This window comes from Artibeus jamaicensis, unplaced genomic scaffold, assembly GCF_021234435.1.
Source record: "Artibeus jamaicensis isolate MK-2021 breed Jamaican fruit bat unplaced genomic scaffold, CSHL_Jam_final scaffold_847, whole genome shotgun sequence".
Taxonomy (NCBI): domain Eukaryota; kingdom Metazoa; phylum Chordata; class Mammalia; order Chiroptera; family Phyllostomidae; genus Artibeus; species Artibeus jamaicensis.
In genome coordinates this window covers 11,680,302-11,742,689 of record NW_026522057.1, presented here as the reverse complement: position 1 = coordinate 11,742,689, position 62,388 = coordinate 11,680,302, and the positions used below count along the sequence as shown (strand labels likewise).

At 52.4% G+C, this 62,388-nt stretch overlaps 1 protein-coding gene across 3 annotated transcripts; it reads right to left on the bottom strand.

Moving 5' to 3' along the window:
• Positions 1-23,653: 23,653 nt before the first annotated feature.
• On the bottom strand, positions 23,654-60,429 carry SPOCD1 (SPOC domain containing 1). 3 transcript variants are annotated; one of them, XM_053660161.1, is made up of 18 exons: positions 60,351-60,419; positions 53,371-53,685; positions 50,106-50,282; positions 43,177-44,550; positions 34,654-34,695; positions 33,478-33,654; positions 33,041-33,082; positions 32,839-32,899; positions 32,437-32,527; positions 31,513-31,672; positions 31,281-31,397; positions 29,622-29,747; positions 27,058-27,211; positions 26,728-26,878; positions 26,304-26,439; positions 25,678-25,767; positions 25,206-25,392; positions 23,654-24,440 (listed from the first exon to the last, which is right to left on the bottom strand). In XM_053660161.1, the coding sequence occupies exons 3-18, from the start codon at positions 50,193-50,195 to the stop codon at positions 23,803-23,805; spliced, it is 3,636 nt and encodes a 1,211-aa protein (XP_053516136.1). In that variant the 5' UTR covers positions 50,196-50,282; positions 53,371-53,685; positions 60,351-60,419; the 3' UTR covers positions 23,654-23,802. The 3 variants fall into 3 exon arrangements, with proteins under 3 accessions (XP_053516136.1, XP_053516137.1, XP_037005679.2); XM_053660162.1 differs by lacking the exon at positions 53,371-53,685 and having other exon boundaries at positions 60,351-60,429; XM_037149784.2 differs by lacking the exons at positions 53,371-53,685; positions 60,351-60,419 and adding an exon at positions 53,887-54,159.
• Positions 60,430-62,388: the final 1,959 nt, after the last annotated feature.

The following is a 62,388-nucleotide window of genomic DNA, read 5'->3' as shown; positions in this document are numbered from 1 at the left end:
GTCGCCGCCGCTGTCGCTGCCACCGCCTCCTCCGCCGCCGAGCCGGAATCCTCGGGCCGCTCGGGCCGCTGACCGCAGGGCTCGCGGAACCGAGTGACGGCCGAGGCTGGACGCGGCGCCTGCGCGGGCCGGGCCCGAGAGGGGGCGCGCGCCGGGCTCGGCTCGAGGAGCTGCCGGAGAAGGGGCGGGGGGCGGGGGCGATGCGCGCAGCCTCCTGTTAAAGGGGGAGCAGCGCCAGCCGAGCCAAGCGCGCCCTCCCCTCCCTGCCTTGGGCCCCAGGCGCCGGCGCGGGAGAAGCCCCGGGTAAGCCCCCTCCCAGCCCGCGGCCTCCGGGACCGCAGAATGAGGAGATCCGCGACGCTCCTCCAACGATACCCTAGGCGTGAGACATCTCATTCAGCCAGGGTCTCAGGGGCCCTGGAGCCTAAAGCATTTGCCCACCGCCCCCCTCCCTATGCACATTGCAAATTGCATATCCCTGTGCATGCAGGTGCTACTTTTGTGCGGTGAACTTTGCTTATGCTTATGCATACAAGTGCTCATGCGTGCACTGCAATGTTGACTGGCTCTGTGCATGCAACTGCTACACACATGCACAGTATGTTCACACGTGCTCAGGTCCTGAATGCATGTTGCTCATTCCTGTAGATAGGGGTGCTATTTGTGTGCAAGCTTACAAGTGCGACATATGTTCTGAGTACTGTGAATCACTTGTATGTAGGAGTCACATATGTACACTGCAGTGTAGTATGCTTGGTGCAGACTCTGGTATAAACTCTGCAATGGTGCACGTCCCTAGGCACGGGGATGCTACACGTGTGCAGTGTGTTACATGTGTTTCTGAGTCCCTGTCTAATCCCACAAGTGCCTTTCCCTGTGCCAGGGGCGCCCCCGTATTGCATCTGCTTGTGTAGAAGCAGCGGACCCGCCCCCTTCCCATCCTGGCATGGTGCCCAGGGACACTGGGGTTGGGCCAGAGACCACATGGTGAAGGCGGTGCCCGGGGAGACGGCTATGGCTCCCAGCCCTGGTTGGGTGGTTTGTGGCCTGGGCATGTTGCCACCAGGAAGATGGGCAGACCAGGGACACACCACTTTGGCCAAAGACAAGTAGGTTAATCAGATGGCCCTGGTCAGAGGACAGGCCAGCAAGGGGGCAACTTTGCAGTGAGGGTGAGATGGTTTCAGGAACCCTGCTTTTTTAAGGTTCTCAGGCCAAGAAAGGGCCAGACCCGGGGGGAAGAAGGAAGTCCCCGACCCACCCAGCCCCAACCCCAGTTCTCCACCAAAGCCCCTGGAGGTGTGTCAGCCCGGATATGGGGACAAGATGAGACAACTTCACCTATTCCTAGGGCAGGGCCAGGAGGCAGAAAGAAAAGGCCCTGTCCCCTTCCTCTGTCCCTTCCCCCTCCAGTAGTCTCGGTAACATTTATTGTGAGTGATTGTGAGAGATTATCGACTTTAATGGAAGGAGGTAATAAGGGGTGATGAAGGAATCTTGCCCGTCATCTTAAGAGAATTTATGAAGCTGTACCAGGGAGGGAGGAGGGTTGGCATCTTTCCTTTCCCAGCAGGGAAAGGGGGCCTGTGCCTTGGGTCTAGCACTGGCAGGCAGGGCTCCTGGGTTCTTTTGGGCATCTTCAAACATGCCCTCTGGTCTCTGGGTTTGGAGGTGCAGCCCATTCTACAAAAGCCAAACCAGACAGCCTGCCATCCACATAGTGTATTGAGAGCCACCCCAAGGGCAGTGGGAGATCCCAGGTCTCCTTTCTAGGGCATTGTGAGGGGTACTAGGGTTGCTGGGTTTGAGGCCTTAAGGAGGTGGACAGAGGTGGGGAGAGTGAACGGGACATGGGCAGGCCCTCTGAAGCCTCCAGGACCTTGTCCTACAGAGCTGCAGCCCCTTCCACTCCCACAGAGAGCTGCCCCCCTCTTTATGAATATTCATGACATTAGCATGCTGAGACCCAGAGCCCAGAGAAACTCCCAGCAGGTCTCTTACAGATGTGATGCAGCTGCATCCCTAAGGCCTTCCTCTCCCCTGCAGAATCCAGCTGGGTGCAGGGCAATGGCAGGGGCTGGCTCCAGAAAGAGAGCAGCATTCTGTCCATTTCTCAGTCCCTTGTGAGCCCTCTGACTCCTTGACCCTATTCTTTCAGCCACAAAAATGCATGCCCTAGGAGAGACAGGTGATCACACAGAGTGAGGGACTGACAGAGACAGTACCCCACACCAGGGGCTCGTGGTGGCAGAGTGAGGAGATGGGCAACACAGGGTGGCTGTGGGAACTGGGTGGACAGAGCAGGACCTTCTAGGGGTTGTGCAGAAGCAGGCTCCATTAGGGCAGACCTCTGGAAGCTTCTCCCAAAGGGGACCCCCTGCATCGGGGTTTCCCCACCTCCTTTTCCGGAAGCCCCTGCCCTTCCAGACTCACCCTGGTGATAATGCCGCCCAGGAAGGACTCAGAGTGATTACAAATCATTTCCATAGTCAAATCCAGCTAGTGGAAGAGAAATTACTTCTCCCATTGCCCAGGAGAGGCTGAGAAGAGCAAGTCTTAGTCCCAGGAGGGGCTTCCAGGGAGCCAGGATCAGGGACTGGCCAAGGGGAAGGGGCACCAGTCGGAGGCTGAGCACGAAGGGCGTGGGCAGTGTGCAGGGACACCCCCGCCCCTTCCTCCACAGACTGAGCAAAGCGCTCCAGCCCTCTCACCCCACTGGGACCCTCCAGGAACCTCTGATGGGATGGAGGGGTCTGATCCCACAAGGGCAAATAGAAGTCGGGCTCCTACCCTGCTCTCACACTGCTATGCCAGGCGACCTTGAGAAAGTCCCTTTAGCATCTGTTTCCTTACCTGTGAAATGGCACAAACGATCGCACCTGGGTGTAAACGATGGCTCCAGGAAGAGAAAAGATGTGGATTAGTAGGAGTTATTGCTCGGAAAGAGATCTTTTAAAATTATTTTTAATTGCTAATTAATTTGTATTTTTATTAGTGGTAACAGCCACCAGTGGCCCAGTCTGGGGGCAGCACAGACGTCATGCGGCAGCTCAGGGGCGGAGAGTGGGTCAGGAAGGGAGCAACACCAACCTCACCCGCCAGCCTCAGCCCTGCTTCCCACTGCACCGGCCACCGCCATGCTTCGTTGCCCTTTAAACGGATGAGAAAATGTTCTTCCTCCCTTCCCAGAGATTTACTTGGCCCAGAGCCTGAGCAAGTTTCCTTCTAGCTGGTGGAACCTAGGATCGCCCCTCCACAGGCCCCACCCTCCACTGCCACTCAGCCGGACACGCATAGCCACCCAAAGTTCTGGGTACAAAGGTCTCCTTTCAGTCCTCCGCCCCCACCCCAGGCACCTCTCAGGACCTTATAACATGTCCCCAAAGTCACCCAAATCCATGCTATAGTCTTCTACCGTGGTCTGCCCCAGAGCCCATACGACAACCTCCATTGCTCTGGACGTCATGGATTCTATCTAGAGGGGTGTCCTGGGAAGGGCAGACTGTCCTTCTCTGCCTGGGGAAGTTCTCCATGTCTAGCTTCCATCCTTCCTGCTGCAGAAGCCAAATGGGTTAGCAGCCTGGTGCAACCCAGGCTGGGTGTTTGTCGTTTTCCTGGTGACGTAGATGAGGGAGAGAAGAGAGGACTACTTGCTCCCTTGCTGAATCTTCCCGGGAGGCCAGCACCTGCTTTCTCTGGCTCCTGCCTGTTAGGGCAAAGGGAAGAAAAGACCTTTAAGGTCCTGGGTGATCTTCATACACATCCTGGAGGGTAGGCACAGGAGCCTGGCACTAAAAAGGTGCTTTCAGTCACTCACACACGCACTCAAAGCCTTGGCTTTCTCTTCCGCAAAATAGAAATAATGACCCTGACCTAGCAGAGCTGACTGAGTCACAGGAGATGATAACAATTCAGTTCCTCTCACAAGCCAGGCCCAGGGAGGTGTCACCTGCATGCATGTGAGCCCCTTTCAGACTTACTCAGGGCTGAAGGCTGCTCCAGATGCTAGAGTCATGCAGATGACTCACAATGGGCCCCGACCTTAAGGCCTTCCCAGGGCCCCCACCCGCCAGACACCCTCCCCCAGAGAGGCCCAGCGGCAGGAGCTATCCGCTGAGATCATTGCAGTGAAGGCAGCAGCGGGAGCCACGGTGTAACCTGGACGGAGTGTGCATGTGTTCCCTGCAGAGAAACTGAATCTGGACCCACGTCTCTGCAGTGCCCCCTTTCCCATCTGGCAGCCGTCTTCCTCTCTGCCTTCCTGGCCTGTGCACACACACACGGGCACTTGCATGGGTGTGTGCATACACAAACCCGTACCGCACACTTATACAGTGGCTGGCCCATAGACGTGCACACCTGACTGGGGCGCGCAGGTTTACTAATAACCACACACACATACAGCCCCAGGACACGGCCGCTCTCCATGTTTCCGGTCCAGTGAAACAGAGGCCCAGCTCCTCCCCCAGCCCTACCTCAATTGTGCTGGGGGAGGGGGCCTCCACCACGCTGCCAACCCTCTCTGGCTTCTCTATCAGTCCTGTCACCTCCTGCTTCAGGCTGAAGTCAGACACAACCCCTCCGTGTTGGCAGGTGTCAGCCCAGGCATCCGCTCTGGTAAATCCTCCTTGAGATTCAACCCCACACTCCCCTGCTGCAGGCTTTAAGAGCAAGGAGCCCTGGGCACCACCACTCCCGACATCCAGAAATGAAAGCGCCACACCCTGCATCCATATCCCAGGCCAGTGGACATGCTGGGGGTGCCTGAGAAGAGCTGCTCCCAGCTTCCTACCTGGTAGCGGGGGAATAGGCGTCCCTCAGAGAGGGCCCGGGACATCTGGCAGGCCCGGGGCGCACTGGCAGTGGTGGGCCTGTGTGTTCCCACCATTTGGGATGCCCCAGGTTCTCTCCCCCGGGCTCTGTGCCACCTGGATTCTGCTGGACATGAGGAACATAGAAGGCAGGGGTGGGTGACCCTGAGGTCGAGAGGGACCCACTCATCCTCTTGAGCCTCCCCATGGGCCTGAAACTGTGCCGGCTGCTTTTAACTTATTGTCACAATTAGCCCTCGGAACAACCACTTAAAGTGATCTGGTCACCCTCCCCCCCATTTCACAGATGAGAAAACTGTGGCTTAGAGAGAGACAGAGCCAGAAGCCGTGTCTCCCCTCGTTCACTGAGGCCCTGCATTAGTCCTGGCTCTTCCTTATCCTCCTTGCCACCCCCGGCAGACAGACCAGGCACCAACCGTGGGAAAAAAATTACTTCAGAACTGATCTTCCACAGACCAGCTCCCTCCGGCTGAGAGACTTGAGAGGGTCTGACTCCCAGGTGCTGGCTCCTGAGAGGAGAGGCTGGGGGGGGACACCGAGATGTGGGGGTGGCGACCAGAATTGCTGAGGATGCTGGGAAGGAATCCCACTAGGATCACGGACACCCACACAAGTCCCTGGCAGGCACAGCCACTCACTGACACCACTGCACAGTGACACACCCCAGGAGGTCATCCCTCTTACCTGAACACACTCTGCCCCGTGCTGGCAGTAAAGCAATCAATCGTGCTGGGTGAGGGGGTGGGGCCTCTGTCCTCCCCCCCCCGCCCCAGGCCCTGGCACAACCCAACCTCTGGAGGTCCCAGGTTTGGGGACGAGGCCTGCGGATGGGGCAGGGGTTGGGGAGAGAAGGCTCCTGCGTGTGGTGTTTGGAAGGGAGAAGCCCCAGGGCGCATCGCCAAGCCCGCGTTCCGTGTGTCAGCGTGGGAGTGAGTAGGGCTGAGCTCGGGTACGGGTGTGGGTGGTTGTGTGCGTCAGTGTGTGGGGGAAGAGTCTGTGTGGTGTGTATGGTGTGCCCACGCACAGGTTTTGCGTGTGTCTGCCTGGGCCTCGTACGTCAGAAGCCTGGGCCTGGCTCTGGGGATCTCTGCTCTGCGTGTGCCTGAATGTGTCCTTTTACGCAGGGTATGTGCCTTTTTCACACATGTGTTCTTCTGGGTGTGTCTGCATATGGTGTAGAGTGCAGAAGTGTGTGTGACCCTGGGTGTATGCACCGCTCAGTGTCTGGGCACGTACGGGGCCATATTCGTCTGCTGTGGGAGTTTGTGTGCAACCAGAGTATGCAATGTTTCTTTGTGTTGAGTGTGTGCTTGAGCCTGTATGTGACATGTGTATCCATGGATGTGTGTGTGTGTGACCGTGTCTCTGTGTGTCAGTGTTTGGTGTGTATCTGTGCCAGCCTGTGGTGTGTGTCCCGTGTGTGCTTAGGGATGCTGGCAGGCCTTCAGGTTCAGGATGTGTGTGTGTATGTGTGTGTGAGATACTATCTGGGGTGTGTCTGTGGGTGGTTGTGAGCCTGATTGTCACATATATACATACATGTGCTCGGACAAGGGGTGTGGATTAGCCTGCTGGGTTTCTCTGCAGATCTGTCCATGGGACACTGTGATTCTTGTCTCTGGGGACTTTTCAAACTATTTTCCAGGTCACACCCCACCCCTTTCCCAGGCTGAGACCTTGGACATGATCTCCACTCCCAACCATCTCGGTCAGTTCTGCGCCTGCCTTGACTTGGAGGGGCAAGAAACTGCTGGCCACCAGGTCAAGGTCACGTAGCAGGAGGCACAGGGGCTCCTTCTCCTACAGTGCCCCACATGGCCCCCTTCTTACACAGGGCCCTACCACCAGGGCTGCCATGTGCCCTGTGTCCTGCCCAGGTCTCCCCTGAAATGCATTTTAATTTCCACCAGTGGCAGTGGCCATATGAGTCCCCGGAGCCAGTAGTGGCTGAGCAGAGGGCCTGGGTCCCCAGGCTGCAAGGGGAGGCAGAGCGGCGGGAAGGATTGTAGATGTGAATTTCAAAGGTAGCTGGAGCCCAAGTGCGCTGTCTGTGCCATGTGACGGTGTGCCTGCAGCTCTCGGTGTCTGCTCCCGCGTGCCTGCGGGTGTGGCGTGTGTCTGGGTGACTGTTTCTTGTGCCTGTGCCTCTGTGAGTGTCAGTGAACAGGCATTCGGGGTCTGTCACCGTGATGGTCCAGGAGCATGTGGGCGTGTCTGTGCATGCTCATTTGCATCTGCAAGTGTGTATTTTTAGGACGAGTCTGTATGAGCGTGTCTGTATCTGTGAGTTGTGCCCAGGCCCTGCCTGTGTCTGCAAGTACCAGTGTGTTTTGGATGCCTGCTGTCATGTCACTGAGTGGACGTGTGCAGGGGTATGAGGGTGTGTCACTGTGTCTGTGCACACGTGTGGGTGGGCATTCGCACCCGTGCACCCGTGTGACCGTGTGTTTACAGGAATGAGTCGTCTCTGTGGGTCCGGTTCACAGCCCCAGTATAGGTCTTCGAGGGGGTCAGTGTGTTTGTGGGCTTGAGTATCTGTGTCATTGTGTCTCTGCGTGTTTGCACCTGCAGGTGTTGGTGTGTCCGTGTGAGTGTGCACCTGTGGGATGGGTGTGAGTGAGCAAGCAGAGGGTGCACAGAGCGCAGGAGTGCGAGGTGTGTGCAGGCTAAGCACTCTGGCGCCCAGCTGCCCACCCCCACCCTCCACTGTACGTCAACACGGCTGCCACTACCCTCTCTGGGCTCCTGTATGGAGCCGATTGAATTGCCTCTCCTCATAGGGACACTGAGTTGCAGCCAGTCCTGGGCACACCCCGCTCCTCCCCCAGCAGCCGGGCTTGCCACCCACAGACACTCAATGGGCTCTTGGGCAACGGCCCGAGAGGATGGGCTGTGGGCCAGTGGGGTGGAGCCGTGCCGGTTCACAGTCTGCTGTCCCGAGGGTGTGGGGGCAGTTCATGTGGCATGGGCGGTGGGTCTGCTTGGCTCTGTGACCATCCTGGTCCAGGGGCTGCATGGGAGGCTGAAGTTAGAGCACAGGAAGGACCGGCGGGTCCCCCCACATTGCTGGCTCCTAACAGGTACTTCCACACATGAGCCCTAACTTAGACACACCTGGGCATATTCCCAAACTCCTGTAACACACACAGGAGTGTGGGACGGGCTCCTGACACGGGGCTGGCTCTGGAGACAGGCCCACGGGTGCCTACCCAGGAAGCACACGCATGAACACACACTAGTCCAGAAATACAGGTAGGTTCATGTGCACATTTCACACTCGAACAACCTCACCCTTCCCTGAATTGTGGACCCTTTGGCGTGAAATGGGCTGAGGCTCAGAAATCTCAGTGAAAAGGGGCTGCCTGAGTCACTCCATGTCCCTTCCATTCTGCCAAGCCCCAGGCTGGGCCCTGGGGACCTAGAAGAGGCTCAATCCAGGGACTTTCTCTGTCCCAGAAGCTCTAGAGTAGTGGGTGGGAGGAGCGGCCCCCAAACCCAGTTGTTCCCAGTCATTCCCATAATGTGCCACCGCACAGCCAGAGGCTGGCAAGAGCCAGGCGCTGCCTCCTGCTGGGGGAGGGGGGCCGGGGGGGGCCGGGGGGGGCCCTCGGGGGGCCTGGCTGGGCACAGGGAGGTGATGCCAGGATGCCCAAAGGACAATAAAAGAGGAAATAGGGATGGAGTGATGGTTTAAGGTCCTCTTTCCCCGCCAGACTGGGAGCATTTCGAGAGGGATGGGGCTGACTCTTCCCAGTAAGCCTTGGCCAAGTGCCCGGCATCAAGGGGCTGCTCCAAACACACTTACTGACTGCTCGAGGGAAAGAAGCAAATGAGTCAGAGGAGGCAGAGGACCACCTGAGGGCTGTGGAAGCACCACGCAGAGGTGGGAAGAGCATATCCCAGCTCTGTGCAGGCCCCTGTGTTTCGGGGGGGGGGGTGGGGAGGGGTTGACGTTTGGGGGAGGAGACGTTAAGCCAGAGGTTAGGCTGGAACTACAGCGTTGAGTGTCTTGTAAACTAAACCAGAGGTGGATTTTATTCTGAAAGCAACAGAGATCTGTAAGGGTTTTGGATGGGAAAAAATCGTGGTCCAGTTTGTTTAAGGAAAGACAAGTGGGGCAACTGGAGGGCGGATGTGAGGAGTCAGGACTGGAGAAGGCGGCTGGTTGGAGGCTCGGTCATTCATTCACTCAACAAATATTTACTAAGAGCTTAGCGTCTGGCACTCACCGATTAAAACAGATACAATCTTGGACCCCAAGGAACTTCGAGAACTTGACCGTGTAACTGCTGTGCTTATGTGGGGTTCACTTCTTCTTGGGGATGGGGGTACACACGGACACATCAACACACAAAATGGTAGCATTAGTAAGTACAAAGAGGGAAATAGCATCGGGTAAGGGGGCAGGAGAGAGAGGGGGGAGCAGGGACTATTTTAGGGAAGGTGATCAGGGGAGATGGCTCTGAGAAGGTGACATTTGAGCAGGGACCCGAAGGGGGTGAGGGCTATTTAGAGGAAGAGCTGTCCAAACAGGGGGATTGCCAGTGCAAAGGCCCTGAGGGGAATCGTACCATTTGCTCAGATGGGGAAAGACTTGTGGGAAGTCAATGATTTCTATTTTGGACGTGCTGCATTGAGGTGCCTTCAGGACACCCAGGGATGGTGACCAGAAAACAGGATCGATCTGGGTGAAGAGAGGGATTAGAGAGAATGGAACCCTGGCAACGGATGCCGGATGCCAGAGGATGGAGAGTAGGGGGTGGGGACCGTGTGACTGTCATGGCACCCCCAGAACAGCCCTGGGTCTAGCTGCCCTTCCTCCAGACCCTGCCTGGGCCCACAGCCTCTCCTCACTTGCCAAACTACTCTGCCGCCTGCGAGAGAGTCAGGGGAACAGGCTGAGTTTCCACACGAGCCCCTGTGGTCCCTAGGGCCCCCTCTGCCCACCTTCCTACTCATCAGAGCCGACCTGTCCACATTTAATGCTTTCTTCCTCTGGCTTGAGGCTGAATCCTCAAGTAACTCTGTGCTCCCCTCTGCTATTATCAGTCCCAGGGAGTTGGGGAGCCTGGACTGAGGGCCTGGAAGTGTGGGGGAGGGCCACACACTTCCTAGGTGGCCTCTGAGCCTCCATTTCCCCCTTGTGTTGGGATTTGGACGTCTCAGCAGGACATTCCAGCCCTAACATGAGCAGAGTCTCTGGGGCTCTCTCATCGCGGGCAGGCGGTTTCAGTGTGCGCAGAGAGCTGTTTGACAACCGGCTCTAGTAGGGAGTGGGGAGCAGTAGCCTTGATTTGTGGCATCTGCCAATCTCCAGGGTGTAAATCCTCCCCTGATGGCCAATCTAAACTACCAGGGTGAAGTCAACTGGCTGGCAGAATTCCTAAACATTTAACAATCAGCTCCCACGAGCAGGTGCAAGTTGGCTCTAGCACCTCCGCCAAAGAGACGGAGAGGCACAAAGCCTGGGATGGGGCTGGGGTACAAGGAGGGAGAAAAGCTGGGCTTTGTAGCCTCTCCCTCTTTCCTCTCAGCACCCCAGTCATTCCCCAGGGAGTGGCACCTCCAGCCTGAGCCACTCGTCATCCTTCCCGGGCCCTCTACCTGCTGCACTTCCTAGTCAAAGGCCGGCTGGTCCCCACAGCCACCCCCACTTTTCCTGCCTACCCCCAAAGGGGCTCCTTCACTTGGAAACTGAGGGCAGACGGCCACGGGCCGTAGCATCCTGATCCACAGCGAGACCACAGCTGTGGTCACTGTAGACAAGGGGCCTGGGTGTCGGGCCCAGCTCTGCCGCCAGCTCCCAGCAGCTCCCGTCCTCTCCCTGCCCTCCATTTCCTCCTCTCTAAGACAGAAGGCAGGGGCTGGCCTCTCCAAAGGCCCTGAACGGGCCTCCTCTGTGAGCCTCTGCCATTTCTGTCACTCCTTGTTTCAGCCCCGACGACAGCCCAGAGCCTCCGCCCTCAGACACGGTTCCTACCGGCCTCTAAGACCCTCCCTGATCCAGCGGCCCCCCACCACCTCTGACTCCCCAGGCTCCCTGATCAGGGGCCCAACTAATTACATTAGGATTTCGTGCCAATTAGCAAACAATTACACGGGCAAATTGGTGCCTAATTTGGAGCACTAACGACAGCTCCTTTGGCCGAGGGAGGTAGCTGTGGAGAAGGCTGCTCCCCAGACAGACCTGGCCCGTGTGAGCCCCTGGAGGATGGGCGCCCGCTGCCACCCTGGCCTGCGCCAAAGTCCGCAGTCGGCCTTTAAGGGTCTTTAAGTCACCGTTTATGCTGACAACATGGTGTGCCCGGGGCTTTGCTAAGTGCCTTAGAGAGGAAGGGAGGGGAGGTGGCTTCACTGTGGAGGTAAGAGAATCCTGGGAGGCAGGGAAGAGGGAAGACATAGGGGGACAGCAATGAACAGAGCAAAAGCTCAGATGCTGGAATGAGTCGTGGGAGCTCACAACTAGCGGAGAAGCCCACTGGGCCAGCGCACAGGGTGGTGGGGGTGCCGAGGCAGCAGCGGCAGGCAGGCGGGGCCAGACCGGGATGCGGCTCTATCTAAGGAATTTAAACTTTCTCCTGGAGGCCTCAGGAGCACTGGGCGTTCAGGGTGAGTGGAAGACACTCACTGAGACTCATCTTGGGCTCCTGACCTTGGATCACCAGCAACCCCCTATCCCACCTACGGCTGCCCTGGGGTCCCTTCCTAACATCTCTGGAACCCACTGCCCTGTTCAGGACCACGGAGACCATAGCGGTAGCTGCCAGTCCTACCCCCGACCCTGTCCACATTTTCCCCAAGTGGTCACCCTTAAAAAAAAGCAACTACAGCCCTCCTTTGCATAAACCCTCCTTGGTTCCCCATTCCTCCCGTGAGGAAGTTAAACTCCCTACCTCAGCATTCACTGTCTTTCACCCTCTAGCCCCCGAAGACCTCCCAGCTTTCCCTGTCTTCCCACCTGCACACCCACCCTGTGCCCAGGGAAGTAGACCCCAGTGCCAAATCGTGCCAGGCTCTGTCTCGCCTCCGCCTCTGACCACACTGTTTTCTCCGCCTCAATTGCTTTTCTAGTACCTCTCCTTGTTAGCAAGTGCCTCCTGCAGGGCCTCCTCCTCTGCTCCCACCTGCAGGAAGCTTGGACTGTCTCACTCCAACCCACTCTTGCCCAGGTGTTTCACCTCTCCTGTCAACAAATGAGATAAAGAAAGCCCCTACTAAGCTAAGGATACCCCTCAAAAGTAAAGACAGCGCTCATGAGGGCAAGGGCACAGCAAATTGAACTGCAACATGAAAGACTATGGGTAGACTCAAGGAGGAACCTCCTGACCATCAGGGTTCAGCCCCTAAAGTAATCCCCAAAGGAATGACAGGCGGAGAAGGGTGGTGGCCTTGGCCTGTCTCGGGGAGGCCAGGGATGGAACACACACCTTCCCAAAGGCAAGGGGATGACCTGGCTGACTCTCCTGGGAGCTTGGTTCTCACTTAGGCAGCTGCCACTCCAGCCTAAAGCCCATCACTCACATTAATTACCAAGAAAGAGCCGATTTCTCCTCATTTCCAGACTCCAAATGACAATATCATTAGGCTGGTAATGTGCGGAGAAATTACGCGTGTCTGTCTTGGAACAGGTCCTGAGCCAGAATGGGAGAGGGCACCCCCAGCCAGGGTTTGTCTCCAAGACATCTCCTGCGGCAGAGGGCCAATCTCGGGAAGAGATGCTGTGCCACCAGGGCAAAGGTGCCCTCCCTCTCTGTTCGGTGGGTAGCACTGATGGTGATCAAACCATCACGGGCAAGGCCGTGGGTGACAGCCCATGGCACACAGACTCTAGCAGGTGTAAACGAAGGCGGCAGTTCCCCTCTGACTTGCACAAGGACACAAACGCCCTTGTCTCAGCTGAACTTGAACTCAGGCCTGTCCACTGCTGCAGCCCTTGCCCATACCCTTTACTCTGAGCTCCCTGCCCACCTCTAGACCAGGAGGCAGCTAGACATCGTGTTGTGTCTGGGAGGGGAGTCGACCATTCCCGAACACTCCTTCCTTCATCAGCAAAACAAGCTCCTTGACTGTGAGCAGACCACAAACAATAGCTACTGCTCACAGCCCTTTACACACCTCTTCACACTCTTCATGGTTTTTAAGCCTCACCTGAACCTACCTAACATACGAGGAAACCGAGACCCAAAGAGGCAAAGTAATTTTCATGAGTTCAAGTCTCAGAGCTTGGCTTGACCCCAGGTCTGCCCAGTGTCAAAGTTGAGTCTGAAAACAGAGTCCTCAGTCCCATCCGTGCCATCCTCTGGGAACGCAGCCCCTGTCTGTGCTCCTGACACAGAGAATTGACCCCAGACAGGCTCTGCCCTGCAGAGCTGAGGTCGGTGAGAGGGGCAGGATGTGAGAATATAATTATAGCCCCGTGTGACCGCGTAAAAAATGGGAGAAGAGACACAGAGGGTTTACCCTCACCAGCAACCAAGGACATGCAAATTAAACAACAACACAATGTGGTTTTGCCTACTGAAATTAATAACATTGCTTTCTTTTTTTTTTTTTAAGACAGCACCGTGGTTGTAAGAACTGAAATCTGGGGCACTCTCAGATCCACTGATGGACAGGTAAATTAAAACAATTTTGCTGGAAGGCCACTGGGCCACAGTGTCAAAAGCTTTAAAAATACACTGACCCCTTGGTCCTGCTAATCTACTCTTAGGAGTCCAGTCCAAGAAATAACTGAACATGTTGAAAAAGAACCATACATAAGGATGTTTATTACCATTCTTTATAAGTGTGGAAAATCACAACCAACATAAATGCCTGGTGATAGAGGGTTGGTTAAATAAATTATGATATATCCATATATAAGAATATTATGCAACCATTAGAAGTCATGCCCCTGAAGAATTTTTAATAACCTGGGAAAATGCTCACTGTATAATGGTAAGTGAAACAAAACTATCCGTGTAGGATGTTCTTAACTGAATGAAAAAATATTTAAGCAATTCATTTAAAGAAAGTCTAGAAGGAAATAAACTTGGACTTAATCTGAAGGTATTGTGGGTGATTCTTTTTGTTTCAATTAATACTTTTTTGTTTCTTCTAAATTTTCTGCAAATTTTCTGGGAAAAGGTCATTAGAAACACATGGAGCGTGCATGTTTGTGTGTTAGCAGAGGGAGGGGCACAGACCCCAGCATGTCTTGAGAACACAGAGGCTCCTAATCCAACCTGGAGGCAGTCAAGAAAAGCTTCCTGGTGGAGGTGATGCCTGTGCTGAGATTCAGAATGAATAAACTTTACCCTAAGGAGGAATGGTTCTGGACTAGGAAACAGTGTGTGTGAAAGGCAGAGGCAAGAGACATTCCGACCCTTCTGGTGAAAGGGCAGCAGGGAAACCCGGGCAGTGAGCAGAGTGGAGCGGCCAGGAAGGCAGGGCTGAGGAGTTGGAGCTTTGCCCTGAGAACAGAGTGGAGCCTTAACAGTCCTAAGCAGGATATGTAACAAGACCCAAGTTATGAGTCAGAAAGATCGTTCTGGCCACTGAACGGTGAGGGGACAGGGGCACAGGAGATGACAGGAGGTGAGATAATGAGCCCAGGAACCAGGGGAAAGCGTAAGGAGACTGCTACATCTTCTGGGCAAGACAGGGGCCTGGCCTGGGCTGGACAGAGGTGGCGGAGAGAGGAGGGGCCAGCCGGAGCAGTGATTAGGAGGAGATTTGACAGGACTTGGTGATTAATTGGAGAGGGGAGGCTGGGTGGGGGAGGGCAGGCTCCAGCTCTGACAGCGACTAGAGCGTGTGCGTGCACATGCACACACTGAGAGATTCAGCTTGCAGTTTCCGGGGTGCCAGTTCCCCCCTTACCCACCCCCCAAAGGCAGATGTGGGCTTACCTGACATTTGGCTGCAGACCCCGGAAGAAGCTGACCTGGTCCCAGTCACCACCCCTGACCTCTGGCTCCCCCTGGGCACCTCTGTCCTCTACACTCCCAGCCTGCAACTCCGGAAAGTGGGAGCAGGCAGGGTTAGGGGAAAGCCCTCTGGGAGCGGGGAGAGAGAGCATGGACAGGGGCGGGCAGAGAAAGGCCAGAGCTAAGTCTTCCCTCAGGACACAGGTGCACACTCACACGTGGACCAGGGCCCACAGAGAGCGAGCACAGTCACCCATGGGGACTCTGAGCATGTGTCACAGGCAAAGATGTACACAGAGACACAGCCTGATGGAGACTGCCAGACAGGCCTCCACACACAGCCGGACAGCCCCTAGCACAGTGAGTCCCACACTGGCCACTGTGCTCACCTGGATCCCCCAAGGTCCTCCTGGCTGCTCGGCCCCTACCCCACACCCGCCTCTGTTTCCCCGGGAGGACGGGACTGAGGGCTGGCAGAGGGGCCAGCCTAGGGGACTGGCACCGGGACCAGCAGCCAAACGGGGCAGCCGGCAGCCAGGAGGGAGGCCTCTGAGAAGGCGTTGCCAAGGCAACAGGCTTCTGCAGAACCAACCAGGGGCTGAGATTCTCTACTTTTATTTTTAGAAGTTGGGCCTGAGCTGGTTGGGCCAGCCAGTGGGCCAGACTCCCCCAGGCAGTACTCAGGGTACAGACTACGGCCTCAAGCCCCGCCCCTGGGGGTTCTGGTGGACACTGCCAACAACATCCAGGCTTCTTCCTGCGTCATGTCCTGGGCAAGATCTTCCACTCCCTCTGTCTCCACACAGACCCAGGGTCCTTCCACCAGCAGTACCTTCTACCCTCTGGGGCCCCAGGAATGAGGATCCAGCTGCCCCTCCCACTGCAGCCTGTTGACGTCTGTGGCTTAATTGATAACCTACAACCTGTGTAATAGTGCGTGTGAGGCTTGTGTCTAAATGAGTGTATAGGTGTGTACATCTTAGGGGAGACTCCCACCCTCACAATTCTCGTATGTGAGTGTGTGTGTTTGTGTGAATCCCCTTTCTGCAGGGGTACAACAGACCTCTCCCTCTTTCCCAGCCCCACTTAACACCCCCACTGTAACCTCCACCCCTGTCTTGATCTCTCAAAAGTCGGGGCAAGGGCAGAGACCTCAAGCCAGAAGTTTGGTGGAAGGCCTGGGCCTTGGTGTCCCCCTGGTCCAGACCCTTCCTATGTTTGAGCACATAGCTCCTGGGAGGGGGAGGGGCCAGAAGAGTGACAGTAAGGACAGAGAAGGATTGCCAGGGGTGTCCAACCTTTTGGCGTCTCTGGGCCACACTGGAAGAAGAAGAACTGTCTTGGGCCACACATGAAATACACCGCGACACGTAATCATAAAAATATCTCATAACGTTTTCAGTAAATTTACAATTTTGCGCTGGGCCACATGCGTAGCCATGCTGAGCCACATGGGGCCCGAAAGCCACAGGTGGGACACCCCGGTAGACAGTCCAGGTGGACAGAGACTGAGGGGGCGGGTTCCAGGAAGTTCCTCGGGAGCAGACTTGATGGTGACTCCTCCAGCTGCTGGGGATTTCTCTGTTAATCTGGGACTGCTCTGTTTGCATCTCATTTGCCTATATTTGCATAACAAGGGCCTGGCTGGCACCAGAGATCAAAATTCCTAGCTTGGGTAATGGTAGGAAAAAGCCTCTGAAGACCGCAGCAGGGATCCTGCGGGAAGGGAAACAGAGGCAGGGAGCTGGATGTGTTGACAGGTGTGGTCCCTGCTAAATCCAAAGAGCCTCCCCTTCTCCCCATCCCTGGTGCAGCAGAGGCGTGGATCTCAGGGCGAATCAGGCAGCAGGGGTGCCAGGCACCCGGATGGAGCTGGAGAAGAGCATTGCCATGGGTGGGAGGGGCCTGAAAGTAGTAAGGGCAGAGTCGGGAGTCGGGGTGGGGAAGTAAAGCTCAGCAGCTGCTGCCCCCATCAGCCCCTGACCCCTCAGCACCCCCTAGCCTGGTTAAGTGCCACCTCCAGCCAAGTGCCTCCATCATGTCCTGGACCTGCCACTTACTAGCTCTAATGGTCTCAGACCCAGGCAACCCAGGAACCTGACCTGGGCCACCAGCTTCACATGACAACACTTTGGCCCTCTTCTGCATGGAGTTCACAGGGTTGCACCCACCTGCAGCTCCAGCCTCTTTCTGGACCATCCCCCAGCCCAGGGCCCTGGAATTCCCTGTGCAACAGCCGGGGCCAGCTGCCAGGGTCTGGGTGGCCTCTTTCCCACGACCTTTCTCCTTAAGCTTTAAGTGTGGCAGAAGGGTGGCTGTTTGCCAGGAGTGTGGACCAAGCAGAAACCCAAATGTTGGGGCACCCATACGCCTGCACACAATAACCCCTGGAGCCCAGGGATGGAAGGATGAAAGGGGCGGGGGTAGGAGGGGTGCAGTGTGGGGAGAGGGCTAGGGGCTCCTTTTGTATTCCTGCCCCAGGCTCTTTAAACACTTGAGTTGGCTCTGACAAGCTATGGCCTTGGGCAAGTTACTTGCCCTCCCTGTGGGCCCGAGAAGGGGTAGGAGTAGCCTCCTCACAGAGTCGTGATGAGGACCGGCCAAGTGCATGTTGAACACCGAGAACAGCACCCAGCAGAGAGGAAGAGGTGCTGTTGTTATTGATTATTTCGGGATTTGGCCTTCTTCCTCCCTGCCGCAGAAGAAGCAGCTTTTCTTTGGCTCTGAGAGACCGAGGGAAAGGTAGGGAATGGGGACATACCCTCCGCTCCCTCCCGCTCCTCCTCAGAGCCCAGACCCCCCGTTTCTCCTTCCCAGGTACTGCACCCCCTGACCAGGAGGGCGGCCAGGTTGTTGAACTGAATATACTGATTTAATGTCCTTGCTGTTGGTTGAATGAATGAGTGAATGACAAAGACCGAAGGAACACAAGTCAAACAGAAGGGTGACCAGCAGATGTTTTGGCTTTGGGGCCCCTCTGATCTACTTCCCTGAACCACGTCAGCATTTTCTGGTTGCTCTCATTAGAGAGTGGGAGGCAGAGATGGGGGTGAGGGCCTCTCTGGGCTCTCTGCAAAGTCAGCCCGGGCTTTGGTGGGAGGGCTCATGCCTGGAGCGGGAGGTGCCGGTGCCTGTGAGTGTCAGAGAGGGAGTACCTGCTGGAATAGGTCCTTTTGTGTCCTGTGGAAGTCTGAGTGTGCGTGGGTGTCTCCATGGGAGTCCGAGTGTCCCTGTGTGTGTGTCCCCACTCAGGAGCTCCTTCCTGCTCAATATTGAGCGGCCCGGGGCACGCCACTGCATCAGGGTCTGGGGTGGGTGATGTTAGTGAGCCTCATTACCCCTTTACTGACTGACACCCCTGCGCCCCTCTGACCGAGCCAGGCCTCCGTGCGCCCGCCTGTCAGCTGGTGGGCTGGCTGGTGACCCAGAGCTCTCACGGGGCCTGGCCGCCTGGGCCACCCAGCCAGGCTAGTGCTGGGGAAGGGGAGGGGCCCCGCCGGGCCCCCAGGCTTGGCACTAGGCTCGCCTCAAGTCATGGGTGTACGGACACGTGGGGATGCAGATGTGTGTGTGTCACAGCAAGTGTGCTGGGGTGTGCGTGTGTGTGAGAAAGAAAGAGAGATTTCATGTGTGGGTGGCTAGGTCTGGGGACAGCTGCGGGTAGGATTCAATGCGTTTGTATTCACGACTGTGTGTCTGCGTGGCTGTCTCCTGGTGGTCTGGGGTCTCTGTGTAGGACAGTGTGCGTCTCAGACTGCGGGGTGAGTGCGTGGGTCTGGGGGTTTTCCGTGGGAGCTCTAAGGGGGAGGCAGGGGCGGGGAGGGCTCGGGCCCTGTGGGACTGGCACCGTGGTCTCGAGAGGAAGGTGCTCGTTCGGTGAATTCCCACCTCAGCTTTCCACTGGGAGAAACTAACCTCCAGGTGCATTGCATCAGCAACAGTTCTCCCCTCTGTCCTGGGTGAGGCCCCGTAGCGCTGAATCCCACGAGAGGGGCTGGAAGTCCCAGGGAGGGAAACCAGTGCAGCCCAGTGCAGCTGGAGGATCCCCGACTGTCCTGGAGCCCCGTCTCCCGGAGGTGGACCCTCGTTTTGGGTTCCCCAGAAAGCACCTTGTAGGCACTGCCCTCGCCTGCCCTGGCACAGAGGTGGGTCCCACGTAAAGCCATTCTGAGGCAGTCACACGATTACCCAGACGTGGGCACTGGCACAGCATCACACACGAACCAGAAGCCCGGGTGTGTAATCACAGATCTTCTGGACACAAGCACATGCACAGAAGCCCATGCACACACCACAACAAGCAAACGTTCGTTCAGAGACACAGATGCACAGGCACATGCTCTTTACACACAGGAACATGCTTATACACTGGTAAGCACACTCTTGCCAGGACACACGTGCTTGTGTGGCACGCCTGCAGACATGCCGTAATGTGTGTTTGTGCATGTCCTGTCCCTCCCACCCTCACTCCAGTTCTGTCCGACGGGCTGCTGCCGTGCTCACCCACCGCAGGTGGCCCTTTGTGAGGTGGCGTCAGAGAAGGCCAGATGCCGTATGCAGAGGGGCCCTAGGAGTAGGTGGCTCTGTGTGTCCACTTGTCCAAATTTGTTTATGTGGCTATCACTGTGAGTCTGGCAGCCTGTGTGGCTCTCACTCTGTGTAAAACAGGGAAGTGTCTCTTTACGACATGGTGGGCATTTTTCTGTGCACGTTTGTGTGTATTTCTGGCAGTAACTACATGTAGCTGTGTGCACCCGTTTGCACGGATGTGAGAGTGGAAGACAGTGCAGAATTTGTTTATTCAGATGACTGCATTTCATGGACTATCAGAGCGTGTCAGTATATGTATGACTGTGTGCATGTTTGCATATGTGTGCATTGCTCATGTGTCCACAGCTCTGCAGTCTGCAAGTCACCTAGCTGGGCTGGCTCCTGCCCAGCAGAGGCTGTGGCCCGGGGTGGGGCCAGGTGGGGATGCTCGGGTTCCCTCAACCACTGACAGTCGTATTTACAGAGCTCAGAGTAGAACATAATTGCTTCTATTAATCTTTCTCTGGTTGTTAATTGCTCACTTATCGGGTTGTGTATTATGCCGACTGTTGCTCTTAATTCGCCTTCATAGCTGCAGGTGTTCACTGCTTTATTAACTGTTAATCAGCGCCGCTAGGGATGGAGATATAATTGGCCCCCAGAGTGGGACACAAGCAGGCCAGCAGGACACTGCCATGCTCTCAGCTGTCCCTGGAATCCAAAGCTATGGAGCACAGGTGGCTACCAGGGAAGGAGCTGGCCCGTCGCCATTCACTAGCACATAGTGAGTAGTCCAGCACACAGAAGCAAGAGTCATAACTACAAGGTATGGTCCCCTCCTCCCAGAAGCCAACCAACCAATTAGAATCCAGATCCTATACTCCCTCTCATCTTCAACAACCTTCCTCTACCCAGGATAGGAGCCAACCTCGTTTATTTTAATTATCTGAACCTAACTGAGACCTAAGAGACCAACACTTCCCCTACCTCCCCTCTGATTCTGGCTGTCAAAGCTGTTGAGGTAACAGAGACGCTGGAAGAAAGGAGGGCAAGATGAAGGAGATTCTGGCAGAGCAGAAATGTGAACTCAGACCCAGGAAGGACTCCCCAGCTTTTGAAGAACCCACCTGGAACAGTGAGAGGCCGCATAAGACAGAGCTTCCGGGAGGAGATCTACGGCTCCATCCCAGCCACCCCCAAGGGGTCCCCTCTCAGCCTCTGCTTTCTCAGCCCCCTCCTCCCTTTGGCAACTGCTACACGCTGCAGTAGTGGGAGGTTCTCTGCACTGAGCTGACTTCTGCCTTCCCCTGCCCCATGTCACAACAGGGGAGTCCCAATTGTCCACGATGGGACCCCAAGGCCTAAAAAGGGAAAGGGAATGACTCCAGGGTCCCACAGTCCCCTCTGGTAAGAGCTCAGATATGCAGGTCTCCAAGCAAAGTTTCTGCCCTCCTCCTCCCCGAAGACCCTGCTGCAACCCAGACATCTCGGACCTGGTGGGGACTTTCTCCATCACCACCTTCTTAGCTCTGGTCTTTTAAGCCTCTCAACCTCAGCTGGCACAGCTGCAGCTGCCTCAGGCTGCAAACAGGAATGCAAGGTTTCTGGAAAGAGCTGGCCCCAGAGACAGACAAGTGTGTTAAGTGTGTGCACGTGTGGCGGTGGTGGTGGTGGTGGTGGTGGTGAAGAGGTCGGGACTCAGGGGTGAGTAGGGGGGTGCGCCCATGCTTCATCAACCTGGTCTGCAACCTCCAAGAAGGACAAGTGAGCACACCAATAGTTCACATCCTGTGCCTCAACTCCAGTCTGCCCTGACGTCTGGAAGCTCATGCTTTGGTTGGGTCCTGAGAGGAGTTGGGCTCTATGGAGAGAGGGAGGGAGTTGCCATCAAATGCCTACTGTGTGCCAGAGCAGCAGTAAGTGTATGCAAAAGTGACATCTCACTGAACACTCATATAACCTGATGAGTCAGGGATTAGTGACCCTCTTACGCAGAAGGAAATTGAGCCACAAAGAGGGAAACTAAACTTGCCCAAGGTCACACAGCCAGGCAAGGGGCAGAATTGGGATTCCAACCATTGCCTGGGGGGCTGGTTGTCTTTGGTCAGGGGTACCTGGATGGATTCATGCTAATGGTTCAATAAGGCGACCAGGGCCAGGAACGGGTGATTGTTATTACATTTTACCCACTCAACCCAAGTCTGGGAACATTAATAAGAAAAACGCTCAGGCATGTGCAGCCCACGTGCCCATCAGGCAGGATGAGAAAGAAGCGAAGGGACAGTTGCCCAAACTAGTTCCGGGCCTGCCTCTATGTTAATGATATGCAGATATATGTAAATTTCACAAGGAACAGCTCAAACCTTTGGAAGCAATGGGATGACCTAGAAGTTGCTATGGAAACTCAAAAGCGACACCCCCTCCCACCTCACTGCACAAGCAATCGCAAAGACATGTGCAAAAAGACTCAGGGTTCCTCGCTCAGAGCCCAGAGGATCACGGAGTCGCAGAGGGTGTGAACCGGAAGGTCCGGCAGAGCCAGAGTCCAGCCAATGAAGCTGATGGCTGGAGAAAGTCGCAGGGAGAGCAGCGTTGTAGGGCACCTTCCACTAAAACCGAGGGAAGCTTCATAGCCCTTCCAGAACCTGGCATCTCCTACTCCGGCCTAGCAACGTGAGCCCCGCCTAGCATTGCCTAGCAACATCCGTCGAGCCTAGCAACCGCCGGCCTCGCCCCCTAGCAACAGCTAGCCTAATCCACCGTCCTGGCCTCCTCTACCCAAAGAAAGATAAGGGGCTTGTGGACTAAGTCCAAAAGGTGGGGTGGGCGTCATATTGACTAGCCCCCAGCCTCGAAGCAGACTGCAGGATTTCGGGGCCCATCTATAGCCCTCTCCTCACGGAGGGGAAAACCGAAAGGAAGTCCCAGCCCAGAGTACAGAGCTTGTTCTTTCCTGAGTGCCCCAGGAAGGCAGCGAATGCTCTCGGCTCCCTGGAAAAGAGCCCTGCACCTCGGGGGAGGCGGTGCACAGGCGTCTCCTGCTCCAACTGCTCCAGCTTCAACTGCGTTAGGAAAATGACCCAAATTGCCTACTCGGAATAGAGCCGTAGGTTGCATAGTAATTTGTGTCATTTACATACAGCACAGAGGCTGTGGCGCTCACAAGCAGCTCAGGCAGGAAAAGTTCCCGAAGGAGCCCCGAGCCCTCTGCTGGTTCACCTTTTTCCTTCTCTCTGTCCCACCCCGCACCTCACCGGGTTTACAATCTCTTTGGCTAAAATCCCACACCTCTCCCCACCCCCAGCTCAGCCTCCAGCCGTGCCAGCCCCGACCTACATCCCAAGGCCGAGGGCCCCCTCTGCTGTCGTCCGTGGGTAGGACAGTAGCAGAGCTCATGGGTCCGGAGAAGAGGGACTCCCCCAACACACACCCTATCCTTCCCAGTCCAGCATGGTCCAGGGTGAGGCTGGTACAGAGGTAGACTTTGAGAAGGGATGCGTAAGGGTACATCCCTTTAGGCCCGGATGAAGGGTGTAGTCCTGTCAGAAGTTCTCCAAGAACCAGGCCCTGCTTAACTGCATGGGTTGGGCAGCCAAGGGCAGCTAGTTTGCAGGTCAGTCCCCAGACTCAGTTCACCCAAGGTGCACCCCATCCTGATATGCTTTACAATTGTAGCTGCTGTTAGTAGCTCACTCCAGGCCCCAGGCAATGCAGCACCATCCAACCCTAACACCCGCCTGAGTGTCCCACTGCCAGGCCAAGGACTGGAGACTTTCTCCAGGCCCAGTACCCAGGAGCTGGCAGGAGATACAGAGAGGAGTCATCCTTTATGGCTCTCCCGACTTCCTCAACAGACCCCCACACACGGATACACACGCACTCACAGACTGATGATGTCCATAGACACAGAGACACATAGGGACTGTGGGGGCAGCCCCACCCCCACCCCAACTGTCCAAAGGAAAAGTTTGGTAACTGAACATTTTTACCAGCATCGCAACTTGCTCTCCCATTTCTTCCTAACAATCTGTATGTGCTTTAGCCCCGTCAAAAGTCTAATTCTCTCTCTCCCCACCCTGGTCCTGCCTTTTCTCCTATTACCTCTTCTTCCCCCTACTTCAGAACACTTACAAAATGCTTCCGGAACTCACGGTGGCAACAGCTGTGACCTGGCACAAAGTGACAGTTAGGAACCTCAGACAAGCAACTGGCACAGTTGCCCCCTCCATCCCAGCACTTGGGCTTTGCTACTGCACCTGTGCACGAAAAACTCACAGATACACCCACCCCAACCCAGGCCTGGCCAGGCCCAAGGTCTCTCCTGCACAGCCAGCAGGTGCATGCAGTCTCAACTTTGTCAAAATCTTTATTGAACCAACGATCAACGCTAAATAGCTTGCAGAACAGGAAACTCAAAAGGGGCAGGTGGACTGAGTTGGCCCTCCCTTTCTCTGCCCCTGCCTCTCCCTGGAAGAGCTCGGGGTTCAGCACTGGTGAAGGAATCAAAACCCCTCTCTGGTGGGTAATGAGGGTCATGTTTCTTTAGGGAGGGGACATTCAGAGCCAGCTCCATCTGAGGGCCCGAGAGAGGAGTCAGGGGCTGGGCCAGGGGGCTGGCCAAAGAGGCCAAGAATTCCACGGGCTGCGTGGGGCTGGGGAAGAAGCTCCTGGCCCGAGAATCTCAGGGAGGCTTGGAGCTGGTGGCTCATAGTCACCAGGCATTCAAGATGCTGGAGCAGGGCTTGCTGGGGACAGGAAGCCCTGTGGAGGTGCCGCCCGCGACCAGCTGGTGCTGCTAAATAGGGGTGCCAGGACTGGCACCAACCTGGTCGTGTGGGCCCCTGCCCTTGCCCAGGACCCTGCCAGGTGTCAGACTCTTCCCACAGTCTCTCCCTGCCTCTGGAGGGCCTCTTCCAAGCACAAATTCCCCTCGGAGCCAGGCTGCCTTTGCCCTGGCTTTGCTGAAGGGTACCCCCTGGGGGAGGAGACCCCTTCCGAGCCACATCTGGCCTCTTGTCCTTCTGCTGGTAGCATCTCATCTCCACTTTTTTGTTGAAGGAGACTGTCTTGCGAACCTTCCGCAGCAAGGGGCTGAACTCTGCTGTGTCTGGAAGCCCTGCCTTGGGGAACAGCACAGCCAGCAGCAGGCTTGAGTGAGTGGTTTCCAGGCCTGGGAAAGAGAAGAGGAGAAACCAAGGTCCGGCGGGAAAGAATGCAGAGCCGGGCAGTAGCTGCATTCTGGCTGTGGCAGGAGGTCCGAGGGGTAGACCCCAAGAAGAGCTTTCCAGCAGTGAGACGGCGACCCATGAGATGCTGGGAAAGGTAAGTGGAAGGGTGATCTTCCTGTCTCGGAAGATTTGCTCTCAGTGTGGGAAAGGGTTCACCTGGCTGAAGGTGGGCATGGATGGTTGACCCTACCCCCATTTCTTCATCTGGGAAATGAAGAAACTAATAGCACTATTCTGCTAGGGTTATTCTGAGGACTGAATAAATTACTATAAATACGCTTAAAAAAAGATTTTATGTATTTATTTTTAGAGAGGAGAAGGGAGGAAAAAAGAGAGAGAGAGAAAGAAACATCAATGTGTGGTTGCCTCTTGTGCACCCCCCTACTGGAGACCTGGCCCAAAACCCAAGCATGTGCCCTGACTGGGAATTGAACCAGCGACCCTTTGACTTGAAGGCCAGAACTCAACCACTGAGCCACATCAGCCAGGGCTATAAATATGCTTTTGGAACACTGTATGCCAGGTAAGTAATATACGACTATGGGCTACTGTTCTTATTGTTATCACATTTTTCTATCACAAATTCTCTTCTAAGACATGCTTACCTTCAGAGAGACACTGTGACTGTCTCATTTGTGTGTCAACAATACCTCATCTGGTCACCAAGTGAGGGGAGGCAGAGTCTGGATGGGCATCGGGGTACCCACCTGGACCTCCAAGAGAGCGCAGTCTGGTGGGCAGGGGCTGGAAGGCGGGCAGGGGCAGCAGGACCACCATCACGTGTTCCACTGCTGCCAGGCCGTGGCACTGCTTATTGTTGAGGTAGGAGTAGAGCAGGCGGCAGTTCTGGGTGTCCCGAGCCCCCTGCGGGCACAGCCTGACCACACAGAAGTCCTGGAGTTACAGGGGAGAGGGCAGCTTTAGGAGCAGGCACCCTTCACTCCTGCAGACACGCCCCTGCTCTAACCCAACCCCCTGTGAGGAAGTGTGTCCCCACTTCTCAGAGAAGGAAACAGAGGGGCTTGCCCAGGGCCACACAATGAGCCTGCAGTCCCAGTGGGAACTCAACCCAAACACCCTACACAGGACTCTGCTCCAGAGAGGGAGGGAGAGGGAGCGCACACAGAGCTGGGGCTACGGCGCTAGCTGAAGAGGTGATGCCCAAGGGTGGGCAGTTACCTTGGCCTTGGCTGGGCAGATGCTGGCTAGAAGGTCCCAGATGATGTTGGGAGGGATGCAGCCTGCTGAGCAGATCACCTGGGGCAGGGCCTGAGGGCAGGGAGCAGGGCCAGTCAGCCCCGTCCAGATTCTCATCCACGTAGGGAAGACTAAATATCAGTCACGTGAAGGCCACAGGCCGTGGCAGAGACGATGAGCAGGCAATCTATCAGGACCCCAGGAGGCTGCCCCAGAAACCCTAATCACCCCTGGAGTCCTGCTGTCGCAGTCAGTCTCCTGCAATTCTCAGAAGCCCCTCACGCCCTCCTCTGACCTCCTGCTGTCATCCCACCTTTCAGCTGATCATCAGTCACATCACAAGCACTCCTAAAATCCCCTCTGGGCCAGGGAGGCATAGATCCCTCTCCTGGGCCTTCTTGCTTTATGCTTTGGCTCCTCTGCCCATGCGTGACTCTGCAGGAGTGGGGCAGGAATCTCAGTTGTCCCCATGTGTAGTGCAGAGCCAGGCATAGAGAATCTTAGAACGCATAATTTAATTAATTAATTAATTAGGTGAATGAGGGTGTGAGGAGCTGACTGGGCTGGTCAGTGTGTGAGGGACTCCCTGACAAACAGGGCAGTAGTACCGTGATGAGCTGACAGCTGAGTCCTGAGACCAGCTGGGCCTTGACCCGGAACTGCTTGATGGAGAACATATGCAGAGCCCCCTCCCAGGGCGGCTGGCTGGACAGGACCTTTATAGGCCCCGCAAACATCTGGAGCCTAGAGAGAGGGACAGAGAGACAGGGCTAGGCGGAACACATCATCAGGGCTTCCCCCAGCATCTCCTTCCTTTTCAAAGGAAATCCTGTGTCTTTGCTGTGGGTCCCAGCACAGTCTTGTGCAGGGGGAAATCAGTAGGCTGGAACGATTAGATCCACTGCACAGATGCTGAAACTGATATCCACCGAAGAGGTAAGATTTATCCAAGGCCCCACAGAAAGAAAAGCCTGTGCTGTATCTGCTGCCCCAGAGATGTTCCCCTCCACCTCACTGCCCCCGGCTCCCCACCTGTCCTGGGGCTCCATGGAAGATTTCTCCTCAAGTTGGGGCATCTCTGAGGAGGACACAGAGGCTGGGCTTGGGGCTCTCTGTAAGACATTGTCCTCCACCCTTCTGTTGGCCTCGGGGAAGCCTCGTAGCTCACACAAGGACTTCCAGTCTGCAAATAGCAGAGGCAGGAGCTGAAACAGGTGTAGGCGGCTAGGCTGAAGCCAGCCCGGGGCTTTTCCTACCCTGCCACCTTCTTCCCAGGCCACATATCCGTTACTGCAAACCCCACACTCAGCTCCAGCCTGCCCTCCCTGCCCCCACCCGGGCCCTCCCTGTGTCTCCTACAACCCTTGTAGAGGTGACCGCTGAGGTCTAAAAAGGAGCACTCGTGCCGCTCTGTGAGGTTTTCCTGCCGCTCCGTGGGGTCCTCCTGCTGCTCTGTGGGGTCCTTTGACGTGGCAGGCAAGGCCAGTGGGCTGCAGTCGATGGACACCACGGGTTCCTGGGGGGCACAGGAGGAGAGGGGTGCACTGGAAAGGCAGCACGGGAGTCAGGAGCCCTCCGCAAGCAGAAAGCCTCAGGGACGCGGTTTTATTTTTCCAAACAGTATGTTCTTATCTACAAAAGTACTGTGAACTTGTTAAAAAAAACCCTGGAAACCACAGAAAATTCCAAAATTAAAAAGAAAAAAAATCACCCCTTGTCCTCAGAGACAACCGTTGATGTTCTGGGTATTCTGTTAGAACAGTTTTTGGATGCACAGGTTCTAGGGATCCTTGTACTAAAATAGGTAGGATCTAATACTCCACCCAAGAGGCACATGCCTCAGAGGTACTGTGGGTTCAGCTCCGGACCCACAATAAAGCGAATATTGCAATTCAGGAAGTCAGAGCAACTTTTTGGCTGCCAGTGCACGCGACAGTTTTGTTTACATTGTTCTACAGTCTATTAAGTGTTCAATAGCTTCATGTATTAACGAATGTACCTACCTTAATTAAAAATACTTTATTGTGGTGAACACACAGTACAGTATACAGATGATGTATTATAGAATCGTACACCTGAAACCTATTAATTCTATTAACCAATGCCCCCCCATACATTCAATAAATTTTTTTTTTAAAAATAGAGCAAAGTACAAAATACAGGAAGACAATATGCTCATGTATCATAGCGTCCCCAAAATACATTTTAGGTTCCCCCAACTAAAAGAGGAAGAATACTTTTTTGTTAAAAATCCTAGCCATCACCTGAGCCCGCTGGAAAAATTGTGCCAACAGACTCACTTGACCCAGGGTGCCCACAAACCTTCCATTTGCGAATAAATAAAGCAAGCGATATTTGCAGAGCGCAGTAAAGCAAAGCACAACAGAACAAGGTGAGCCCATGCTCTCACTGCCCGTGAATTTCAGTAGCAGCATCTGCTACGTCCTGTCCCATGGGCCCTGTAGCTACCGCAGGGACGGGTGCGTCGCAGTGCGCATGCGTCACCTCGGTTGCTAGATGACCGGCTCACTCCCAGGTTTTCACTATTACAAATGGTCCCGAGGACATCCTCATGCAGAAAAGACTTTCCTAAACTTCCAATTATTTCCTAAGGACAAGTTCTCAGAAGCAGATGACAGAATCAGGGAGAATGAATGTTTGGAAGACTCCTGATGCCCATTGCCAAATCACCTTTCTTCCTCATAAGAGAAACAGCTTCAGACACAAGCATTGCTTCAGACACAAGCATTGCTTCAGGAAGATTCAAAGAGATCTTTAAAACTCTACCCTTGCCCCTATAAACCACCTCCAGAGTGGGGCCAAGGCTCAGGCTCTGGAGTCAGACCGTGGGCTTCTAACCTCAGCTGCCCCTCTGCCGACCGGCTGACCTCGGGCACAGGGTTCCAGGTTCCTCACCCAGGAAACTGGCATCACCCGCCTCATGGGTCATTGTGAGGTTTGAATGAAGAAGGCCTTGTTTGTGAAAGGCACACATAGTAGGTGTTTCGGTAAGGAGTAAAGATTGCTGTGTGTTGTCTTCCCTCTCCTACTCTACCAGCCCCTTGCTCTTCCTCTCTCTCTTCTCCAGGTTTTCCGAGCTCCTCCACCTCCACCCCTGAGGGCGCCCCTCTGGTTGCTGGCCTGGCTGTGGGTTGGAAGGAACAGGGATTTTCGTCTGTCATGTTCACTGCCATTTCCCCAGTGAGCACGGCTCAAGGGGCCTTCCCTGCACTCCCCGTCCTGGGCACACTGCTGTGACCGGGGTGGACATCTGACCCACGGAACACCCAACAAAAGCCAGAGCCACCTTCTGAGAGCGACTGAAGGGAGCCACGGGCAAGTTCTGACAGCTGCAGGGCGTAAGCTGGTGGGTTTATTGACTGGAGGGCCGCTGGCCCACCCTGTCAGGCCATGTTCGAGACGGAGGGGCCAAGGAGGAAGGAGCAGGGTGGCCATTCGGACAGAGCAGATCCCCAGCGGTAAGAAGATACTCTGCACCAACTGCCCTGCCATCCGGTGGTTCCCCGCCTGGAGCACCCCTAGGTCCTTCCGCTGAACAGAGCGGGTCTCGGGTTCTTACTTGCACAGACACCACCTCAAACAATGCGGCCCTCCCGCAAATCAAACATCTGTGATCTGGGGGAAACTGCAGTTCTAGGACCGGACCACTTACGTGGGATCCTCTGGGGTTAGGCCTAAAAGAGGGGGACCAGCATTGAGAAGGAGCTGCCAGCTCCCGGGCCAGTAGCTGTCTTGCCCCAGGTTCATTTGGACCCCGTGTGTTAGGTCATTACCCAGCTTTTCAGTGAAGACCGTGGGCTGCAGAGTAGTCAGATGAGTTGCCCGAGACAACACGGCTGGTGAAGTGAGAAGTGGACTCTGCTCACCACCGGACCCTGCGGGCACCAGGTCAGGCCCCTACTCACCACCAGATCCTCCAGGGTTAGCATTTGGTCCGAGTCCCGCAGAATCTCGACTTCACCCTTGTGGGTCAGTTTGGAGGTCGGGAGGCTGCAGGACTCCTTCTGTTGCTGCTCAATGATCTCCAGGCCCTGGCAGAGGGGAGCAGCCCAAACTCAGCAGGTTTCGGGGTCTCTGGCCACCAAGAACCCAAGTGCCCACTGTCCTCCCTGAGGCCTCTTTCCTATGGCCCTCTTCCATGACAGCCCTTTCCCTTCCCCCACACTTTGGCTTCTACTACTCCTTTCACCTGGAAAGCCCTCTACCCTCTGCCCTACTGTTCCACAGTCTACTTGTTCACCCTCCAACATAAGTTCTGCCTCCTCCAGGAAGCCTCCTTGAACTTAGCTTTTACCCACAAGTCAATTCTGCTTCTGACTGCACCCCACCCTCCATCCTGGGAAGACTGCAGGCTCTGGAGTACCAGCTGGATCACTAATGAGACCCACAAGGCAGAGTGGCCTTGGGGAGGCGCTTCACTACTCTACGCCTCAGCTGATCTGTTCTCTAGGAATTAAACTGAGAGCATCATATTAAACAGCAAATGTGGAGTGCTTAGCCCAGAGCCTGGCTCATAGTAAAGGCTACTTGTGATTCTTATCCTTGATCAATGCGGTCTTATCTGAAATGCCCATGAACATCTGTCTCTCCCTTTGTAACCGCCCCTGGAGGACAGAGGTCCTGCCCGCCCCCGCCCCCAACCCCGGCAGTGCTGGCTTCACAGCACGGGCTCTGGCGCAGCTGCACGGGGCTCTGTTTAGAAAGGCCCCGTGCTCCGTGCTGCCGTCACCTTGAAATTCATAATAGTTGTCAGAGAGAGGACCCCACAAACCATGCAGCTGCTCCCGCTCCCTGGTCCCCGACGGTGCCTGGATAGAAGTCCAACCTACAGTGGACAGACTCACCTAATGGATTCTAGTAATTAATTCTAATCAGCGTCTACCAGAACCAGAGCCACAGCACCAGCTCCATCCTACTGCCCCCGCCCCCTAGGTCAGCTCTTCCCTCTCTCACTGGGCCACAAAAACCACCATGCAAACACCCCAAAGCCAACTCAGTGCCCACACCGTCCCTGCCTCTGAAGAGTTCCCAGGTAGGGGCAGGGGCATGGACACAGGGTCTGTGAGGGAGTCACTGTGAAATGTGGTGGGGGGTCCCTCACCCAGCCCGGGGCACCAGGAAGACTTCCAGCCTTTCTGGGGCTCCTGAGGCTGGAATGGGAACAGGCATCCCAGGGGCCTATTTCCCATGGATGGTGGGTGTCGGTCACGGATGGACTCCTGAGTCTGGACCATCATCCCCAGGCCCCCTCCAAGCCCGGCTCCGTAGAAAAGTGAGTGGAAGACAACACCTCTTGGAGCATCACTTCTCTACCAAGCTCTCCACCCCTATTCCCTCTCGCTGGGGCCTCTTCCCCTAATTTGTTTGGTGGAGTCTCTGACTCTCTCGCTGTCTGCCTGCTCTTTCATGTCCTCGTTTCTCCATCTCTCCATCTGTGCGCCCACATCTCCCACCTTCCTCCTTGCTCTGTGCTGTCTCCCTTCCTGTTCCACACTCGGGTCGCCGCTCCCCCACCCGCTGCCCCCACATTCTGTCACCTGTCCCGACCTGACCGGACAGCTCACCTTTTTCTCCTCCTGGTCCCGCCAGCGGGCCAGCTCTTGGGGGGCCAGCTGAAATGAGTTCATCCGCACCAGGCCGTGGGGGGTGACCTCTCCATGAACCACTTTCAGAAACAGGTCCTGCAGGGGCAGGGGCAGGGGCTGCACCACACCGCTCTGAGAGCCCCCACCCCAACATCCTGCCAGGGCTCCGTGCCTCTGAGAGGGGCCTGGACCAGCCGAGAGTCCCGCTCACGTGGTTCCTGGGGTCACGCAGGTTGAACAGCAGGCTGCGGTACTTGTTCTTGTAGTGGCAGTTGGTGGCTCGTGTCAGGTCGAAGAGGGCTGCCTCGATGCCAGCAGCGATGCCCTCCACCATCTCCTCACTCAGCACCAGGTGTGGGAGCTGCCGAAGGCTGCAGGTGACAAGGACAGGGCCATGGCACTGCACCTCAAGGCTAGCCAGGCACTAAGCCTACGAGGGACAGAGATGGGTGGGAAGCAGAGTCTGGGCACGTTCCTACATGAACCCACTTATTCTCACCCCAAGGCTGTGAGGGGTAGGTATTAGCGTTCTCCATTTACAGGAGGGGTAACTGAGACTCAGAGAAGATTACTGGCTTGCTCGAGGCCACGTGGGTAGTGGCAAAGCAAGACCTGACTGCTCAGCTCACTCACGCTCCAGCCCTGGCCAGCGGAAGTGAGAAATGTGTAAGGGGAGGAAGCCTGGGGGAGGGTAAGGCATTAGCCAAGTCAGAGGTCAGAGCCTTTGCCCTGAATGTAGCCTTGAATCTGCCGTTGACTTGCTGGGTGGCTTTTGCCAAGTCCCGCCCTCTCTGGATGGTGGTCTCGCCATTGGTAAATGACAGCTCTGGGCTCAAGTCTCTGGGGTGCTCCCACCACAGAGTCTCACTGTGTCTGAACATATTTGCTGTGGGTGACATCCGCAAGGACCTGAGCAGATGCCGAGAGCTGTGGAGGCTTAATGGGAAAGCATGACCTTGAAGCCAGAGAGGCCCAGGGTCAAACTTCAGCTCTCTTCTCACTTTTTGTGCAGGTAAGTGACCTCATGGCTACAAAGCGAGTTAGTCACACACACAGAAGCCCTTACAATATGGCATGGCCCAGGGAGGGGAGGGGAGCCGGTCGGGATGTCAGGGAAGTGGGGAACAGGCCTTACCGACTCCACAGCACGTTCTGCATGACACGGACCACAGTGTCCCTTGTCCCAGTATCCAGGAGTAGCTTCTCCTTTTGGAGTGGGAGCCAAACTGTGGGGAAAAGGGTCACAGGTCCAGGGGATGCTCAGGGGCCAGGAGAGGCAGTGACTCCACACTGAGGGGCTTAGGCAGGCAGAGGAGGGGCCCACTCTCAGAGACCTGTCCCCCATCTGTCTGAGAGCTGAGCCCAGGCGGCGGCAGCCCGTGCCTCTTTGGGGAAGGACCATGAGCTGATTGGAGAGGGGTGGGGAGGGGACAGGACATATCCTGTCTTCCAGGGCCTGCTGGGCATGAGTCCCCTTCAGTGCCACCAGTCCCCGGAAGACAGGTGAATGCTGCAGGCACCACCCACGGCCCCTCACCTGAGTCTTCTCTCCAGTCCTGTTCACCCTGCTCCTCCTCTTCAGCCTCCACTGGGCTGCGCTGTGGGGGAGGGGCAGGAACCGAGACCATGCCTGCCGGCCCCCAGGGACACTGCTTCCCCCAGCCGCACCCCGATTCCCACATTCTCCCTGACCCATGTTCCAGAGAAGGCAGCCACGTGGCAGGGACAGAAGCACTCACCCCTGGGTCCTCAACACGGGCCTCCTGAAGAGGAAACCCCTCCTGGAAGAGAAGGAGTGTGTGAAGGAGAAGTGAGGTCTCTGAGGACCAGGGAGCCACTGCCAGGGGGTGGACGGGGTCAGAGAGGACACCAGAGCCCCATGCTGTCCCTGAGGGAGGCCACTGGAGGGACGTGGGATCCCCAGGAGCAGAAGTGGGCGACTGCTCCCTCTCCAAACGCAGGGGAGGCCCAGCCCTGCCCTCGCAGGAGAAAGAGCACACAGACCCCCAGCTGGCCAGCCAGGTGGGGGTCTAACCCTCTGGCTGCTGCATTCTGTGTGACCGTGAGCAAGTGACAGCCTCTCCCTGGGCTGCAGTGGCATCTCTGTGAGTCGGGTGTGAAGGTGTCTCTCAATAGGATTAAATGACATCACCTATGGAAAGAACCTGTTCTGTACCTGGCACCCCAGGGGGCCCTGGGCCCTGGGCCCTTCCTTCCTTCTGGGACTCTGGGCAGGTGAGGCGGAGCTGACCTCCATCATGTTGTCCAGAGGCCCCAGCTTTGGAGGCTGCAGCCCCGCTGCCTGGCCAAGGCTGATGGCCCCCAGGAGGCAGATCACTGCTCCAGAATCAAACTGCAGGGGGAGAACAGCAATTCAAAACCGAGCAGTGTGAGCTGAGGCCCTTGCCCTCCGAGTGCTCCCCTCGCTGGTGACTGATTATGTCACCGGCCCCCACCCCCGGACCATTAGCTCATGAGGACAGGGAATGTGTCTCAGTCCCCAATATGTTCCCAGTGCCTACAAAAGCCCGGCACGTAGTAGGGTTCAATACACGCTTGCCATCTGGCCTGCGTCCCAAGAAGGGAGCCTGTCTTCACTCCAACCTCGCATCTTCCCCACTCACTCTCAGATACAGAGTTAACTGGACCCGTCTCAGCCTCCTGACCAGAGACGCAACTCGTCAGGTGCTGAGTGGGCATTTGGTCTTCTTTTTTAAAAGTAATTCTTAATTGATTTTTAGAGAGAGAGAGGAGGAGGGACACGTCAGTTTGTTGTTCCACTGATCTATGCATTCATTGGTTGATTCTTGTATGTGCCCTGACCAGGGATCGAATCCATAACCTTGGCATATCTGTACGACACTCTAACCAAATAAGCTACTTGGCCAGATGGTCTTGGTTTTTAATGAGCTGCAGAATCTATCCTGCTCTTTTTTTTTTGCCCTGGTTGCCAGGAAGCTCAGTGTAAACTTTGAGCCTTGTGGTCGTACCTTTCCAACATGATAAAGGGGGAGGGATTAATGTAACAAGATTTCCCTTCCTCCTTCCCTTTTTCTTGCTTTCTTTAGGCTTTTATCCCATCTTAAGCATGTTTTGACCCATTTAATTTGTTACAAACTATGGGGAATTGTTTTGAAAGCAAACAGGGTTGGAAAGTGATGGTCAGGTTCCAAGGTCTGGGGAAGACTGGAAGTCTGAGATTTGGCACCATGGGGAGTGGGGAGCCCGAGGGCGTCTGGAGCGGAGAAAGGCAGGAGGCTGGATTGCCTCTGTTGTGGAGAACCCCACCCCCCACCCCACCAGACCTGGGAGAGGGAGGAAGAAGGGCAGGAATAAAAAGTAAAAAACCTACGTAACACACATGCTTCACCCCAGGGGGCATCTTCATTTCCTCCTTGGGGAGAAAGAGGATGCAGAGGTTAGAATGCAGAGGACCCAGAGACCCACTGCAGGGAATTAATAAAAGACACACAGAGGTGGAAGACGTATGTTCCATGTTCACTGGGTTGGCATTTACAACCAAAATGAAATGAGTGAGAGCTAATGTCCATCCAAGGGGGATGGTTAGTAAACAGCGCTACACTATACTATGATTCCGTGTGGCCATTAAAAAGAGTGAGTCATGAAAACTACAATTCATCAGGAGCTTAGCAGGTGACCGGCCCTGGAGGGAGCACATCACATGTCATCTTACGAAGGTCTCAGAACACTATGAGGTATGTGCTATTTCTCACCCCATTTTACAGAGGAGGAAACTGAGGCTCAGAGAGGGTTCGAAAAGTGCCATCGCTACTAAGCAGCAGAGCGGGGAGCAGAACCTAGTTCTGTCTGACTCCCAATCACTTAACTGCTGAGCTCTGCCGAAGCAGTGGCTGGCGTGGAAAGATGTCATGCTGCACTATTAGGACAGAAAGAGAAAGAATAGCTGACAGACTCCGTTGCATAAGCCCATTTATGTAAATATATATTTATAGATGCATAATAGAGGTTACCTCTGGGGAATGAAATTCCAGGGGGGTGGCTTTCACTTTCCTCTTGCAGACACTCGGGTGTTTGTGCTATTCAAAATGAGCACGTCTATTGCTTATAATAGGAAACATTTTTTTTTAACTAAAAAACAAGTTCAGAACAATGTGTGTCGTGTGCTACCACTTGCATTAAAAAGAGGGGGGAAAGAATTTTTAAATTTGTATTTGCTTGAATCTGCGTAAAATATCTCTGGAAGGATCCACCAGAATGTAATCACCGAGGCTGCCAACAGGAAGGGGACTGGGAGCTGGGAAGGAGGCGTCTCACTTTTTTTTTTTTTTTAAACCATGGGAATGAATCAGCCTTCCAAAAAAAAATAAATTGAGAAAGAGTTGGGGGGAGAAAGAAAATGGGACATCTGGGAAGGAAAGCAGGAAAGGTATTAAGAACAGCCCCTTGAAACTGAAAACCCTGTGGCCGGCCTCCGTCTCGAGGGTCTGCAGAGCAGCATTATTGGGCCCGAACAACAGGCGGCAATCAGACCGGCAAAGACGTCGGGGGGCGTCCAACCGTTTGGCATCTCTGGGCCACGCTGCAAGAAGTGTTGGCTCTGGCCACACGTTAACTACACCAACACTAACAAAAACAGTAAAATCTCATAATGTTTTAAGTAAATTTATGATTTTGTGTTGGGCCATATTAATAGCCATCCTGGGCTGCATGTGGCCCCGGAGGCTGCGGGTTGGATGCCCCTTGCTCGATCCTGGACTTCTCAGACCAGAATACAAAATACACACGTGTCATCCATTTGACAAAATGAAAGGAGTCAAACATCAGAGCAGAAGACAAAAAAATAGATATTTTAAAAATGATCAAGCAGATTTGGTTGAGAACCAAACACAACTTCTGGGAATAAAAAATACGATAAAAAATATGATAATTAAAATTAAACACTCTACATATAGGCTTAATAGCATATTAAACACAGCTGAAATAAGTTAGCAAACTAGCGTAAAAAGGACTAATTAAAGTTCCAAGAGAGAGGAGAGAGAATGGGGCAGAGGTAATATTTGAAAATACATGGCTAAGAATTTTCCTGAATGGATAAAAGACAACAATTCAGATTCAAAAAGCTCAGTGGGTTTCAAACAGGACAAGTAAAAGTAAATTCACAGCTAGACGAATCATGGTGAGACCACTCAACACCAGTGATGATGAGATCCTAAAAGCATCAAGAGAAAAAATGACAGCTAACGCTTGAATCGCACTAAAAATGTGCTACCACTGTTTTGCATGTTTTACACATTTGTTCATTTTATCCTCACCACAACCCTACGAGCTAGGTACTCGTATTATTACTGACCCCATTTTACAGAAGAGGAAACGGAAGCACAGGGAGGTTAATCAGCTTGCCTGGTGTCACACAGCTAGTAAACCAAAGCACTAGGATTGAAATCCAGGCAGTCTAATTCCAGAGGTCATACCTTTAACCACGACTCTACAATGCCCCTCACCAGAAGACGTTTTACCTTCAAGAGAATGGCAATCAGACTAGCAGCTAACTTCTCAACAGTAACACGGAAGGCAAAACAGAATGATATTTTCAATGTGCCTAACGAAAACAACTATTGCCCTGGCTGGTGTAGCTCGGTGGATTGAGGTTCGATTCCCAGTCAGGGCACATGCCTGGGTTGCAGGTCAGTTCCCAGAAGAAGACGCGCATGAGAGGCAACCACACATTGATGTTTCTCTCCCTCTCTCCTTCCCTTCCCTCTAAAGATAAATAAATTTAATTTTAAGAAAAGGGAAAAAACTATTGAGGACTTTCGGTCAAGATGAAGGCATCGGTAGATATACTTTTCCTCATTGCACAATCAAAAGAAGGACAACAATAAATTTAAAAACAAAAACCAACCACAAATGCCAGAAAACTGAACTGTATGGAAGTCCAACAACCAAGGAGTTAAAGAAGAAACACTCATGCAGACCTGTAGGAGGGGCAGAGACAGGCAGCCTGGTGGAGAGGACACACAGCAAGGTGGCAGCTGGAGGACCACGTGGTCCCACATTCGAGTGAATAAACTGGGAGGAACAACTGGGCATCGAGACAAACCATGCAACCCAGGGTTCCAGTATGGTGAAATAAAGCCTCTGGCAGTAAAAATCTGTGGGAATTGCAATTATGGGAAAAACTCCCAGTATCACAGGGGAGTTCGTTAGAGAGACCCACAGGGTCCTAGAATGTACACAAACCCCCCACCTGGGAGTCAGCACCAGAAGGGCCCAATTTGCTTGAGCACTTGCCGAGAACCGATCAAGCAGCACTGTTCCCTCTCAGACCCCTCCCCCACAAACAGCACCACAACGCAGTGATGTGGGTTGCCCCAACCTGGCGAATACCTAAGGCTCCGCCCCTTAGAATGTAACGGGCAGGCCGAGAAAAAAAAATATGGCCCAAATGAAAAAGCAGATCAAAGCTCCAAAACAGAACTAAGCAATGAAGAGATAGCCAATCTACCAGATGTAGAGTTCAAAACATTGGTAATCAGGATGCTCACAGAAATGGTTGAGTATGCTTGCAAAATAGAGGAAGAAGTGAAGACTATGCAAAGTGAAATAAAGCAAAATATATAGGGTGCCAACAGTGAAAGGAAGGAAACTGGGACTCAAATCAATAATTTGGAGCAGCAGGAAGGGAAAAACATTCAACCAGAACAGAATGAAGAAACAAGAATTCAGAAAAATGAGGAGAGGTTTAGGAACCTCCAGGACAACTTTAAATATCCCAACATCCAAACCATAGGGGTGCTATAAGGGGAAGAGGATGAGCAAGAAACTGAAAACTTATTTGAAAAAATAACTGGAGAATTTCCCCAATCTGTCAAAGGAAATAGACTTCCAAGAAGTCCAGGAAGCTCAGAATCCCAAAGAAGTTGGACCCAAGGAAGCACACACCAAGGCACATCATAATTATATTACCCAAGATTAAAGATGAGGAGAGAATCTTAAAAGCAGCATCAGAAAAGGAGACAGTTACCTCAAAGGAGTTTCTATAAAACTATCAGCTGGTTTGTCAAATCAGCTGGAAAGAAGTATTTGAAGTCATGAAACACAAGGACCTACATCCAAAATTTCTCTATCCAGCAAAGATTTTATTTAGAATAAAAGGGCAGATAAAGTGCTCCCCAGATGAGGTCAAGTTAAAGGAGTACATCATCACCAAGCCCTTATTACATAAAATGTTAAAGGGACTTATCTAGGAAAAATAAGATGATTAAAAATATGAACAATAAGATGACAACAAACTCAGAACTTCAACAACTGAATAACAATTAAAAAAAACAAACCTCAAACACAAATGACGGAAACAACTAGAACAGGAACAGAATCACAGAAATGGAGATCACAGGAGGGTTATCGGTGGGAGAGGGGGAAGAATGAGGGGAAAGGTACCGGGAATAAGAAGCATAAATGGCAGGTACAAAATAGACAGGAGGATGTTAAGAATAGTGTAGGAAATGGAGAAGCCAAAGAACTTATATGTACGACCCCTGGACATGAACTAAGGGGGAATGGAAATGCTGGTGGGAGGGGGGACTAAGGGGGAGGGAAAAGAATGGGACAACTGTAACAGCATAATCAATTAAATATATCTTTAAAAAAAGAAGAAAATAACTATCAATGGTGGACCCAGACAACATCTTTTCTGAGAATGAGGATAAAATAAAAATATCATAGAGAAAACGGAATTATTATTTTTCTTGATAATTTAATTTTTATCAGTAAACGAAATGGTAAAGGATAAACGGGAGGCAGAAGAAAGGAAAAATGATCCCAGGTAGAAAAGCTGAGCGGCAAGGAGGAATTCTGAGCAAAGAAAGTGATAAATATGTTGCTAAATTGAAGAAGCATTGATTTATGACACTATAACAACCGTGTGTAATTTGTGGGATTAAAAAAAAACGACTTGGGACCAACTCATGGATAACAGCAGCACATCGACTGCGAAGGTTCCTGCTTGGAATTCAAGTCTTCCAAGAGCCTTATATCATTTCCGAGGAAGGTAAAGACAGTAACTACCTTTACACTTTAATAAGTTCGGTACTTGTTTTAAAATTTCTAAAATAACCACCAAAAGAATGTAAGTGGGGCACAGAGAACTTCCAACCTACTAGAGGGATAAAAAAGAATAAGCAAAACACCTACAAGGAGGAAATAAAAGAAGGGAAAGTCTAGAAAAGGCAGGGTATATGCAAAGCACAGAGTAAGACAGTTAGGATTAGTGTCAGATAAATCAGCAATTAGAACAAATGTAAGCGGACTGATCCTGGAGATAAATAAAAATAGTTAGCAGAGCTTTAACAAAGAAAATCTAGTTATAAGATACTCAAAGGACCCATTTCTAAAATACAACAATGCAAAAAGATAGAGGGGAAAAAAATGGAATCATATGTGAACAGGGAACTACCAACCAAAATACAGGTTTGTAGCTATATTAATATCAGATAAAACAGATCTGAAGGCAAAAAATAACTGGAAGCAAAGCCCTTACTGCACAAGGCTCCTGCCTCTAGACTTTCGCACATGCCCTGCCCTCCTCTGGGTATACCCTTCCCACCTAGTTGAACACCTACTGCCTCTGCCCAGACCCAGCTCAGACAGCCCCCTCCTCTTGCCCTACACGCCTTAAAACCTCCACTCAGCCCTCCCCAGGGAAGACTCACTTGCCCTCTGGGTATCCGGGGTCTAGGCTGGCCTTCAGCCTGTGTATTGTCTCTCTGGTGACTGGCCTCCCACTTCCTGCTTATTGAACAAATGATAACAAAGTCCCCGTAAAAACCCAAACCCCTCAGACAAGCCTTTGGCAGCTTGCTCAGAATGTGGACTCCTGAGCCTTTCAGGCCCGGATTCAAATCCTGGCTGCACCATTGACTTGCTGGGAGACCCTGAGTGAATCACTTACCCTCTCTGAATCTCGATTTTCTTAATTGGCAAAGCAGGAGCATTAACACTGGCTTTTAATGGTATGGTGAGGATTAAGTATGAGATGGTGACATATGTGAAGCTCTTTGTATACAATAAGAACTCAATGAAAAGTGCTTTTCTTAGGTTGCCCATCTGTTGGAAAGGCGCAATCCTCCCTCATGTATCTCCTGATGCTCTGCTGCTCCGCACAGGATGCCTGAGGCTGGGGACCTGGGTGGGGACAGAGGGGCTCTGTGCCTCCCTGGTTGTGAGGGGCAGAGCAGGGGGCTCTGGCAGAACTGCCCTCCCCATGTCCCCTGCTGTCCACAGCACAGCTCCATACCTCGCTGGCCACTGCAGGGCTCAGGACAGAGAAGAAAGTGGCATTCCAACCCTCCTCCTCACACCCCTTCAAGAGTGTCCACTTCAAGCCAGAGAAATACAACACAACCAACCTCACATGGCAGATCCTAGCAGTTCTGGGACCCACCTGACTCCCCCATTTCATAGGGGAGGAAACTAAGAGTCAGAGAAGAGACGTCTGTCATCTCAAGTTGCCCTGTAGTAAGCAACAGAGCCTGACTTTGAATCCACCTGTCTGCCCTTGGCATAGGCCAGGCTGCCTCCAGAAGGTGCTAGGGCCCTAAAGGGGGCTCTAGACCCGCTGGACGCTGTGCCCATACCCCGTCCTCAACCACCCACCCGTCCCTGTGGTGCCCAGCCTCAATTCTTCTGCAGCTGGCACCAGTTTCCATGGCAACGGGTTATTTGGGATGCTGTGGGATGATAGGCTGTGCCGCAGAGTCAAGGATGGGGCCTGAAGGCGAGAGCAGCCGTGGGCCGCTTCCATTTGAGGCAGCCGGGCCCCTGGCTCCTCCACCTGGCTCAGACTGGCCCCTCAAACACTGTGGACCCAGGAACCCCAAATCTAGGCAGCTGGCCCATGCAACTAATGAGAGATGCGGAGAAGCAGATGTGCAGCGACGTCCATCCCTGTGTTATTTACAACAGGCAACACTGTGTGTCAACAGCAGGCAACATTCTTGAACATTTTCCTTGCACCAGGCACCCTGCTACATGCCAAGCACACGTCATCTCATGCTCCTCATTACTGCCCATGAGACAGGCCAGAAAGGTGAGGTCACTTGCCTGAGTCACTCGAGTAGCAGCGAAGCCAGGACCCAGTGCCAGTCTGCTGGCCCCCAGGCTTCGTGCTCTGAACCACACTGCAGAGGTAGAAAAGGGAGTCCCAGCCTGTCCTCTAGTCCTGGCAGGGCCTGTGACAAATCTGTCCATAACTTCTACGGTGCAGGACGCAGGGATTCGCCAGAACAATTCGTACCAACTTGGAAAAAGCTTCAACTATGTGCACGTGAACTAAACAAAACACAAGCCCTGGAACAATGAGGTGTAGTGTGAGCCTAGTTATAGAGAAGAGGACGCACCACGTAGGAGTTCACACACGCACAGAAGTTCACAGGAAGAAGACAGTTAACAGCGGTTATCTGCAGGTGGAAGGCAACAGGGCTGGGAGGCGGTTGAAGGGATTTCTTCATTCTGCACTAATGATTCATTGTGAAAAAAAACTGAAATACCAAAAATCCCAAGTTATAAAGCTTGGCACATGTGATCCCATTTCTAGGAAAAGATATATGCATAGAAAAAAGGTGGCAAAAAGGACATATACCGAAATGTCAATAGGAAATAGCTCTGAATGTTGACATTACGGGATCTTTATTTCTTCTTTATTTTCTGTGATGAACGCACATTCGTTTTTTTTTTTTTATTACAAATGAATGGTTTTTCTGGATGCTTACAAAGACAGCGTAAACATATTCTAATGCAGTCATGGCTCCGCATAGTGGTCAATCACACAGGCAGCTCGCTGGTTCCTACGCCAGTTCTACTGACTCGCTGCTTGGCCTTGAACTAGCCATTTCACCTCTCTGAGCTTCAGTGTCCACGTCGGTAAAAGGGGTACCTGTCAACAGCATCTACCTCACAGGGCTGTTAGCAAAGTTGGAGATAAAGTGCTTGGAATGGTGCTCAGCACGAGGGAGGCAGGCTAGACGGCATCACTGATGGTCACGGCAGCAATCCCCCAGCAGGGAAGGGGCGCAAGCAGGCAGTGCAGGCTGCCATGTTCACGTCCGGGCTCTGTCACTTACCAGATACGTGACCTGGGGCCTGTCACCTCACCTCTCCAGGCTGCATGAGAAGGTTCAATGAAAAGTGCCCAGCACGCAAATGTGATAAAAATTCAACTATGTGAGAAGCCTACACCAAAAATCAGGCAGTGCCGTCATCTGCCTTTGGTATATAAACATGTTAGCTATCATTATTAATAAAAGGCTATTATAATGTGTAAAAGGCAACACAGGAACTGACTCCCTCACTGTGCATGAGCTTGGAGAAGTTTGTGAACTTCCCTGAGCCTCAGTTTCCCCATCTGGAAATACAGAGCCAGTGCCCACCTTACAGGGCTATTGTGGACACTAAAGCAGAAGCCAACTTAACGTAAATTAAGTCATTTACCTTGTGCCATATGCTGTGCTAGGCACATTATTTTACACCGTCATCTTATTTAGTCCTAAGGGCAACCCCATCAGATTGGAACTAGTATTTCCTTTTTACAGATGACGAAACAGAGAGGTTAAAAAATGTTCCGAGTTCACTCAGCGAGGAAGTGGGCAGAGGCAAGATTTGAATCCAGGACTTACCAATTCCAAAAGATACTGACCCCTCACAAGATGGCAGCAAATGTAGTTTATTTTCTGTTTCCTGACTTGGTGGGCTTCAGTTTAGTCGTGTACGAAATGGGCATGAAGGATAACAGTCGCTAAAAGTCTACCCAGCTTAGCTCCATTAAATTCCACTGCCAGGCATGGCATCGAGAGACCGGTCTGGCCCTTCCTATCCCAACTTCTCAGACTCAACTTACCGGTCTGGGGCAGCCTCCAGGGCGGGATGCTGCTGGCTGGTCCTGGCTGGAGTTGTCTGGGCTTCTGTCTGCGCCCTGGTCCTTGGCAGGGGGCGCTGGGCCCATGCCCAAGAGGGCACACTTGGATATTCTCTGCCCTCTGAATGAGTCTGAGCGAGCCTCGCTGGCTGCAGACTCTGGGGAGCCAGCAGGGGTGCCAGTGGGAGCAGAGTGCCCTTGCCCCAGCCTCCCCTTAGATAATGGCTGAACCTTGACCTCCTGGTTGGGTAAGGTTGCAGGGCCATCATCACTGCCAGCTTCCACAACATCCCACTCAGCTTCTTGCCACTCTGTGGAAGCCTTTCCACACATTCCCAGGCACAGTGCAGGGCTGGGAGCAGGATCCTGGGCAGCTGGCCTGAGGCGCTCCCCTCCACTGGGCAGTGGGAACAGGACAGGGTCGTAGGGGTTGCCTGGTCGGGCCCCGCCCCCTGCAGCGGGCAAACACCTGAACTCAGTCCCTGAGGCAGATCCCACACAACTTCCGTCTGAACCTCCTGGCCCAGACCCTGTGTCCTTGGGAGAAAGAGGCCAACAAAGGCCTCCCAGTGACACCAAGTCAGCACCTTGTGGGGGATGTCCCACACACTGGGAGTCGTCCCTACCAGGCCTCTGACCAAGCCACAAGAAGCCACCAACCCCCTCCCCACCCGCTGAGCAGGCCTTACGCTTCTTGCTTTTCTTTCTTGCCTGCACAGGGGCTGAGCCTAGTGAGGGTGGCAGTTCCCTTTGGGGGGGTTCCTCTTTACTGAGGGTGGGGCTTCTTCCCTCACACCCTGGAGAACTCCTCCCTCCTTCTCTGACCTCTCTGGGCCTGGGGCAGCTCATCTTCTCCACTCCTGCAGGCCTCTCCCTGCCAGCCAAAGCTCTCTCTGGGAGACCCACGGACATGCCACAACGATTCCTGGCCCAATTTTCATCTAAGATGTTGTATAGAGAAGTCTGGAGTTTCTTGGTGGCCTGAGCCCTCCCCTGAGCAGGCACTGTGGGCAGCTGGATGTGGAGCTTAGGGCCAGGCACCGGATCCTGACTCTGTCCTGCAGCTTGCTGACCAAGGACTGGCAAGTGGGCACCACCAGCCTGGAAGCTGGCACCTTGATGGATCTCTTTCCTGGGTACCCTCTCTCTTCCGCCAGCCCCAACTGAGGCCCCAAAGCTTTCCCCAGGCAGGTCTGGGGCCAGGCCTGACACGAAGCACGCTTCTTCCATGCCCTCCTGGGAAAGCCCGCAGCTCCGCTGAGGTCTGAGATCAGGGTCCTCTGTGCCGGAGCCCTCTGCAGCCCCCTCCTGAGACATGTCTGTGCACCTACAGGGGCCGAAAGCAGAGCGTGGGCCCTGTGAGGAGACAGAGAAGAGGCTTCGTCATGGAAGGTCTGACTCACCAGCCCATTCTTCACAGCTGGCCTTTGGGAACGAGGGAGACAGCCTCCCTTCCAGGTGCCACCACCCCCAGGCCCTGCCCACTCTTGAGGCCTGGAGGCCACAGGGACCAGGGACAGCACCCACTGATGTCAGCACCCCAGCAGGGCCCGTGCCCCAGATGAGGAAGAAAAGGCCTGCCACCAAGTAGGGTGGAGCCGCCGCAACCCTGCGGCCTTCCCATCTCCGAGGGTTTACACTTTGCTCAAGTGGAATGTGATATTAAGAGTTACCAGTTATTAACTACTTACTCTTATGCATTATTTCATTTCACACGGGCAGTGAGGAAATACATACAGAGCCATTTATGGGCTGGCCAAAGGACGCGCAGACAGGAGTGGAAGAGCCCATATCCTCCCTCCAGCCGAAAGCCCAGCACTAAACCACTCCTTATGGAGCAGACACTGAAGGGCGTGCATTCCTAACACCTCCAGGTCCCCAGAACGGTGGTGGTCTCGTTCTGCTACACACCACAGCCAGGTTCCCAAGCCTGAGAACAGTCCCCTACCGCTCCAGGAATCGGCTCCCAACCGTCCAGTAGCTCTCAACTGGAGTCCCTTGGCTCCCCCTTCCAGGGGTCCACCCCTAGCTGAGAAGAGGCTGGAATCACGTGAGGCCGTAGCACTGGGTGAGGGATGGGGGCGTAGTCTGCGTTGATACGCAAAGGGCTTCCCCCAAACGTGCTGATGTCTTGGCACCAGCAGAGGGCGCACTCCCTCCAGAGGACTTCCCGGAGGAGGTGCTTATCCTCACCCCCACCCCCGCTCCGGAGCAGAGGCAGGTGGGTGCCTGAAGCCAGAGGTCCCACGTCAGAGGGCCCGGAATCTGTCTGAGAGTTTAAACTTGATCCTAAGGTGATGGAGAGTTCCTGAAAGTGCCTAAGCCCCTGGGGGAATGTCAGAATCAGACCCACATGTTTGCCTAATTATTATCTTAATTATCTCAAATATAAAAATAGAATACATATAGATAAAAATGCACATCCAAGCCCAATAGAAAAGTTAGAAATAATTTTTAAATACCCTCTCACTTCCCAACTCAGGAGCAAGCTTGCTTTTTTCTTTTGTTTTTTTTGTTTTTTTTTTTAGTTTTTTATGTTACCTTCATAACTGAGAATAATGTACTCACACTCCATCACTTGATTTACTAACAGTATCTATGAGTCCCTGCTTGGATGGTTTCATCAGCCATCCTTTTCCCTTTTCTCTTCCCCAATTTTTTTGTATTCATACTTTTAGATTCCCATTGGTTGTGATTATGACTTTGAATAATAGGCTTACGTGTCTATTTCTCCTTTAGACCGTATCTTTTGATTCTCCTCTGTGTGAGATGATCAATTTCGCCTCCCCACGTTTGCCTTCCTCCACCGACTCAGCTGTTACTTCTGCTTTGTTGAGGTTTGTAGTGGGCACGTTCTTTTCTGTGTAGGTAATTTAGTCTGCCATGCTTTTGCCTGGAGAATGATTCTTCACATTGAAAACCAGGTGACATTTATAACATTGCTACTGTGTGAGTGTTTTCACTGCAGAATTCAGGATTTTATAGACCTCGCTAAGAGGAAGATGGGATTTCCGGCACTAAAACCTGTGCCTTGTGAGGTGATGAGAAGCTTCCAGGTGATTGGAATACGACACCGCAGTCAGAATGAATAAGTTCAATCTCTCTATCAGCATGCATGCATCTCAAAGACATAATGTTGAATTTAAAAGGCAAGATGATGTTAATAACAAGGGAAACTGAATGCCAGGTGTTCAGGAATATTTCTGTACTAGTCTTCCATTTATTTTTCTGTACATTTGTCATACAAATAAGATTTACTACTACAAAAAAAAGGAAGCTGTTATGTAATCCACACTGAATGCTATCACCCTCTGGCTGTCAGGGTCACAAATGAAGTAAGAGCTGAGAGTGGATGTCACCAATGGCATCCAGCTACTGCTCTAAAGAAATAATTCGTGTGAGTGAAAAGACTTCCCACCATGGAATGTCCTGCTCCTTATGGCAGAGACTTGACCAGGGCCCCTAAGGCTAAGTGAACTGTTATTCTGGTCTATTTGCATCAGGGAAGCCTCCCACCATTGGGAAAAGAAAGGAGGAGCAGAGACGCTTCCCCACCCCATGGTACTGGAGGTAAATGGACAGCGACAGCCAGCACGTGTAGTGCTACCTGGAGCCAGGGACTGGTCTACATGCTTTGCCTGGCTTAACCCTCTATTCACCTGTTTGGATTACCTACAGTAACCCTTTAACCAAGTCTGTGAGGAATGTAATATTATCCCCATTTTACAGATGAGGAAATAGGCATAGAGAGATTAAGTAGCTGGCCCAGGGTTCGTAGGTGGTAGAGTTGATTGAGGAACCCAGTCACTCTGTCTCCTGATATTCTAAAATGTCTCATTGTCATAAAAAGTAAGCAAAGGTAGGTTTTGCCCAGGTCTTGGTCCAGTGCCTTTGACCAGACCATTTGCCGATTCCTCCACTGATTCACGACAGCACCTCTTCTTCACAGCCTTCCTCGTTCATCACCGGGACTTCCCTCTTTGCTGTTGTTGGTCCTGGCTGCTTCTTGCATTAAAGCTCCTTCCACAGAAGTGGAACTAGAGCCAGAGTGAATGCATGGGACACTGATCCAGGGGTCGGGGGGTTTCTTTAATAAATATTTATTAAACGTTTACCACAGGTTGCGATTTTCGCATATCATCTCATTGAATCTTCATATCAATACTATGAAGTATATGTACATCATTATTCACTTTTAACAGAAGAGGAAAACTGAGGTTTCAGTCGATGAAGTGACTTACCTAAGATTATGAAATACGGGAGAAGCAGAACTGGAGGTCAACCTCAAGTCCCACTCAATCCAAAGTTCCTTCTCTAAACTATGTTCTCGCGAGGGCAGGAACCAGACCGTGTCCGCCTTGTTGGCCACTTTATTTATTCACAGTACCCGGTGTGGTGGCTGTCATTTGGTAAATAAGAACACACGTAAGAAGGCTATAATGGCACAATATACGGGAGCCATGGAGAGTGGTTTTCGTGGGTTTTTTCCCTTTGATAAATGGTTTCTCTAAATAAGTTTAGGCTCCCAGAAAAGCTGGAAATGTAATACATGGAGTTCTATATGCCTTCACCCATTTGGTTCCACTGTGAGCATCTTACATTATCGTGGTACTTTTGTCACAGCTAAGAAACCAACATGAATAATGTCACTATTCGCTAAGCTACAAACTTTATTTGAATTTCACCAGTTTTTCCACCGATGTCTTTGTTTTCCCGGTCAGGGTCTGGAGCAGCACCCTGACGCCGTTGGCGTGTACCTGATGCACCCTGCAATCAGCTGTCATGTCTCACAGTCTCCTCTGGTCGGTGACAGCGCCTCAGTCTTTCCTCGTTTCTCAGACCTTGACAGTTTTGAGGAATAATACGCAGGTATTGTGTGAAATGGTCCTCGCGTTGGGTTTTTCTGATATTTTTCTCCTGATTAAACTGGCCTTAAGGGTTTGGGGCAAGAATGACGCAGAGGTCAAGAATGTCACACCATGTCAGGGACACGCGATAGCCACATGACATCACAGGGGGAAGTGACCTCCATCACGCAGTGAGACGGTGTTTTCCAGACTTCTCCACTGCAAAGTCATCGCTTTGAGAATTTTAACATGGAGGGAGATAATATTTTCAAAGGACATGTAATGATGCAAACAAAGTGTCACATGTGATGCTTAACACTGGAGCCAGCGTGGATTCCACTGGGGGAAACTCCCTGTCTTGCCTCCCTGCGGTGGGCTGATTTCTGTCACTGGGCTTCTCCCGCTGCTGGGGCAGGGGAAGGAGGATACGAGCTCATTTTCCGTGGGTGATTTTGTGCAGAGCCTTCATCCTCGGTCATTGCCGTGGAAACAAAGGGAAGAGGGGCCGATCTGACCACCCTGGGCAGCCAACCCACAGCACCTGGGAGGAGAACAGAAAGTCCCTGGGAGCCCCGCTCTCCCAGAAGCACCCCCTGCTCTGCTGGTCAGCAGTGGGCTGCTCGGCCAGAGGTCACTCCGGCCGTCCAAGGCTCCGCTGAGACAAGCCCGGACCTGCCTCTGACGGGAATTCTCTGATTTGCTGAAGAGCATGTTCAAGGTTGTTGACTTCGTGAGCTGGAAGACCATATGCAGACCTTCTGGGCCCGAGGCAAGAGGTTTCCGAGAACAGTGAGCAACTCTGTGTCCCGAGGCTGGGTCCTGCTTAAGATGGACACTGCTGTGTCTCAGGGCCACCAGCATGACTCTGCTCATGCTTCTAGGTGCTGGTGTCCCCCTGACCCCAGCTGTTGGGACCTCCTCTAGACACCGTTGCCCCTTTTCACTAAGGTCATGCCCACTGCCCCCGGACAATGCAAACTCTGTTACAGCTGGTGATCCTGGTCAAGTTCAGTGACCACCGCTGGGCCCTCCTGAGATGCCACTGAACATGGCTATACCTCTAAGTCCCGGGCCACAGCTGAAGTGATTGCATTTCCTGTGCCTCTGGGCTTTTCCCAACCCCTCAAGGTCATGGACAGATACAGCCAGGAGTGATCTGAAGCTATGGCTGCCTCATGTGGATATGTTTGTGTTTATGAAAAGCAGACCTTTTCCCAGGCTGCCAGGGGCTGCTGCTGCACTGAGCAAGGCTGCTGGTGGACATGCATCATCGCAGCCTGACTCATGGTGTTGATGGCGACCTGGTCTCCTGGCAGAGCCAGTGTTTGCCGGGTGTCCCCCTGGAAAGGTCCCTCTGCCCGTCCCTTCCACACAGCACTCTCAAGAAGAAAGTCACCCCATGCAGCCCACGCTGAAGCACTGGACGGAGTGGGCCACCTCCTTGAGCACAGAGTATCAACCAAAGTAATTTGGAGTTTTTCCTGGGAGATTGATTCTTCCCAATCACTTATTTATATCATTTATTTAATAATTTATTTGTGGCAGTGTGGACTCATGGATATTTGTTTTATACTTTGGGTTGTAATGCAATGCCACTTTACTTATTTTGTAGCTCAAGCTCTTCCAGCTTTTTCTCAGCTCCTGTGTCTCTTTGACATTTTGACATTACTGTTTGGGAGGGTACACTTCCTACCTCCTTGGAGATGTTTGACTCCACCGATGTCAGATGTCAGATGCGGATGAGACTCAGATTGGGTCCCTCTTCATTCGCCCAGGGAACTGGCTCCGTAGCCTCTGAACCCCAAGCCCTGGCTGAGCCTCTGATCATGGGGGACCTTGGAGCTGCCGGACACTCTGAACTTTAAACCTTGCCCTTTCCTTCCTCCTGCAGCCACTGCCCTGTAGAAACAGCGCCCTTTCCCCAGCTGAGTCTGCCCAGCTCTGGCCCCAGAAAAGCTCTGTAACCTTAGTACTGTAACTATATCCTCCATGTGTGTGAATACACTTATTTAAAAAACAAAACAAAACAGAAAAATCTGCCTCTTGATTATCTTTGAAACCGACCTTATCTGCTGCATTCCTGGACTTCAGATCAGTGTCCTTTTGCCTGAAGCTGTTCTTGCTGCACGGCCTTCCATCTGGCCAATGGAGCATCAAGGTCCCCGGAGTCACCCAGACTCAGATTCCAATCCCAGTGGCTCGGGGCTGTCATTTGATCTCTCACATCCTGTGTTTCCTCACCTGGAGAAGAGGGACAATAACAAGCTCCGAGTGGCTACCACTGATTGAGCACCCGCCACGTGGGTTAGGGGATAACTTAGGCAAAGCACCTCACACACATAGTATGTGCTCAACAAATGGAATCTCTTAGTACTGCCAGTAGTTGTGTTAGGTAGGACAGGTAGCAGACAGAGGCAGGGAGGAGGAGGGAGACACATCCCATATGTGTACTTGAAATTCTATGTGTCTTCCATTCACTGGGAAAGAAAGCCTTTGAAACTGTGCTTTTATCCCAAGGCCTGGAAGGCTGGAAAGGGCCCAGAGTGCCTAAAGGAAGAAATCCCTTTATGCCTTTGGGTATTCACGCCCCCATCCTGGAAAGCCAGTGCCACCTTTTCCTGTCAATACTTAACTTCTTCATTCTCCCCCATCCCCCCGACTATAAGTCTTCAGAACAAAGGATCTCTCTTGCTCTTGCCACCATTGCTCTTGCCTTTCTCCCCCACCACAGCAAGGACTGTTCTCTTCCACGAGAACAGATCACCAATAAACACTGCTTTCATGATAACAGACTTGCTGATCTGTAATTCTTTACTGCACTGGCGAGAAGAACCAAGTTTCTGGGAGTTTCTCCCAAAACAGTAAGAGTACTGTAGTCATCCGTCTCCTTCGCCCCAGCCCCCCCCAAATCCATTCTGTACACTACATCTCAGACCCAGCAATGTCACTCTTCCACTCCCAGTCCTTTGAGAATCCAGAATTCAGACCCCCACCCTGGAATTCAGGAGCTTTTGGAATATTGTCCTGGTCTGTGCGCCTGGCCTCATCTTCCTTTTCCCCCCAAACCCCACCAGACTAGTCACTGTTCTTTGAAAAAGCCCCACTTGACACCTCCCTGCCTTTGCCTACACAGTTCCCTCTGCCCACAGTGATCTTCCGGCCTTTCTCATCTGGGGACTTCCAGTTCCAGGCCTCTGTTCTCAGTGACAGAAACCAACCAACCATCTGGAACTTACAGCTGCTCCCTGCCCTGTAGTACCTCCCTATGCAGTAATTATGTGTTAACGTGTCCACCTCATCCCAACCCCCTCACCCATCAGGCTTCTCAGTGGTCAGGGTCATCTTTGATTAGACCACGTGGTAAGGAGGAAAGGGCACGGGCTTGGAGTCCCACAGACCTGGGTGTGATCTGCATTTCGAGCTTATCAGCTGTGTGGCCTAAAGCAAGGTCCTAACTGACAATAATAAGAATAGTTATTGCATAGGAATGTTGTACAGATTTAAGTAGATGATCCATGTGGAGCTCTTCACATAATGCCCCGCACACAGAAAGCACTTAACAAACGGTCGCTTTCTCTCTTTTTATTAATACCAGGCAGCCAGGACTTGCCTGCTCTGCCAGGCTCCATTTATTGATGGATTCAAGGCTAAAAATAGAGCTGCAGCCTTGAGGAGTAGGTCCTTCCAGAGCTGGAACTGATGCCCTTGATACTGTGGGTGGGGAAGGAGCCTGCTTCTCTCCTCAGGGGCCTCTTGGAGAAACACAAATCTTCATGCCTCCGGCCTTTCTCCCACTGGTGTCCAGGGTGGGCATGCAGAGCCAGGCCCAACCAGGCCGATGAGCAATCCTAGCAGAGGGCTTTGGAAGCTGACAAGCTGGCTTTTAACTCCAGCCCCGCCATTCACCGGCTCTGTGACCTTGAGCAAGCGATGCTTGTTCCCTCTCTGAGGATCATTATTATTCTCTAGCCTGGGAAACTAACAATGGTAATAACGTAGTTTGGAATAACAAGCAGCTTACATGCGTAGAGGCCTTGAGGCCAATGACAAGCTCTGGGACTGTGGATAATGACATTCCCACTCTGAGCCTCAGTTTCGAGTTTCTGAAATAGGCACAGTAGCCCTGACCTTCCCAGGCTACTGCAAGGACCTAGCAAGGTCATGGACAGTGGTCACTGACAGCAGTGTCACCTGATGGGAACCTGAGTTGTCTGATGGCCTGTCTGATGGGGAGCAGAGGTAGAAATTTATTTTAGCTGTTTTTAGCTATTGATCCACCAGCCCTGGAAAATGCAAAGCAATGCATCCAGCAAGAAAAATACCTCTCATCTTCAGCTGCTAACCCACTTCTGTGTGATTGACTTCCCCCTGCTCTCTGGAGACTTATTTCATCTCCCAGGACAAGAAGCTGATTTAATTAAAGCAGATCCTACATTGTGGACAGAAGCCCCCACTTGCCTTTCTACAGGTAGTCTTAACTGTACTGTCAAAGGTCCTAAATCTGGCTTCCAGAGGCACTGATGCAGCCTCCTCTGTGGAGACATGCGGAGCTCAGGCTCACAGCCCGACGGCCATATGCGCTGGCTGGTTTCTCTCCTTCTTCCCTTCCTGGGAGAGGTCCGGTCAGGCTCTAGCCCCTTGCTCATTTCTGACCATGAGACGGATTCAGAATTGCATGACAATAACATTAATAAAAATATACTGATACAACCCCATCACACTGTAGTCTTCCAGCAGGGAGGACAGTATAGTGGTCCCTGTAAGAGAAGAAGAGCCGTGGGCCAGGGTGTCACGTGCAAAGGCTCTCTGCCCAACTACCGCCAGCAACCTGTGCACCCGACTAGGGGAAGGGAGACCCGTGTTCTTCTGCCCAGGCTGAGTGTGAAAGAAGGAAGATCGTATGATCATCTCAGGGTGCCCACGAGCCTTGGGTGGGGGAGTCCATCCAGCAGCATCTAGAATGAGAGTTTGGGCTCTGGATTCTCACTCTCCTGGATCTGGATCTCAGGTCTACCCTGGGGGACCCTGGGCCAGTCCCTTAACTGTCACCCTTGAGTTTCCTCGGTGTACATTTCCTCGTTTGTTTGCATATTCATCAATATTCTCATTTGCAGACTGGAGTCCACTCGGGCCAGTTTAAGGAGAATAGAAATTCACATAAGGATGTTAGACTCACGGGGTGACGGACAGACAGCCTCTAGATGCAGCTTTTAGAAGCATCTCTAAGAAGCACGCTGCAAAACCAGACTGATGGGGGAACTGCTGCTGCCCCTGACCCCAGAGTCACAACGCATCGGCCACCACGCAGGCCAGCGAAAGGGATACCCACCTGCAGCCATCACCACACAGAGCTCATCTTCTGCTCGGTGTGTCAGGTGGTGAGTGTGATCCCAGGAAACTGGGTCACACACCTGCACACTAGCTGCAAGGGAGGCTGGCTTCTGCTTCCAGAAGGAGGAACTCAAGATATAAGGACTGATCGCAATGGAGGCGGCGATTTTTCAAGTTGTCAGACAGCAAAGAATGACAAGCGTTCAGTACATCTTCCTTCTTGTCTATTTCCCCCACCCTGAACGATAGGTCCATGGGACAGGTATCTTAAGTGTCTTTTTCACCTCTGTAGCCCCAGCATGTAACATGGAGCCTGTGATGAATAAACAGACAAAATCAAATGTGGGTAATCAAAGAGCCACCTGGACTTGGAGGCTGCTGGCCTGCTTACAGTCTCAGGGGGCTGCAGCTCCAGGAGTCTGAAAATGCTGCTCCTTTATGAAATGCGTGCCTCCACAACCCCCTGCCCGACAGCGAAGGTGTCTTCATCTTTCGGCTCTCAGCTTTGACTCACCTCCTCCTGGAGGCTTTCCTTGGTGCACGACTCTATCCCTTCCGGCTCCATTGTCGCTGCTGCAAATACCCTGCCCTCGTGAGCTAGTTAGTAGGGTGGTTGAAAACCACGTCTACTGTCTAACTGGAAGATCTCAAACACTGGCCTCAGCTCTTACTCGCTGTTGGAGCTTGGGTAAGTCATGTCATTACGCTGAGGCCCATTCTCCTCATCTATGAAACGGGGACACTGTAGTATTTAAGGTACAGAGTTGTTGTGAGGTTCGAATGAGAGAGTGTGTGCAAGCTCCTAGAACAGGGTCTGAGAGAGAAAACGGGCCCAGAGAGATAACCCCACTGCTGCTGTTGCTAGCCTCGCCCTTCTAGTGCTTATCTGGGCAATAGCATGACTGTTTGCATGTCTATACCCCCAGCGTAACTGACGCCTCTGGAAATTAGGAACTAGGGTGTCCTGAACGCCCCGTCCACACCTCTCCATGCATCTGTCACACAGACTGGGTGCTCACACACTTTGTTGGGTGAATGATTAACTCAGAGAAATCATAAGTGCAAAAACTGATAGGTAAAACCTTTAAAGTTTGTATATTAGAAACACAACTAAAATTAAAATGTCACCCAGAAGTGGGGAGAATGGCAAATGGCTAATGTAAATATTTCATGCACACCAGGACACAATATCTGAGTTGCTAAGATCCGGACAAAGGTCACAAGCAGGCAACACAAGGGAGGAAATAGAAATAGTAAGTAAACATGAGAGAATATTCACCTGCCAACAGGAGAAATAAAAATGAGATACAGATGAAGGCAACAATAAACAGAACTCAATACCAAATTGTTTATAACACTGAAAAAGTTCCAGTAGCCGAAGAATCGTTACATAAGTGATGATACTTTGATTCAATGGCATAGTGTTCCACCATTAACTAATCATGAGAATGTTAAAACAAGTGCTTATGCTATAGTAAGTTTATATGCAGACTGCAAAATTTAATTTAAAGCATGATCACAAGTGTGCAAAATGTTCATCTGGATTTAATGAAAACTTGGCAGAAAATACAAGAAAATGCAAGCAGTTACCTTGATAAAGGAGAGGAAATTTATGGAGTGCCCACCACATGCCAGCCATTATGCCAAGGGCTTCCATATACATGATCTCACTTAATTTTCCAATTCTCCCCAAATCCCTAAGAGGCAGGAGTGGTCCCCCTTTCTAGGGAAGGCAGTGAAGGCGTACAAAGGGACAATCACCTGCTGAGGTGCCACCGCCAGTCACTGGCAGAGAGGAGTGCCAACCCTGGTGTGCTGGGCTCCAAGTCCAGTCATCTTTCCAACGCGTCAGATGTGTAAGATGGATGGAGTCCAGTGGTTTTTCTTTCTTTTTAAACATTGCCTTTAGTGCTGTTTAAATGTCATTTGTGCAATCAAAACACAATTAAAAGAACAGCCCGAGCTGTCTCAGGAAGGCAGTTCAGCTCCTGTCCTTCCACGGAATCCATGGACTAGAGCCCCACCCTGCCTCTGGCCCACGCCCATGGTTTTGCCCAAACAATACCAGGAAACAACCCTGCTGAATCTTCTGTCCCTCTTCATTGGGTTAAAAAATCTTGGGGAGGCACCTGGCACTTCCCCCACCTTCCTCACTGAGGAGACTCTTCTTTCACCCCTGGGTACCCCAGGGGCTCTGGGTGCCTCTGCACTGAGGATCCCAGGACCTCTGCACATGCCATGCCCTTGCCTAGAACAACGCTCTTCTCCCCTCTTCATGTGCCTGGCTTCCCCTCCTTCCCTCCTCAGAGCCTCCCCAGTTACTCTTCATCTACATTCATCTCTGCTTCCCTGGATTGCTCAAGATTTTATTACCAAGTCAGGCTCCCTAGGACCCATGCAGATAAGCCCTGGGGTGTCCATCCCGCCAGGTCGTCAGATTGGCCCATCCCTGTAGGTGCCGCAGCCTGGGTGCTAGGGGACACCACCCCCGTCCCCTTCAGAAAGACAGGAACTGAAGCACTGGGGGAAATTCCCAGTTGTTCTGCACCTGGAAGCAGAGGGTTTCTTTTTAAGCACAAGCGAGAACCCCTCAGGGGCTCCCAGAAATACCTCCCTTACCTCCTTCTCTCTAAAACCCCACATCTAATCATCTGTTCATTCAATTGATTTCTTAAGCACCTCCCATGTACCATGCCTGCGCTAAATCCTGGATGTACCCACCAGGGCAGGTCACTCACTGCACAAGAGCACCTAACAGAGGGACAAGTGGGGACCAAAATCTGGCCCACAGACTAACCACCAAACTGTGGGCTCACAGAACTGCATCTGCGCAAAAGAATGTCTTTTTCTAATTTCCCTCTAAAGCACCGTCTGGGCTAGAAGCAGCCTGCACTTGCATAAATTAAACCCATATGGTCCCTGCCCATATGGAGTAATAGTCTAGTGAAAGACAGACAAATAATTAAACAACTGAATATGTAATTAGAATTTACCCTTATTTTACCGGTGAGGACGCTGGGTTTCTAAGAAGCTAAGTAGCTGACCCAAGGCCACACGGGTAGTGAGCGAGAGTCAAGGTTCAAGTTCAGGTGTCCTGGCTTCAAAGCCACAGTCTGCTCTGCAGAACGAAAGAGGCATTCCAGCCACCTCAGTATTCCTGTTGAGCTTTAGTCCTGCCCCCCAGCATCTTGGTTTCTCCCTCTTCCTGACCCCTTTGATGATAAACTCCCGGCTCCTCTGATTCTGGAGGTCCCTCCTCTCCACCCTCCAGCCCCTTCAGCTCAGCTGGTGTGGATCCGCCTGCCGCCTAATTCAGAGGCTTTAAGTGAAAGGATTCCTGCAGTTTTTACTTCCTGTCTCGTGCCTTTTGGGCCCAGGCATTCATCCCAGAGCTCGGCTGAGGACAGGCCCGAGTCACTGGGCCGGCGCCCTGCTCACCATTCTGTTCACAGTGGCGGAGAAGGCTGTCATATATCTAGAAACCAGCCGATGTGAATAAAATTATAAAACTTTACTGAAGGACATAAAAGGAGATCTGAATAAATGGAGAGACACACCATGTCCTGGAGAGAAAGACTCAGTATTGTAAAGATGTCAGTTCTCCCCAAAGGAGCCTATAAATTTAATGTAATTTCAATCAAAACAGCAAAGACATCTTTATGGAATTTGACAAGCTGATCCTCAAATTAAACTGGAAGTAAAAATACAGTAAACTACAAAAGAATAGAGAATAAAAGATCTTTTGTATAATTCTACGTACATTCACGTCATTGGGCCACCATGACCGCCGTTCACCTCCAGAATGCTTCCGTCACCCCAAACTGAAACCCTGTACCCATTAAACAATAACTCCCCATTCTCCCCTCTCCCACCAGAAAAACACTTAAGATTTTATTTGTTTATTTTTAGACAAAAGGGAAGGGAGGGAAAAAGAGAGGGAGAGAAACATCAACTCATGGTTGCCTCTCCTGTGGCCCCAATTGGGAACCTGGCCCACAACCCAGACGTGTGCCCTGAGTGGGAATTGAACCAGCAACCTTTTAGTTCAAGGGCCAGAGTTTGATCTACCAAACCACACCAGCCAGGGCTCAAGGAAAAACGTTAATGAATAAAAGAAGGAACTATCAAGCCGGAAATAAAAATACTTATAAAACAAGAGAAATTCTATATACAGGGTGGGGCAAAAGTAGGCTTACAGTTGTGAACATATGAAACACAGAGTTTATTCTTGTATTATTATTTATGAATTATTGTATTGTTTTCCCTACGAACAACCATAACCTACTTTTTGCCACACCCTCTATGTATGTGTCTAGCTGTCTGTCTGTCATCGTGAGTGTAGCATTTTGCAGCCATGAGGAAAATATAAACTATTCAACAATGGCATTGGGGCAAATGGCTCCCAGTGTGAAAAACATAAAATTTGAACTCAACCTCACACCAGACACACACACAAAGTACCTTTGACTTAAAAGATGAAATATAAGAAACAAAACACCATGAAAGCATTAGGAGAAGGGTAAGAAAGGTGGTTAGACTTGACGACATAAAAACATTCAACTTCTGAATGACAGAAGACTGTATGAGCAAAACTAAAAACAAGTGTCGCCCTGGGAGAGCAAATCTGCCCCTGACGTGCAGACAGGCGTGCAACAAGAACACGTCTCAAAATAAAATTGTTGCTCTCCTGTTTCCCACTTCCTCACGTCAGTCAGAGACTGTTTTACCTCCAGGAGAATTCGTGACTTTACCGCAGGAACATAAAGCAAGAGAAACTGCCACCTCTCAGATGCCATTGTTTTTCAGTTCCCAGTTACTCTGCAGAAGCCCACATCAGAAGCCACACTTTTGAAAAGCAGAGCCTTTGATTTGCAAGAGGCTGCTTTCCCTGAGAGAAGAAAATGCTCTTGAGAATTAAAAGGATAAGCCTTGAAGAGAGCTGGAGAGAGTGTATGCCTTAATTATAGATTGAAAAGAGGGCAGAGACAGCCCACACCCTGTGCCACCTGGGAAGGAAAGTGGGGTGACTGGGCTGGGAGGAAGGGGTGTGGGAGGAGGCATGACCTTGGAAGAGTCAAGGGAGTCTGAGATGAGGGACCTGAACAGGCAGGACCACAAGGAGCAGGAGGGAGTCAGTGCCGAGACACTACTACACCCCCATCATCACCCTACCAGGGAGCTTCCTGGGGACAGGGCTGTCACCAGCAGATCCTTTTGACCTTTTCCACAGGCCAATTTGGCTGAAGAGCCACATCAGTCATTCGGGACTCTCGGGGCCTGCCAAAGCCTTCGTTGACGGGTGCCTGGAGTGCGCAGCAGGAGTGATACGCACCCACACCTGAGGCTTTGTTGAAGCGCCCCAACCACGCTTACTCCTATTAATGCAGCTCCTTTTCAAATGGTTCATCAACCATTCATCGACTTCCCAAACCAAAGGGTGAGATCTTTGACACCCATAGAGGAGGTAAAGAACCCCTGCAACCTGTGTTTGGCTAGAACTAGATAATCTACTCTGCCTAAATAGATCCACAATATATAAAGAGCTCCTATAAATCAGTAAAAATGAACCAATACTCCAGTAGAAATATGGACAACAGATATGAAAAATATAATTCACAGAGAAAATATAAACATCTAGTAAGTCTATGATGTTCACCATCAGTTCTAATTAGGAATAAAGCAAATTAATATGATGCATGTTGCTTAGCACATTGGCAAAAGCAAAATTAGAAAGGCAGGTAAGGATCACGAAGCACTGTCACCTGTCACTGGTGAAGCCTTAGTAAAGGGCAATTTGGCAACTCCATCGAAATTTTAAATGTACATCTTTAAATGCACACATTGAAACCCAGCAATTCCACTCAAAATGTCCCGCCAGGGGAGGGTTGAGAAAATCATGTGTGTCCACAACACTGTTACTGTGAAAAACTGGGTAACAGATTGGGAGTGCAGTTAGGGGGTGCTGCTTGCTTGACTGAGAGTAACCCTCCAGTAAACCCTTCTGGGGGTTGAGAAGTAAGCCATGCAAAGTTTTGGGACAAGACATCCCAGGCAGTGGGAACAGCAGGTGGGAAGGCCCCGAGGGTGGAGCATGACCAGCATGTTCGGGAAGCCAGGATGCCACTGCGGCTGGGGCAGAGCGATGGGCACCAGGGAGGGGGTCTGGGAGGTAACACACCGGGGCGCTGGGTGGGAGGTGGAGCAGTTTGTGCAGAACCTGGAGGCCATCACACAGGCGCTGTCGTTTCTGCTCTAATTTAGATTGGAAATCACTGGAGGGGGTTAGTGTTAAGATTAAAAAGCAGAATATAAAATCAAATTATAGGATGATAGGTTTAAAAACTCATTTAAAAAATACTGAAAGTAAATAACCAAAGCCGACCACAGCTGAGTTAGAGTGGGCAGATTATTAATTTTTTTCTTCTATCCAACTTTTAATGTCTCTTTATAGTGTGTTTGTGATTAAAATCTTTTGTATGATTTTTTTAACTGGCTCTTTATGAGAAGGCAGAAAACTCTTCTGAAGGAGGAGGAGGGGTACAAAGAACACCGGAGAGTAGAGGTGGTGGTCAGAGGCCACAGAGAGGCAGCAAAGGGGCCACACTAGGGAAACCGGAGCTGGGGCGGGAGGGAGGCAGGGATGGGCGGGAGAGGAGAGACCTGGAAGAGGGAGACATAGCAGGTGGTGAGTGTGGCAGGGGCCCAGGGCAGAGACCAGACCCCTGCCTAGCGTGAGGAGGGGCCGGGCCCCATCATACCCCCCTCAATACCTCCGTCAACCCCACAGGCCCAGGGGCCTGACCCAGGCAGCTGAGCAGCAGCCCCTCCTCCACCCCAATCCAGCATCTCAGGAATCCTCTGTGGCTGTTTGGATGATCTTCAGTGAGAAAGTGACATGACTGAACCTGAGGGGTGTCACGGAGCCCCGGTCTGTGACGGGGGAATGGGCTGGCCCTGAGCAAGCACTGTGAGACTCACCTGGTGCTTCTGTGCGCAAGGCTGGGCCTCCGGGTCGCTTTCACCCCGCCCGCACATCTGTCGCAGCCACAGAGGGAGGCTCTGGCACACGGTGGAGGCAGGGCGGAGGCAGGGCTGTCTGCTGGAGGCTCCCAGCGGGGCAGTGGCAGCCCTTGGCAGCGGGAACTTGTTTTCAAGCCCATGTGAGAATCTGCCAAGACATTTACAGATGCTGGCGCTTGCCACTCCTAACAGCCCCTTGGCCCAACAATTGGTGGCAGCTGGGGAGCAGGTTTTACGCAGCTTGCCCCCAACCCGTTCCAAATGTGCCCTCTGGCTTCCCTTGGTTCTTCTGCCTCAGGGATTTTTCTTTAGTGGGGTAAGGCCACTTGGCCCTGGAGAGGACACAAGTTGGAAATGCAGGAAGCTAATGTCCCTGGGGCAACCCTCAACTGTGGGATACTGGAGTCCTGGATAAAAGCCTCACCTCTCTGACCGAGATGGAACACTCCCGAGGCCCATTCCTCGTGGTTCCATAGGCAGGCCCCAGCGGGGTTGACCAGCTCGGGGAACACTCACATACAACAAAGCATTTGTCCTGTGAAATGTCCCTGTTCTAGGTTCACCTGCTTGTGTCTCTGTGGTATCACCTGTTTCCTCCACCCCCCGTATTTCCTGTAAATAGAAGTCAGCCCCAAGTTCAACTCTTCTGGCAAGGCTCCATAGCAGGTGGTGTGGTGCCTGGCTCATGCTCTTAGCCAGCCCTGGAGGCCGCTTGCAGATGTGCCGGACCAATGTTCTTCTGAGTCTTCTGACCAGAGGTCATTCCCTGGCGCCAAGAGGAGCTGGGGAATTAACACCCCTGGAGTGGCCTCAGATCCGTGCGAGGGAGGGGTTAGCTCACTAGCCCAGCTTCCTTACCTGTCAAAGGAGGTTTCTGTCACATGTTCTTCACAGTCTCCGAGGGTCCCCGAGGAACCGGCCCCAGTTACCTGAGAGGCGATTCCCCTCCCTTAATTCACTTTTTATTGGCTTTCTTCCTTCCCTGCCTCACCTCCTCACTCCCTTAAAGGTACTCCGTGGAATCATCTCCCAAATAAGTTTACTCGCACCCAAGTCCTTTCCTTAGGGTCTGCTTTTTGTGGGGAGTCCAAACTAAGGCAGACAGCTCACAGGAGGGGCAGCGCACATCCTGTAGCATCACATCAGCGCTGCGGCCCCCGTAGGGGGCGAGACTGGCCAGTGGGCTCAGGTAGTGTGACGCCTGGTCCCTCCATCGTCAAGTTCCCCAACAGCCTTTCCCAGAATCCTCTCCTCCATTGGCGATTATTATTGCCCAGCTCCATTATTGTACACTATTAAGAGTTGTTTTGAAAAATCCCCAATTCTTTTATATTTATTTGCTGGATTTTTTTGTGTGTGGAACTTTCCCTCGAACTAGGACTTTCAGGTTGAGATGAAAGAGCAGAAGAGTGTCAGGAGGAAGCCTGAATTCTTTCCTTTTCACCGCCACTTCTCAGGGTGAGGGACTGTGCCCTGGTTTCCTCTAATGGCATTTAATTTGTTCAATCTGAGGCTATCTCTCTCTCTCTCTCAACATGAACAAATGAGCACTTCTGTATTCAGTGTGTTTCCATCATTATCGGTTATTATCCTTTCTGATGCTCAGATGGTCCCACCCCTAACCAGAGGGCACCTCCTCTTGTCGGCTCCTAAATGTCCTTTGGACGTGATCTCATTACTCTTTGACTATGTCCTTGTTTGCAGACCAACCAGACATCCTGGGCTCAGGGTAGCCCGTTCCCCGCCCCAGACCAGGGACCAGCCGTTCCTCCAGCGAGCGCTGGTTCTGGGCGGCTGGAAAACGCAGCCTGGGCACCAGGTGTGCTTGTTGCTGACACGTTATTATTGACTCTAACGCTTCCTGTGGACAGAGCTGGAAAACACAGACTTTTAAGCCCCAAAACAAAAGGATTATGAGTTTCTGTTAATATTTCAAATTCAAATATAAGATTTTAGGGTTTTTACTTAACTTCTTTGCTCTTATCCTTATATCACT

Bases quoted from the DNA above. Each gene is read 5' to 3' on its own strand.
- SPOCD1 (XM_053660162.1), bottom strand. From the start codon at position 50,195: ATGCTCCATTGGCCAGATGGAAGGCCGTGCAGCAAGAACAGCTTCAGG. The intron at 33,655-34,653 runs GTAGGTTTTTTA...CTCCCCCTGCAG, and splicing joins GGGTGAAGCATGTGTGTTAC to TTTGATTCTGGAGCAGTGAT. The intron at 32,528-32,838 runs GTGAGGGGCCGT...TTTTCCCCACAG, and splicing joins GGACTGGAGAGAAGACTCAG to TTTGGCTCCCACTCCAAAAG.